Source organism: Eutrema salsugineum, unplaced genomic scaffold (assembly GCF_000478725.1).
Source record: "Eutrema salsugineum unplaced genomic scaffold, Eutsalg1_0 scaffold_4, whole genome shotgun sequence".
Taxonomy (NCBI): domain Eukaryota; kingdom Viridiplantae; phylum Streptophyta; class Magnoliopsida; order Brassicales; family Brassicaceae; genus Eutrema; species Eutrema salsugineum.
In genome coordinates this window covers 13,876,285-13,948,373 of record NW_006256686.1, presented here as the reverse complement: position 1 = coordinate 13,948,373, position 72,089 = coordinate 13,876,285, and the positions used below count along the sequence as shown (strand labels likewise).

At 40.7% G+C, this 72,089-nt stretch overlaps 2 non-coding genes across 2 annotated transcripts; both read right to left on the bottom strand.

The window, feature by feature from the left end:
* Positions 1 to 40,058: 40,058 nt before the first annotated feature.
* LOC112084990 lies at positions 40,059 to 40,165 on the bottom strand. Its single transcript, XR_002898635.1, has one exon. It is a non-coding gene; the product is annotated as a small nucleolar RNA R71 (small nucleolar RNA).
* Positions 40,166 to 47,345: 7,180 nt separating this feature from the next.
* Positions 47,346 to 47,452, bottom strand: LOC112084772. The gene has a single exon (XR_002898433.1). It is a non-coding gene; the product is annotated as a small nucleolar RNA R71 (small nucleolar RNA).
* Between the last annotated feature and the right edge of the window lie 24,637 nt (positions 47,453 to 72,089).

Sequence of the window (72,089 nt, the reverse complement as noted above, 5' to 3'; positions counted from 1 at the left end):
GAAAGTTGAGGTGTTCATGGATGACTTTAGTGTCTATGGCTCCTCCTTCTCGGATTGTCTCTCTAATTTGACACAGGTGTTGGAGAGATGTGAGCAACACAACTTGGTGCTGAACTGGGAGAAGTGTCATTTCATGGTGCAAGAAGGGATAGTTCTTGGGCACAAGATCTCTGAAAAGGGCATTGAGGTTGATAAGGCAAAGGTGGAAGTGATGGTAAATCTGCAAACCCCCACTTCTGTTAAAGGGATAAGGAGCTTCCTGGGTCATGCAGGGTTTTATAGAAGATTCATAAAGGACTTCTCAAGGATTGCCAGGCCCTTAACAAGACTGTTGTGTAAGGAAGTGGATTTCACCTTTGATGCTGAATGTGAAGAAGCCTTTAAGTTGATCAAGGAGGCATTGGTTAGTGCACCAATAGTTCAGGCACCAGACTGGTCTCTACCTTTTGAGGTCATGACAGATGCTTCTGACTTTGCTGTTGGAGCAGTACTTGGACAAAAGAAAGACAAGAAGTTGCATGTGATCTACTATGCCAGTAGAACACTTGACTCTGCCCAAGAGAAGTATGCTACAACTGAAAAGGAAATGCTGGCAATAGTTTTTGCCTTTGATAAGTTCAGAAGCTACCTGGTGGGATCAAAGGTCATTGTGTATACTGATCATGCAGCCCTCAGGTACTTGATGACCAAGAAAGATGCCAAACCAAGGCTGTTGAGATGGGTTCTATTGCTCCAAGAGTTTGATATGGAGGTGCTTGATAAAAAGGGGATTGAGAATGGTGCTGCAGACCATCTCTCAAGGCTGAGGATTGAAGAAAAAGTCCCCATAGATGATGCTTTGCCTGAAGAGTCTCTGATGGTGCTCCATTCATACTTGGAGTTTGAGGAAGTAGAGAGCATTCAAGAAAGGAGGATGCCTTGGTTTGCAGATATAGTGAACTATCTTGCATGTGGGGTGGAGCCCCCTGAATTGGATGCTTACAAGAGAAAAAAATTCTTCAGAGATGTCCAGAGATACTATTGGGATGAGCCCTACCTCTATGTTCTGAACAAGGATCAGTTATACAGAAGGTGTCTTGCTGAAGAGGAGATGCAACCTGTGTTGCAGGAATGTCATGGTTCTGCTTTTGGAGGTCACATGGGGGCATTCAAAACTGTGGCAAAGGTTCTTCAAAGTGGGTTCTGGTGGCCTACAATGTTCAAAGATGCCCAGTTGGTGGTTGCAGCATGTGATGCCTGTCAGAGGCATGGGAACATATCTAAAAGAAGTGAGATGCCTCAAAACCCCATTCTAGAAGTGGAGATCTTTGATTGTTGGGGGATTGACTTTATGGGACCTTTCATTTCATCCTTTGGAAATCAATACATACTTGTTGCTGTGGACTATGTGTCCAAATGGGTTGAGGCCATTGCTTCCCCTACCAATGATTCCAAGGTTGTAGTAAAGCTGTTTAAGAGCATCATCTTCCCAAGGTTTGGAGTTCCAAGGGTTGTCATTTCTGATGGAGGATCCCACTTTTTGAACAAGACTCTGGAAGGGTTATTGAGAAAGCATGGAGTTAAACACAAGATAGCTACTCCATATCATCCTCAAACTAGTGGCCAGGTTGAAGTATCCAATAGACAGATCAAGGCCATTCTGGAGAGGACTGTTAGCTCAAGCAGAAGAGATTGGAGCAAAAGGCTAGATGATGCATTATGGGCTTACAGGACTGCCTTTAAAACTCCAATTGGAACATCACCATTCAGTCTGCTATATGGGAAGAGCTGCCACCTTCCTGTTGAGTTGGAGTACAAAGCTATGTGGGCTGTGAAGTTTCTAAACTTTGATATCAAAACAGCTCAAGAGAAAAGGATCATGCAACTTCATGAACTTGAGGAGATCAGGCTTGAAGCTTTTGAAAGCTCAAAGATCTATAAGGAGAAGACCAAGGTCCTGCATGATCAAAAGATTCTGAAGAGAGAGTTCAAGTATGGTGATTTGGTCTTGCTTTTCAACTCCAGGCTTAAGTTGTTTCCAGGAAAGCTTAAGTCTAGGTGGTCTGGACCTTTCAAAGTTCTTGAAGTGAGGCCTTATGGTGCCATTGTCTTAAAAGGAAAGAATGGTCAGGAATTTGTGGTGAATGGACAGAGAGTCAAGCATTACTTAGTTTCACAAGGGAAAGAGGAGGCTACAACAGTTCCTCTTCTTGATCCACCAGCCTGTTAAACAGGTTCTCAAAGTCAAACTTAGAGACTTTAAACAAAGTGCTCTTGGGAGACACCCCAAGCTTATCTTTGTACATAGTTCTTTTGGTTTCTTCTCTTTTCCTTTATGTTTTAGAACTTTTTGATGGGTTTTGTGAGTTGGTCTCAGGTACTAGGTGACCCTTGGAGGACATAACTTGTGATGAATGGAATGGAGCATGTGAGAGAGCTGAGAGGACTGTTTAAAGCCAGAAAAACTCGAAGAACGCCTCAGTGCTACCTAGGTGTGCGGGTTAGTGCATGAAGAACCCAGGCCGCAGCAAGACTCGCGATTTACTCCGGCCTGGGCGTGCTACCTGGTGTGAAAGAACCCTGGCCGCACAATACCTTGAGAAGCCCGAAATGTTTAAGTCCCATTTACTGCGGGATGGGTGTGCGGGTCAGAAGAAAGGGAGCCAGGCCGCAGCAAGGTTCGGAATTTACTCCGGCTTGGGCGTGCGACCTAGAAGCGTAGACGCTGAGCCGCACAAAAAGAAGGGAGGCCAAAGAGTTTAAGTCCCAAAACCTGCGAGATAAGCGTGCTACCTGGAGTGAAAGAACCCTGGCCGCACAATACCTTGAGAAGCCCGAAATGTTTAAGTCCCATTTACTGCGGGATGGGTGTGCGGGTCAGAAGAGAGGGAGCTAGGTCGCACGTCTATTCGGAATTCACTCCGGCTTGAGTGTGCGACCTAGAAACATGGAGGCCATGCCGCACAAAAAGAAGGGAGGCCAAAGAGTTTAAGTCCCAAAACCTGCGAGATAAGCGTGCTACCTGGAGTGAAAGAACCCTGGCCGCACAATACCTTGAGAAGCCCGAAATGTTTAAGTCCCATTTACTGCGGGATGGGTGTGCGGGTCAGAAGAAAGGGAGCCAGGCCGCAGCAAGGTTCGGAATTTACTCCGGCTTGGGCGTGCGACCTAGAAGCGTAGACGCTGAGCCGCACCAGAAAGAAGAAGGCCGAAGGTTCTAAGTCCAAAACTGTGCGACCTGGTGCTGCGGCCTAGAACCCTGGGAGACTAAGTCGCACGATCATTCGCAATCTACTCCGAGATGGTCGTGCGACCTGGAAAGAGGAAGGCCAGGCCGCACTAAACAGGAGGAGTCCAAAAACGCCTAAGTCCAAACCTGTGCGACCTGGTGCTGCGGCTTGAAACCCAAGGAGGCTAAGTCGCACGATCATTCGCAATTCACTCCGAGATGGTCGTGCGACCTGGAAAGAGGAGGGTTAGGTCGCAGCATGAAGAGAACGGCTAAGGAGCCTAAGTGACAAAACCCTGCGGCGTGGGCGTGCGACCTAGAAGCATAGGAAACCAAGTCGCAGCAAAAAGAGGAACGGCTAGAATGCCTAAGTACCAAATGCTGCGGGATGGTTGTGCGGATTAGACAGAAGATGACCAGGTCGCACAAAATTATTTCCGGTTTTACACCGAGACGGTCACACGGCTCGATCCCAACAGTTCCCGGACGCACAAAAGAGAGAAAGGAGGCCGGTCAATGAGAAAAGGATGGGTCAAAGCCTTGACTGGTCAAAATAGATCTATTGACCACCAGTCCAAAGGCTTGACTCTACCCCACACTCTCTCTTCCTTACTACAAACCCGAGTTTGCAACTCTCTCTCTCTCTTTTCTCTCCATTGTTTTCACCATATCTCTCTCATTTCTCCACCAAAATTGTTGATTCACCATATCTCTCTCATTTCTCCACCAAAATTGTTGATTCAAAGTGCTCTGAGCTCGTTTTTGAGTTGTTAACATCATATTTCATCCTGTTAAAATTCACCTCTTTCCATGTTCTTCAATGGTGATTTTTGAACTTTAAGGTGTGGAATCGATTTTGATAGGTTGTTTTAGACCTCGGGATTATTTTTATAAATGCTAGGGTGCTAGATAGTCTTGGAAAACAGAGCACTTTGTTTGTAATTACCTGTTCTTGAATTTTGAAAATTGTTGCAACAATTTTTTTCAAAATTTCGAGACTTTTGTGAGGTTCATCCTTGTACTAACAATATTTTTGAGAATCTCTTGGCAGATGACTGAAAGAACCAACTCTTTGGCCAAGAAGAAGGGCCCTGCATCAAAAGGCAAAGGTTTGGTCTCAGGAACTTCAAAGCCAAGAAACAAAGGTCAAGGTGCAAAGAATACCACAAAGCAAGGAAAGTGTGATCCAGCGCCAAAAAGGACAAGGCCTGAAGGAAGAGCTTTGGTGGTTGCTTCTGGTTCCAAGAAAAAGGGGAAACAGTTGGCTGTGATATCTGAGAGTGAACAGACTGAAAGTGACTCCAGCAGCTCAGCTGGTGGTTCCCAAGGCACCATTGAAGAGGGATCAAAGAAGTTCAAGACAACTGAACCAGAAACACTTGATTATCTGGCTAAGTTTCAGCAGATAGAGATCTAGCAAGGGAGATTCCCTGATTTGGACTTTCTGAAGAAGATTGGCCTCTATGAAGATGTCAAGACTTTGCTTGGGAACATGGGTGTTGAGTCACTTTTGGAGATGAGAGAAATCGCTTATGAGCAAGAGTCCCAAGAGTTCTTAGCCTCCTTTGAAGCTTTCATTTACTACCCAAGGGATTCAAGAATCATTCAAGGAGATGGACTTGGACATGTGGAGTTTACTGTGAAAGGGAAGGAGTATTCAGTGTCATTCAGAGAATTGAATAAGATCTTTGGGTTTTCAGCACCTAGAAATGAACTTCTCTCCAACCAGGTCAATCTCAGAAAAGATGAGATCCAACTTGTATGGAGATCAATTGCTTCTGGGAAGTACACAGCTGGAACAGCAAAGGCCTCTTGGATAAGGAACCCAGTTCTGAGATATGTACACAAGATTCTCTCTCACAGCTTTTACTTCAAGATTGATGTTGGAAGAGTTCACAAGGGAGATCTGATGCTTCTTGGTGTAGGGCTGAGACCGCTGATGCCAACACATGAAGATGGGGAACCCTATGAAGGGTATGAATACCCACTTTGCCTTGCATCTCAATTAGCAAGGTCTTTGATGTTCTACAAAAAGTGCATGTGGGGTTCTACTAAGCAAGATGCAAAGCTGACCCATGGATGGGTGGTAACAAAGATCTTGAAAGCCATGGGGTACAGATTCAAGGAGAACAAGGCAAAGTTTGATCTGATTAATGAAGCACATTTGTGTAGGATTGGCTTTCTCCAAGGAAGAGTGGGTACCAAGGTAGTCTACAACTTCAAGACACTCATCAGTGAACCAGCCCAAGTTCTCCTACCCAATTTCTCCATCACCACAGTCCAAGTTAAAAGGAACATTCACTTCTTCTTGCTGAAGGAAGAGCTGTACAATGTCCAAACTGATCCACCAATCCTCACATACAAGCAAGCTTGCAGAGAAGAAGCCTCAAAGGGAAAGAAAGCAACCGCTGAAGATGCTACCACAAGTGCAGCTGGTGCTCAAGATGATGATCTGCCCCCACCTCAAAAACGTCTTGGTGGAAACAGATATCACTTTGATGATTACAACTGGGAGGAACCAGGCACTTCAGGGTTCAGAGCTCAACAGAAGATTGGTATTCTCCAACAATGGTGCAAGTACCAAGACAAAACCATCCACAAGATGGCCAAATGCATCAAGGAGATGAAGAAGAGGATCAAGAAGCTTGAAAACCCTTGCAAAGGTGGAGCTCCAGCACCGGTTTCACCAAGGAACAGAGAGGAAGTTGGGGAGAGTTCCATGAACTGCACAGCCTTGGTCACATATGGAACCACTTGGGTAGATCTTGACGACGGAAGTGATGAAGCCAGCCACCATTCTTGGGAAACACCGTCAGGCCACACATCGAACCCCTCCTACTCATTGGGGTCCGATTTCAACAGCCACTAGGTACCACTAAAAACCTTGTAAATAGCATGTAGATTTTCTTTCTCTTTTGCATTTTGCCTGTTTGCTTTGGTTTCACTTCTTTCTCATACTTTTATAACACAAGGGACTGTGTTATCTAAGTGTGGGGGAGGAGTTTTATCCTTAACTAATCATGTTTTCTATTTTCTTATTTTACACTTTGAGTCTTGAGTCACATTCTAGTTGCATATTCATCTAAGTACATATAAAAACCAAAAAAAAATGGAAAAATCTGAAAATTTTACATGATCATGTAGTTGCATTCTCATTTTTAGGATTGAGTCTAGATTGCATTTGCATGTAGGTTGCATCTTGCAAGGAGTAATGATAGGTTTTCTAGAGAGTACATCACTTTGAGAACTTGAATTGAATATGTTTGTGAATCTTTTTTTGTGCTTGCAAAGTCTGAAATGATTTGAATCTGAGAAGCAAGTTTGAATTGAACTCAACTCTAATTAAGTGGGAACTTTGAACCTGACTTGAAAATATCTTGTGATGCATTGTTTGAAAAAAGCTTGTGGATACCAATATACATACTTGAGCTAGAACCACTGTTTTCACCACTCTTTTCCTTAGCTCAAGTAGCTGAATCCACATCAAGGATCAGTTCCCATACCTTGAACCCATCCTTCTTTTAAGCCAATGTTTGTGTGTGAATTGAAAGGCCACCTTGGATCAAACTTAGCAGAAAGTGTTAGGTTTAGAGCGACAAGGGCAAGTCTCATTGAGTGCTGTGTTCCAACATCAAGGAACTGAGAGTTTTGGCGAGGATTAAGTGTGGGGGAAAAGACTCTTTGGTGAGTGGAAAAAGGTGAGATGAGTGGGAAAGAGAGAGTGAAAATAACTAGGGGAATGAAAGAAAAAGAAGTCAGTCTTGGTGTTTTGAGAAAGTAAGCTCTGGTTTGTTGAAAAGAAAGAGTCTAGTCTCTAAGTGAAAAAGGAAGAAAAGAAGCCAAAGGCTCAAATGTTTTGTTAAGAAAGAAAGAAGAGGCTAGAAGTTGTAAAAGAAAAAGAGCTGTGTAAAGTTTGAGTTCCAAGACTTGAGAGGAAAAGTGAAAAGTGAATCCCCTAGTGAGAGGAAAATGAGAGTGAAAAGTGAGGATTTTTGAGCAAGTGAGGAAGCTTTGAGTAGAGGGTGGGGTGTGATGAGTCTTTGCCCTTGTATGCATAGGTTGCTTTTTACCTTTAGCATTCTGCCAAAGTTTGATCATTCATAGAGAGATCCCTTTGCTGCATTTAACCCACTTGAACACTGATGAGATCATTTTAATCTCATAACCTCTCCCTAGCCAAGCCAGCTTGTTTAAACCTTGCATCATGAGATCCACCTGATAAAAGCTTAATGAATGTGAAAGAGTTGAGAGAGAGATGAACTTGTGGAGATTCCTTGCTGAGTTGATATATATCTGAGTATGACTTTGCATTGCATAATTGAGCATGAACTTGAGTTCTCATTGTGATCACTTCTCTCAAAAAGAAAATGTGAACTCCCATTGCATACAACCTCTTTCTCTCATTTGCTCTTTTTGCTTGAGGACAAGCAAATGACAAGTGTGGGGGAGTTGATATGTTCATAATTTGCATCATTTAGGTTGCATAAATCATTCCAAATCATGTTTTATTTCATGCATTTTAGGTCCTTAGGGTTTGTTTTAGAACTTAGGAGATGCATTAGGTCCCAATCAGTCTATTGCATGTTTTGAGTGTCTATCAGGTGAATGTGGAGCTGAAAAGATGAATCAAGGAGGTGGAATGGTGAGCAAAGCTTGAAAAAGTGGAAAAATTGGGTCCTGGGAGATTATCGGCCATTCTCGCTGGCCAGGAAGGTTTTACCGGCCATTTCCATGTACCGCGGGAAGCTTTACCGGCCATTTTCATGTACCGCGAATGAAGTGTATCGGCCAAAATCTCCGGGTATGAACGTGTCTCAGAAATCGCCTGTCCGGGGAGCCTTCCGGTCCGATTCAGACGGCGGGTGCTTCATAGAAGTTGGAGAGCATTGCATCACGGTCTCTTAGCAAGTGGAATCGTGGAATTCGGACGCGTGAGCAGAGAGATAAGCTTGTCGGAAGGAACCCCAGTCTCGCAGGTATTCCGGACCGAACAGATCAGTCCTAAAGGATGCGAAGGACGGTGCACTTCCAGGCCGATTTAGTTTCCGGGTCCTTCATAAGAACCAGAGACATTTGAGTCTTCTTTCCAGAACGTTCAAGAGCATTCAATTCGGATCTATGAGCAGAAAGATACACTCTCCGGAATGGACACATGTCTAGACGCCTCTCTCTGGTCGCGTACATGCACTGCAAAGATGTGCCCTCCAGGAAGCCTTACACTTCCCAAGCACCGAAGTTTCCTTCACCAAAGTTGGAGATAAATGAGTCCTCTGTCTTCAGCAACCGAAATCATTCAATTCGGACAAATCTCATAGGAGTTACACTCTCCGGAATGCGAAGTGGTCTAAGCTGCTCTGGATGCTGCGAGATGGTCTTGCGACTTGGTTAACCCGCAGGCCTGAAGATGAACGCCTGAATGCTGATGCTGCGAGTTGATATGTGCGGGTAAACTATCACTGGAAGAGGTCTGAAGCTCAAGAGCAAGAGAAATGCTAAGTCCACAATCGTGCGACTTAGGCATGCGAGTTAGCCGCGCCTGGAACTATGCCGCACGATCACTCGCAAATCACTCCGACTTGAGCCTGCGACCTGGGTGCAATAGAGACCAACCCGCACAGTTTGTACATTCCCCAGAAACCGCCTTAGCCCTGCGAGTCGGAGAGGAAGGAGACCAAGCCGCAGCAACACTCGCAAAACACTCCTACTTAGGCGTGCGGCTAAGACAGGGCGATTCAGGCTTCACAAGACAAGTCTTCATCTACTGCGACTTAGGTGTGCGACCTGGGACATACTGGACCGACCCGCAGTAACTCCCACTTTATCCATTAAAGCCGGGTCAGGACCCGGTTTGTTCCGGGCTGACCCAGTTCGTTTTTAAGGAAGTATAAATACTTTTTAGGGTTTTTTGGGGGGAGAACTAAGTTTTATTCCCTTTGTCTCTTGCCTCTTTGGTGAAAAGACTCCATTAAGAAGAGAAATATCTTTATTTGAGTGTTTAATCAAGAGAGATTAAAGAGATCTGGGTGTTTAAAGCTGTTTTCTTTTGAATCTATCATCTCCATCTCCATTTCTCATCATTAATCATGCTAATCTACTCAACTTGCAAAGGTTTAAGAGAGATTAGTATGATTAGTGAGTAGTCACCTTAATGAGGTTCTAGATGTGTAGGTTAGGGTGCTAAAGTGTTAGATTAGGAGTGCTTAGGGCTAGATTCATTGATTCATCTCTCTAAACAGCTGTTCTCTATGCTAGATCCTTGATAATCACTTGAGATCTAGATTCTGGGAATTTCATGCACCAAAAGTGTTTGATGAAATTCCTGAAAGAGTTGTGTTAGAGGTTTAAGTAATTTTTCATCATGGGAATGATTTGTTAAATGCTTGAATGATCATTAAGAGCTGTTTGTTAATGCATATTGATTCATGTTTCACAAATGGGAATTTGGTTTGAAAATGGATTAGTATAGGGGTTAATATCTTCATGAGAGGATTAACCTAGATTAGAGTTCTTAATCATTTGAATCATGTCTCATCATTATCATTAGCATTTCTAGTTTAACACCAAGGCACCCTAACCAACTATCATGTCTAGAATCTCATGCCTCCATCATATCATATTCACATCATTTGTCATTGTCATTTGTCTTTAAACCTGTTTATGTTTATAGTTGTCTCTAGATTAATCAAAACCTATTCTTGTTTGCTTGAATTAAGAACTTGAACATATAGCTTAGTGTCTAACACCACATTTGGATTGATAAACCTCTTTGTGCTACATTGACAAGGGGATTGATAGCCCTGAGACCATAAAAAGTCTTGTCTATCACTGGAGAGAGTTGGAGACCTAAAAATATGTATCTTTGGATATCTATTTTCGTGTGCCTCAGAAGAGTCCCTTTTGGGAGCCACCAAATTTAGTTTTTTTGGGGTTTTTATGTTCTTATGTTCTTAATTCTTAGTTTAGGGAGATAGAGATTTCTCTTGAACCCTCTTTATGTTCTACTTTTATTTTAATTCGGTTTTTACTTCTATGCATCTTCCAATTTTTTTTTCATCTTCTTCATGTTAGATTAGTTGTTTTAAGGGATTTGAAGAGAAGTTCTTCTCTGAGCTTAGATCTCGAAATCGAGATGCTTCTTCTTCATCTCCTTGTCTCTTTTTCTCTACTTCTTTCTTCTTATTACTTTATGCACGTCTTCTCTTATTACTTTATGCACATTTTTGAATGATGAGGTATGAGTTTAAAGGCTTGATCGAAGGGAGTTGACTATGTTCGATAGGGACCTTCGGGAGATAAACTAAAGCCGAATTCTAGAAATCTTTCTTCTAAACTTTTACTTCAAGCATGGATTTAGCGTCGCGAACTAAAGACTGAACTTGGTTTTGGGTGTTGCAAAAGTTTTCATTCGGGGCCAGATCTAGTTTTAGAAGAGCAGATCGACCATGGGAGTGGAAACCTACCTATGGGAGAGCTGTGAATATTGATGAGTCTTAAGCTTACTGCATCTTTTCTCTTCCATGAACAGAATGGAAACCTACTGGTCAGGACTGCGAGAGATAGTTGGTTATGATCAGGACAGTGGCGTATTCATATATTCGTGACTCGAGTTCTAAGAATTTACTAGGATCGATACTAAGAACTTTGTTCATCCTTTAGACTTATTATCGATTTATTCTCTTCTTGTTTTAAAACCCTTTTTAAAACCCTCTTTCAAACCCTTTTTAAAAAACCTGTTCAAAACCCATTTTTTAAAAACCCTTTTCAAATCCATTTTTAAAATACATATATAGAAATCGTGAAAACCTATCCAAAACCCCGTTTTTCGTCTTAGACTTCGTTTACTAATTCTGGTTCTAAAGTTCTACAGGTAAAGCGTAAATTCTCTGTGGATCGATAGCCTAAGTACTACAACGCCCTGCTGTGCACTTGCAGATATCTAGGGTTATAAATTTAAAACATGAAGCCGCGAAGTCAACCCTAGCAGCATCAAACATCAACCATAGCAGCATCATGATTCTCTCTATGATATCAGATCTGGTATGAATCAAATACCAAAGGCCATTGCAGAGGGAGTAGGTATTTAGAAATTTCATTCATCTATGATTTATATTTACTATGGCAACTTTTCTTGTGGAGCTCCACTAGGTTTTATACCCAATTTGCCTTTTCAAGTGGAAGGTTGTCTTGTTCATACTGATTTCTATGTTGTGGAGATGAGAAAGGATGAAAAAAGACCCTTGATGCTCGGAATTTCTACAAGGAATTCTCGTAGTATGACCATATGCAGTGGAGATAAACCAGTTTTTGACTCTGGTGGAGCTACAAAAGATGTTGAAAACGTCACAGAAGAAGTTCCACCAATCACACTTCAGAAAAACATCAACTTGAGAAGTTCAGTGTGCAAAAAGATCTCTCTTGATGCACACTTGACCCTTGCTCATATGGGACGAGATGGAGACTCAACTGGAGAAAAAGTGAAGCATAGATGGCCCTCAATACTCCCTCCTCAAGACTGTTCGACAATCAACAATGACATTAAAGATTCATACTCAAAAGAAAATTTCAAGACTAATTTTTGATCATGGAGGAGACAATTCATTTTTAGGTATGCTTTCTTTAGTTTTTTTCTTTTTCTATTAATGTATTTTTTTTCTTAGTTTCATGCTTTCATAAACATAAAAAAGAAAATTTTCCACCACGACCGCTAAACTTTCACCCACCTCGGCCGAGCTTCCCCACCTGCGGCACACCTCATTTTCACTGTGGCTGCGGGCCGCAACTCCCTCACCCGCGGCCGAGTAACATATTGGCCAAACTTGGCCAATTCACTTCTACCTTGGCCAAATCTGTCCCAGTTTGGCCAAGTTCCACTTCCACCTCAACCATAATCCATCACTCACCACCATTACATCCCCACTATCATTCCACAATCCATCAATCACCCAAACATTATGTAAGTTTTCATTTTCTTTATATTTTCAATTCACACACTCTATTTCTCATCCGTACTAGGTTTATTTCCCATTAGGGACAATGTAATTTACGTCTAAGGGAGAATTTCATGCTTTATTAACCACATTTTCTTTTATGAGTTTTTGCATTCTCCATTTTTCTTTAAATTTATTAACCACCTCTTGTTAACTCTTTTTTTTTCAAAAAAAAAAAATTCCTATAAAAATAGTGAAAAAGCTTGAAATTTTCAAATTTAATCACGGAAAATGACTACAAATTAAAAAATAATAATTTGAGTTAAGAAATAATTTAATAAGAAAGTTTTACAACCTTATGGTCAGAAATAATTTACAGCATTTAAAAAAGAAGAAGAGATTTACAACCCTAATTTTTATGATTATTTGTAAAAGTTATGCAAAATAGTTTTACAACCTTCTGAATCATCTGATTCTAACTGTTTAGGGATGCGTTAACCATGCTTCTACCTCCAACCACTTCCAGCTGCGCCATCCGGACACGGCAGTAGAACATGTTTTGAGGGGTTTCTCCTCCGACTTCTCTTCTTGGTCACCGGTTATCTCCGAGTCGCCGTTCTTTGCTCCTCCCTCGGTGTTCTCCTTTTGATCAGGATCCTTTGAGTCATCGGATGTATCAGGCCTATTTTCTCCTAGCACGATTATGTCCTCTAGGCGCTTGGGCCTCTTCTCTCTGGCTCCTCTAGCGTTTGGCTTATGGCTGATCTCTGCACGAGTCGCTCCCGATCGCATATCTGGGTTGTTGTCCCCCAGATCTGAGGTCTTGATGGTTTTCTAACTTGTGTAGGGAAGTTTTGTTCGGAGAGGGTTAACCCCTTCTTCTAGCGCCAAACTGTTTAGGGGATATTTAATCCTCTTTGGGGGCAAATCTCCTGCAAAACCAACAAACACGTGAAGGCCTAGAAAACACGATGGAAGGATGTTTTCTGATGTGATATGATCGTGACCAGCTCAGAGGAGGAGGAACCAGAGGTAGCTGGCAGGATCACTCGGTCCAGAGCTAGAGAGATGGCTAAGGAGGCTCACACACTCATTGCCACAGAGGACAGCGATCACCAGGAGGCTGGAGCTCACATCTTCAACATCTCTATCTTGAGGAATGAAGAACCCAGTAACAATGACTAGGTAACTTAGGTGATGATTCTGTACTCTTTTCCTTGGTGAGGATTTTGGAAGGCAAGGAGGTTCTTCTCCAAGGTTTTTAACGAGGCAGAAATCATTGCTACGTCGAGTTACTTAGAAGTTGTTACTAATGGGTAATAATGTGCAAAGTCACAATGACTTGTGCACTTAGTATTTTGGCGCACCACTTAGGAATTTAGGGACGTCTCGCTGTTTTATTTTTAAATTAAACTTCTTGTTGTTTTATTTCAAACTCCATGTAGTTCTGTTATTAGGGCTGCGATTTTCTCTCTTAGTCTATAAAAAAGAGAAAATCGCCTAAGTGTTATTCAGTGAAGAATTTTGATCAAACTTTTAACGTGTTCTTCTCTCTTTGATTTCTGAGAACTAAAAAACTCTGAAATTCGAATCTCTTAAAACTAATCTGTTTACAAGAGATTCTTCTATCCCTCCATTCCATCGAATTCATTCATCATACTTCCATCATCATCCATTCAATTATCTCACTACCACCACCACCCCATCAAATCGATCTCTCCATCATCACCATCATCGATTCCTTCGCGACGAGCCACACACACCACCATATCCATCGATCCGCCGAGCCACCATCACACCACTTTTGCAATTCGATCCACCAGCCATCACCGCCTCTCATCGTTACACCATCGAATCATCATCGCACCACCATCGCTGCTCCTTAAACCGTTTTCATCGCATCTGTCCTCCCAAATCATGATCTCGCATTGTCTGTTGCCTTTCCTTCAGAGTTGATCACCTAGGATCGTATCATGATGGCTCTGCGACGTTCAAGTCAGAAAACAGTGAAAGAAAGGCCACAAAATGGCTAATTGGAGAGATGAAAGAAATCAGAAAACAAGAAAAGGAAATTGGGCTGAGAGCTCTTGAGGAAGATAAAATCTGCTCGGGCCTTTTTCTGGTTAGCTTTATGAGGTGAAAAGAGAAGAAAAGTACGAGTTTGAGGGTATAAATGCTCCATGGTTTAGGGACCGCCATGGAGAAGAAGTATTGAAGTGGTTGGAATAATGATCGGATATATGAGAGTGTTGAAGATTAAGGCTCAGTAGTATCTAGAGAGATAACATGCACCTTAGGATAGCGCAGAGATTGAACACCTTTCTTGTTGGAAAAGGTTAAGTATTTATATAATTTTATCTGACCCAGAATAGTACACCGGGTCAGTCCTCGGGTTGTGGGTCAGTCTATGATTCTATTTAGTTGGATCCAAATCTTATTCTTGCGTCATGCCTCTGAGGGTCTCACCAACTTTCTTTGGCTTGTTCCTCATGCTGTGACACCGTTCCTTGGTGTGTCCCTTTAACTCTCAGTGTATGTGTTGAGTCGGGGGTTCAAGCGCAGTATGGTCATTGTTGATCCTCTGCTTTTCCTCTGCCTTTAGCGAATGGTTATTGTCACCTGATACGTGTAAGCATAGTTCATTAAATGCTGACCTCATGGGTTTGTAAAGAGTATAGGTAATCGAATCAATCCAAGGAATATTCTAATTGTCGAATAGAGAGAAATATAAATAGTGTTTTCTGCTTAATAGATTACTCATACCTGGCCTGGATTCTTCGATACTAGGATTGAACTGTCAGGGTTATCTTGCTGGCTGACTTCTTTCCACTGTTACCTGTGTGGGTTATACTTCCTTATATCCTGACCCTTCCAGATCACTGAGCTTAAGCCTAGGACATAGAGAATGTAACCTCTCATCCTCCTAAACTCGGGAACAGGTGGCTTTTCGTATCAGATCTTCCAAATCTTAGCGCTATATGCTTAAATTTTATTGGGCCGTAAGCATAATACAAATCCTAATTTGGTCCAGAGGGGCCGTACATGTAAAAAATTCATGGACGTCACATGGAAACACGTGGTTTGTCCACGTAAGAAGGCCCAAATTTATCCCCCACTTCGCGGGTTAGTAAAACAAGCCCTTGGAGTGGACGTTATATTTTCTGAAGATAAACACGTTCTCCCTCATTAGCCGTATCTGACTGAACATCTCCCCTGAAGGACACGTTGCCTGAGTCTAACTTTTGAGCTGAGGCGTGTGAAGCTTTTGTGATGAAAAGCACAATAATTAAGTCATCCGCCGTAGGCAGGAAGACCTGGGGTCGTGAGCCCGAAGTGAAGAACGCATTACTTGCGTCAAACACAGTGGGTGAAATGACCTAAAGCCATAGGCCACGAAGGACACAATGCCTGAGTCACCTGCCGTGGGCATAATGACCTGGAGCAGTGGACTCATAATACGAAAAGCACAATGCCTGACCGTCGGACAGGTCCTAGAAGGTGTGCCACCCAGACGGCCTAGTAATATTCTATGACTGACCCCTTAGAGATATCCGGTTCCATAAGGGAGAGCCGTCCATCACGAAACTTACTACAAACCGGCAGACCAATCCACAAGGTGAGCCAGTCCTACGCTGTGTGATGCGATTCCGACAAAGTTCACAGAAGACGTTTAGACTGTCCGTATAGCGGCATATCCATATGCATATCCACATGGATGTAAATAAATAGAAGGTAAAAGAAAAAGAAGAACAAAAAATTCCATTTACCTTCTATTTATTTACATCCATGTGGATATGCATATAGATATGCATATAAATATATATGTGTATTTATATAGTTACATCCATATATACTCTATGTACGTGAATATGCATATATATATTTGTGTTTACGTGTACGCTACTATATAGATACGTATGTGTATACATATATATCTATATAATTACATATATATCCATATATTTGTGTCCACGTGGACGCTACTATATAGATACATATGTGTTTATCACTAAACGAAAAAAAAAAAATTTTTAAAAAAGAAAATGGGTATCAAAGTATTAAGAAAAAAATTATATAATTTATAGTGTCAAAAGAGAGGAAATGTAGAGAGAGAAAATGCTCTCGGGCACTTTTCCCAACAATCTCTTCCCGATGCTTTTTTTCAAAATTGAATCAATCTCCTCCATTCCTTTCCATCACTCAACGAATCTTCACCACTTTTTGCATCTGTTTAACCACCACGATATCTAATTCTCTGTTCGTCTCTTTTGAAGGATCTACTGCTTTCAGATCCAGATAAGGAAGAACGTAATTACTAGCGTTGGGAAAATGTGATGATGTGATCTCCTTCTCCGGTCATCACCTCCAGGTGCAAACCCTCGTTTTCACCGGCCAAGACTGAAGATCCTCACCAAACAAGATTGAAGACCTCTCCCTTTTGGGAAGCACTTTTATGAAGCTTATAGATAGCAAAATCAATCCCAGACGCAGGATATCCGACGGCTCCTTTGGACGCCTGGAGCTCTACGGCGGCGTTCTCTGTTAGTTCTCCGTCGTCTCCGTTTTGGATCTCGTCGGATCCGTTTTTCCTCCTCCTCATTTTCGATTCTTGGCTCCTCTCCATGACAGTCTTGAACAGATAGCCCCAGTGATATCTGTGTTGCCTCTCCTTACTTTCAAGATCTGGATATGATTTCTGATAGATCCGATCTGTGAAACCCATGTTTCCTTAGATTTTGTTGTCTCTTCGCTTTTCCTCTCAGATCTGGCCTCCCTCTCATGCTTCTCACCGAGTGCTCATCTCAGGAACAAGCCGCTAACTTTGAAGAACTGAACCTCCTTCCGCTTAAAGCGAGCTTCTCTGTATCTAGCCTTGTGCTAAGACATCTACCTGCTTCATACTCCTCTAATTACTTGTGTTGGAAAGCTCTGATATCCCTATCTAGTTCCTCTAATGGTTTCATCAAACCAAATAATTTTGAGATTCTTTTTCGACGGCAACACTTTAGATAGATTCTAAAAAACGCCGGATCTCCAAAATTCACCAATTTTCAGATCAGTTGTTTGTGGCGGCGGAGACTATTTCATCGACGGCGGAAAAAAAAAATTTGACCTAATTTCGTATTTTGTTTTGGGCCAGCAAATTTGTGAGCCACCAAATTACTAGACATAATTTAATTCTGGGCTAAGCCCAAGGTTTAATATTACCTGCTTTGGGTCAGGTCCAACTAAGACAAGGAATAATCAGAGGACGAGAAATTTTCAAAGACCCAAAATTCAAAAAAGCTCATTTTTATACAAAATGAACGTGATCGGATGGAATTGTCAAGGCGCGGGAGCCGACCTAACAAAAGATCATCTAGAAGAACTTCATCATTGTTACCTCGGTTCTTATTTCTCTCAGAAACTAAGAATAATCACTCTTTTCTGCAAGATATGCAAGTGTATTTTGGCTATGATTATGTTTGAACCGTTGAACCAAGAGGACAAAGCAGTGGTCTAGCTCTTTTCTATATGGATGAACCTATGGTTTCTATTTTGTACTCGGATGAGCATTTGATTGATATAGAAACCACTCTAGACGGACATAAAATCTTTATGACTTTCGTCTATGGAGCTCCGGTGGTAAAAAACCGAGAAAATGTGTGGGAACGACTTACTAGGATGAGCCTCTGCAGAAAAGAGGCCTGGTTTATGATAGGTGACTTTAACGAAATAACGGGGAACCATGAAAAATGGGGAGGCCGGCGGAGACCGGAGTGTTCATTTATCCCCTTTCGAACTATGCTAGATCATTGTGGAATGTTAGATTTCCCGTATAAAGGAAACTCATTCTCATGGGTCGGGAGGAGACGCTCGGGCAAAGTCAAGTGCCGCCTCGATAGAGCTGTGGGGAATGAAGTCTGGCAATTGAAATTCTCCCACACTTCTGTAGAGTACCTTAAACTATGGGGATCAGATCACCGCCCTGTTTTGGCTATAATAAAAGTGGACAATCGAAAGAGAAAAAATTCATTTAGATTTGATAAAAGATGGCTAGGGAAACCAGGATTCAAAGATGCAGTAATCTCTGGATGGGGCTCTTTTGATGGAATCCCACGTCGGGATTTCCATCAAAAAGTAGCGAACTGTCGCAAGATAACCTCCACATGGAAGAAGTCTCTACCAACAAATTCGGAAAAAAATGATAGAGGAATTAAAGAATCAATTAGACGCAGCACAAGACGATGAAAACTCAACATTAGAAGAAATAGAAGATATCAGAAGGAAACTCTGTGCCGCTTTTCGCGAGGAAGAATCCTTCTGGAAACAAAAGAGTCGCGAACAATGGCACAAGTCGGGGGACAAAAACACAAAATTCTTCCATGCTCTCACCAAACAAAGGAGAAGTCTGATAACACCGTATTTTGACCACTTTTCTGGATCATAATTATATCTTATGCAGGTGTTTTAACTCTGTTTTTAAAGTTTTTTCAATGTTTTAGAGTTTCAAAAGACTTTACAGGAAATTTGGGCAAAAGATATGCAATTTGGAACAAATGAGCAATTTTGGATAAATGCAGAACGTCAGAAGTATGACAAGCGATGAAGACCTTCTCACCGTCTAATCACCCCCAAAATTTGAGACAACTTAGAGGATCCAACCAGCTTTCTAATGCACTTGGTTTGGAGACAATCCAACGGTTAGATCTTCAGATACTCCCGATGCAAGAATGACAGAAAATGCAGTTCCGGAAGAGAGCAAGTGCCGGGACCGCGGCCAACACCCATTTTCCCGCGGGTAGAGCCACCGCGACCGCGGAACTTGGTCGTTCACTTTCCCGACGACTTAATTAAAGCCCAGATCAATTCCTTTCGTTATTTTTGAAGCCGTAAGTGTCCAGAACCACCACAGAAGCTATAAATACCCCCTTTAGGTCATTCTAAAGGGCAGACACCGAAACTAATAGACAAAGAGGAGAGAGAGAGATTTTCGTGCAACCCTAAGGAGGAGCCGCCGCCGTCTTCGAAGAGGAGCCGCCGCAGGAGTGACCATCGCGCCTCCTTCTGCTTCTCTGTTCTTCGTTCTTCTTCTTTCTTTTCTTTAATTTCCTGCAACTTTCAATACTCTGTGATGATTGTTTACAATATGTTTGAGTAGTTACCCAGTTGGGTTTAAAGGGATTTTTCAAAGGGAACTTCATGTGTCTTTGCTTATGAATCGATAGATTTAGGATTTATAATCTTCTAGATGTTCTTCGTTTGCCTTTAATCTTACTGCGTGATTCTTTGCTGGCCACTTAGAAACCGATCTGATATGATATGTTGCGAAAGCTTTCATTGATTGTCTGAACTAGGGTGAAACGAGCAATTCTTCTATAGGAGTGGAAACCTACCTGTAGTTGAGTTGTGAATGTTGATGAGTCTTATTCTGCTATTACATCTTCTCCCTTCCAGAATCAGAGTGGAAACCTACTGATTAGGGTTGCGAGAGATAGTTGTTTAGTGCTGCGAAAGTAGGCTATTCATACTTCCGTGCCTCGAGTTCTAGAACATACGTAGTTGATTACCTTTATCACTTCTTTAAAATCGACCTAGCATAGACTATGAACCCCTGCGAAAACCCCTTGATGCCCAACGTTTGTCTTTAATTGTTTACAACCTTCAATTTAGTTCGTTTTTTCATTCGCTTATTACTTGCTTACATTCGCTTTTGTTTAATCGATTTTACTTGCTTTGATTTGCCTTCATTTTCAATCGCTATTTACTTGTTTCCATTTGCCTTAGTTAATCGCTTTTTATTTGCTTTAGTTGCTTTCGTTTTTATTTGCTTTTACTTGCTTAGCTTTCTAGTTTAGATTTAGTGACAACCAAAAACCCAAAACCAAAACCCTTTTAGTTCTAATCTGATTTAAGCGTTGCAGTGAATTCGTACTGAAACAACTAAGTCTCCGTGGATCGATACCCCAAGTACTACAGCGCACATCTGTGCACTTGCAGACATTTAGGGGTTATAAATTTAAAACCTGAAGCTTAGTAAAACGAAAAAAACCAACCCCGTTTACAAACCCGCATCAAGGTCAAAACCGTATAATTGCTCTGAGAGATGGTAATGGGAATTGGGTAGAGAATGCAAAAGGCATAGAACGGGTGGCCTCCCAATATTTCCAAGACTTGTTCACCTCGTCACAACCCACAGATCCAGGAACTGCAGCCCGGTATATAACCGAGAAAGTAACAGAGTCTTCTAATCAGCTCCTGTTAAAGGATCCTTCGAAAGCAGAAATTAGAGCAGCTCTCTTCGATATCAATCCAGATAAAGCCCCCGGACCAGATGGAATGACGAGCAAATTTTACCAAAAGTTCTGGCAGGAGTTTCGCCATGATATAGTGAAATTAGTGAAAGAATTCTTCACATCGGGGTCCTTTGATCCTAGGCTTAATCAGACAAATATATGCCTCATCCCCAAAAAAGATAAACCAAGAGCGATGGCGGAATTTCGGCCAATTAGTCTTTGCAATGTGAGCTATAAGATTATCTCAAAGCTGATGTGCAAACGACTAAAGAGGACACTACCTAACTTAATTTCGGAAACTCAATCGGCCTTCATGGCTAGACGTCTCATCACAGACAACATTTTGTTGGCACAAGAGAATTTCCATGCCCTACGAACTAATCCCGTGTGTAGGGAAAATTTTATGGCCATCAAGACCGATATGAGTAAAGCAAATGACAGAGTAGAATGGAGCTTCATCGAAGCTCTTATGATCAAGTTAGGATTTTACGAGAGATGGGTCAAATTATTGATGTTTTGTATTTCTTCAGTTTCTTACCAAGTCCTTATAAATGGAGAACCAAGGGGAAATATTATCCCGACAAGAGGATTACGGCAGGGAGATCCTCTTTCTCCATTTTTTTTATCCTGTGCACGGAGTCTCTTATCTCACTTCTCAAGGGAGCAGAGGAAGAAGAACGTATTTCTGGGCTAAAAGTAGCTCAAGCAAGCCCACCAGTGTCTCATCTCCTTTTTGCCGATGATAGTCTATTCTTTTGTAGAGCGGATATCCATTAGGGAGCCGAGATTTTCAGTATCATTAATACATATGGATCGGCCTCGGGACAACGAACTTAACCTGGTCAAATCATCCATTATGTTTGGGAATAGAGTGGAACAAAGTTTGAAGCATGGTATTAAGAATGCCATTGGAATAACCTCGGAAGGCGGCATGGGTATGTATCTGGGACTTCCAGAACAAATTTGTGGATCCAAGAAGAAAGTCTTCTCTTATGTCCATGATCGTTTAAGTAACCGAGTTAACAATTGGTCTGCAAGACTTCTTTCCAAAGGTGGAAAAGAAATTCATATTAAGTCAGTGGCACAAGCCGTGCCGACCGACGTAATGTCATGCTTTCTATTACCTCAAGGAGTGACTGACAAACTACGTAGTGCCATCGCTAACTTTTGGTGGAGCTCAAAGCAAAATAGCGGCGGGATTCACTGGATGGCATGGGACAAAATCTGTATTCCCCAGGACTTGGGAGGTCTCGGATTTACAGATTTACACGATTTTAATTTAGCCCTTCTAGCTAAACAGCTATGGCGACTCATTCAGTACCCCTCATCCCTCTTGGCTCGGGTTTTAAGAGGTAGGTACTATCGACAATCTGACCCTTTAGAGAACCGGAAAGTCTATTCACCATCGTATGGGTGGCGAAGTATTATGGCCGCAAAACCATTTTTGAAGATGGGCCTGAGGAAGACGATTGGATCGGGTCTAAACACGAGAGTGTGGTGTGAACCGTGGATTCCCGATATTAGAGCTCGTCCGGCAATAGCCGCCCAGCATATTGGATACCGAGACCCAGGATTATTGGTTTACTTCTTTATCCGTCAAGACACGAGACAATGGGATGTTCCCCTTTTGAATCAATTTTTCTAACCTGAGGATGTTTCCCTCATCCTTGGGTGGAGACCTAGCCGTACGCGGACCATGGATGGATATGCATGGCACCACTCAAAATCAGGACTTTACTTAGTTAAGTCGGGATATGATCTGTTCAGAAGGACAAAGCTAGACCGGGAAGCTGGAGCGGTGCTGGAACCAAGTATTACGGCCCTCCAAAGGCATGTATGGAGAGTCCGTACTCCTGGAAAGATGAAACACTTTATGTGGCAATCCTTGACAGGGTGCCTTGCTACATGCCAGAATCTCACATATCGACATATGGGCTCTGACAAGCGGTGCCCCCGCTGTGGGGATCCTGAGGAGTCTATCAATCATCTGTTGTTTCTATGTCCCCTGGCCTTACAAGTCTGGACGCTATCAGACTTTCCGTCCCTTCCGGGCTTCTTCCCGAGTACCTCTATTTACCAAAATATGAGCTTTCTCTTTTGGAAAACAAAAGAGTTAGGAATGACAAATCCACAAAAGGATGTATATCCTTGGATCCTATGGTTCATTTGGAAAGCAAGGAACAACAAGATCTTCAACGGGAAAGAAATTTCCCCGGAAGATACCCTACTCCATGCTAAGGTGGAAGCGGAGAGTTTGAGAATCGCAAACAGATGACGAAAACGGAATTGGTGGTCACTCGGCTTCCCCTCTGTCGCAGACATCTTCATCTGAGGTTTTGCGGATCCCAATTTGCCGAATTGATTCCTCTTGAACTGAACATGGACCGGTTAGCGGTCTCGGGTGGAGCATTGTGGACGGCATGGGAAAAGAGATTTATGGACAACAAGGATGCCGTAGAAGCCTCTCCGCTCTTCACGCTGAGATGGATTGCCTCTTATGGGCTATTTCATGTTTGAGAAAAAGGCAATTTTCCTCAGTTCTCTTTGAGACCGACTATTTGGATCTTGTAAGCATGTCTGAAGATCCTGCGGATTGGCCTTCCTTCATGTCAGAGCTGGAAACCTTCCGTATCCTTCGAGAAAGCTTCTCGGAATTTGTTCTATCTCATATTCCCAGGAGTCAAAATATCCGGGCGGATAGTCTTGCAAAAGGAGCCCGAGCTAGAGTTTTTACCTTTTCCCACATCCATCATACCGAGCTGGTTGAGGATGAGCCCCGGGCCACACCTCCGGCTGGCCACACGTGATGTATTAGTTGAGTAGATGACAAAGAAAAAAAAATTTATAGTGTCAAAATAATTATTCAATTATTTTTTAAATAATAGATAAATAACAACAAACAATTATGGGGGGTGTGTGATATTACTATAATATTAAATAAAGAAATAATCATATATATGATTTTAGGTGAACTCTCTCCATCATGCTGCCACATCAGCATCTGAATGGAGGACACCTGTCCTTTCAACTAATTAATACATTATAAATTTGAAAATTAAAAATTCAAAACTAATTAATACCACTACTAATAAAAATTCAAATATAATATTATTATAGCTGCATTTTATTGTGAAACATAAAGTATGGGGTGGTTCTTGCAGAATCAAGGCAATTGTACATGTCATAAATTTGAGAACATTAAAAATTGAAGGTAATTATATGTTTTCAAGCAATTCAACCAAAAAAATATGACTTTTATCTACGTCTTTTTTACTTATAACATGTTTATGATTTCTAGAATAGTAGAATAATTTTCCTAATTACCATATTTCAAATCCTTAAAAAAAGTTATTTGTTTTACAAAGAATTTATTTTTAAAAAACCTAATACTAAACAATCAAACAAATTATCATATTCCTATAACTAACAATATATATATATATATATATATATATATCAACACAAACATATTTTTTAAAATATTATGTGAAACAAAACCTGCAGGTATGCAAAAGGGTACAAGTCTAGTATAGATAAGTAGGCAAAAGGGTTAAAACAGTCATTTGTCTATTCCAAACAGAAAAAAGTGTGTCTTTTGGTAACTAAAATACAAAAGTCACTTTTTGGACATTAGATAACTCAAAAGTACACCTAATGGTAACACACTCATTTTAAAATCATGTTTTTAGTCTTTAATTATTTTTCAATAGTCCAGTTTTCGACATTTTAATTTTTTACGTTTACAGAGATTTATTATGTTATTTTGTTAAAAAAAACTCTCTCAAATGTCACCATATATTAAGGATCCTGTCAGAAATGGTTTGTACTTAGTATATTAAGGATCCCGTCAGAAATTGGTGGGAATATCTCAAAACATAATTCGTCGAAAATCTATCTGAATAAACTTATTGTCAGAACCTTGTTGGCAACATTTTCATCGGATTTCCGTCAAAAAAACATGTCCTCCAATGAAATGTGTATGATCGAGAATTCCTCGGTTTATTAATCCATTGGAAATTCATAGTATATTTACTGAAAATATACGTTCTTCGGAAATTGGTCCAAAATTATATAGTCTCGGGAATCTATCAGAAATTACCGATGAATTTTCGATGGATTTTTTTTCCCGACCAGATAGTTTAGATGACGTATTTTCGTCTGAATACTGTCTGCAATGCTGATTCCCAACAGATTTTCCATGGATATGTAGGAACCAGCTGTTTTTTTGTAGTGTATAGACTAATACATGCATCTAATGGTCAAAGAAATTAATACAGGATATAAATTAACAAAATTTAAATTACACTCTTTTTGCCACCTATTTAGCCTTTAGGCTTTAATGAAAGGCGTGATCCTTGTTGACTGAAGATGTTTGTAGTCTTAAGAGAACTGAGAACGCGTAGGTCCATTTTATGAATGAAAGGAGGGTCAAGTACTTCTAACAGACAATTAGCCTTGATAAATGATGGAAAATTAACTAAACCGAATAAGGAAAGTTTGTTTGATGTAGTGATTTCTTTGCTTCCACTTGATATTGATTTTTTTGCTTTCTCTTTTATCTCCCATCTATTCGTCTTAAACCAGGGACACAATATGATCTTCTTCTTCATAAGGAAAGTCTGAGATATCCATGCTTAATGATCCCAATTGGCTGTGTGGTTCTCTTTCCTTCTTTAGACCCAAAATAGACCATTAGGCTGATCTGATGGCATCACGTGGTTCTGGGTTGATCTTGTTCCAAGCAAATGTTTTGGGCCTATGAAAGACTCACTAGTACAGGCCATGATGATTCATAAGTGGGTTGCATCATCCATGGGCTGTAAACTTCAGTTTTTGGGCTGAAATGCATTCTCGGGTAGAATAGATCCGGTGGTGCGATCTCCTTGATTAGGCTTGCATTGGGGTTACTTTCTTGAGTCTCCATAAGTGTTGAAATCTCTTCATCTTCATGGACATATGCTGACTTGATGACCACATTAGTATTTCTATATCGAGGATTTGGTGAGCCTCCAGCTCAGGTTAAACTGTTGGACCGATTGACCTAGTTTGATGTCTTGTCTACTATTATTAATATATTTGACAATTGACATGTGCCAGGGAAGGTGATTATTGAATTTTTCCGATGAGGTAAACTCATCATGTGTCAGTGCACTTGAGTACAATTTGGTAGAGCATTAAAGTACCCTATGGAAATAGTAATTTGAGAGGACAATGTTTGTCACTTGACATTGTTTGCAGAAAACTCTCTGCATGTTCCTAGGAGTCCACTGATAAGCTTACTCCAGAAGATTAGGAGTATCAACGTTTTTGTTTTAATGTAGAGTATCCACGTATCATCTCTTAATTTGTTGGAATGTCTATAGTCACCTAAATAATACATAATAAAATATAGGACAAAATTTTGAATACATGATGATTTGAAATTTTGGGTAGCAAGTTCACTAATACGAATAAGGATGACCTTCAAAACGAGAATATCATATAACACATGTCTGCATAATTTTATGTTGTGGATATATGAATGGAATTGTTTAAACTATTTAACTTTGGTGGACTCGGGAGAGGAGGAAGATGACACCAAAACAGAGGAAGAAAATGAGACTGATAAAGTATCAACGGAATCAATCTCGGGTTGGTATAAGGATCAACTGAACCTAGGAGGGGAAGGAGTTATGGAGAGAATTTCTATCATTGCATTCATCAGTGTGTACTGGCAAGAGATGGTTAATCTGTGGTGACTACAATGAAGTTTTAACTAATGAAGATCATCCAAATCCAAATGCTAATTCTTATGCGGCAGACTCGCAGAGCTCGCTGGATTTTCAGGATGTAGTTAGGCGATGCAGTTCGATTGATATGGGGTACCATGGTCCCTGGTTCACTTGGTGCAATAAAAGGCTAGAGAGGCTAATTCACAAAAAGCTCGATCGGGTGCTAATAAATGAAGAGTGGCTTATGCATCACCCAAATTCCTACTCTGTTTTCGAGGCAGGGGTGTTTTTGATCACTTGTGAGAACGGTTCTATCTGATGAACAAGGAGCAGCGAGTTAAGAAACCATTCAAGTTTCTTAATCTCCTGAGTAGAATACCAGAGTTTGTTCCAGCGTTGGATGAACATTGGGAAAAGTCTAGGCCTCTTTTCCATTCAACATCTGCAATGTATCGGTTAAGAAAAAAAAATTGAAGGAGTTGAAGCCGGCAATTAGAGAATTGTCAAAAAAAGAAATTTGGTGATCTCCCAAAACACACGAAGGAGGCATATGAAGACTTATGCGAAAAGTAGGAAACCAATGCGAACAACCCCACATCGGTAGGATTACAAGCGGAATCACTAGCTCTTCAATAGTTGGAACATCTAATTGAGCTGGAGGAGAGTTACTTGGAACAAAAGTTGAAGTTACACTAGTTAAATGTGGGGGATAAGAGTAATAAGATCTTTTTCCGGGCTGTGTGTATATGTGAATCCCAAAATCTGATTAAAGAGATCGTCCACAAAGAAGGAAATGTGCTGAGAGAACCAGCTGATTTCAAAACTAAGGCAGAAAGACATTTCGGGGAATTTCTAGGATTACTGATAGTAAGTTTTTAGTCTACTAAGGTCAATTAACCTCTTGTGTTGTAACACTTGATGGTCAATCCAAATGGACAGATTCTAAACACCAGGACTATATAGAACTATCTTAATCCAAGTCTAATTAAACAAGTTGGTGACAAAGTGATCTAAAATATAAAACAAAACAAGACACAAACAATAACTAAGAACAAAGCAAACAAAAAACAATAAACAAGACTTAAATTCAAATAAAGATAAAGCTAAACCTCTAGATGTGATCATTGATCAGAGTGCTTTCAATGCTTAATTCATGATGCTAAGCAAACAATGCAACACTTGCAATTCTTTAGTGTAGACTTGCAATTCAGATTAATTCATTTCCATGATAAAAAATCCCTTTGTTAACTACCAAATCAAGACTAATTCCCATTAATGAATAAGCAATTAACAAGCATAAGGCTCCAAGTCTAATATGACCAAACAACCCCTTTGTGCATCAAAATAAGAGCTAAGATAGACTGAATCTTATACAGAAAGACAAAGCAAGCATTCACATGATCTCAAAATCCAATCAACTTAGAACTCAAAGCAAAATCATTTCTTTCCCAAGATAATGATCACTATATTAATTAGCATTCAAACCTAACTCTCTTTAGTGGTAATGATGATAATTATACATGAATAAACAGTTCTAAAATGTCATTTATGTTTCAAACAAACATTTCCATGGCATTCAAAACATAAAAAACCCTTAAGTTATATCTTTCAGACATTTCATTAAACACCTTGTGGGTGGAGAAATGTCTAAGTTCTAAATCAAGCTTATAATAGAGATCTAGCATTAAGAGTAGCTAACTAAGGAAAGGAAATGAGAATCTAGAACCTGAACATCATAAATCAAACATATAAGCACCCTAATCTACACACCTAGAAGCTTAAAAGAAAACTACTCACTAATCATGCTTAACACACCTAATCTTTTGCAAGAGGTGATGTTAATAATGATTAGTTGATGAGAATAGATCGATCATGGATAAATAATGATGTTAAGAAGGATTAAACACTCAAACTCTCTTGATTCATACCCAAAATAGAAGATATCTCTTACAAAATTGAATCTTTCACAAAAGAGGCAAAGAGAAAAGAAAGAATAAAGGATAAGTCTGGTGGATAATGCCTAAAACATATATATACGTAGGGTTTTCTTGATGGGCCAACCCAAAACAAACTAGGTATTGGCCCAAAAAGGCCCTAAAAACCGTGCTGGAGTGAATTTGCCCGGTGTAGAACCTCGGTGTGGTGTGAAGAAATCCTTAAAAGCCAATACTGACCAAGTTTCCCACAGTGTAGCACCTCGGTGTGGCATAAAGAGCAGCTTCAGGGGATCAACACCGAGCAAGATTGGGTCGGTGCAGCATCTCGACATTTCTTCGGCCAAGGGTCCAAGGTAATATTGACCAAGTTATGGTCGATATCTCTTCTCGATATGAATGCAACCCGCTTGCACCAAATCCTTCATAACTCCTTGCTCGCTGGTACAAACCTTGATCTTCCAAGTCCACGAGCCAGGTGACGCATTCAGCTCCAACTTTGGTGAAGGGTTCAAGTCAGTCTAAGGTCATAAAGGCTTTCGTCTCACAGGTTCTTTGAGGCGCATCGCATAAGTCCTGATCGGCTGCGAGACATTAATTCCTCCCGATTGCAATATTTCCCAGCTCACAGCTCCAAATCGCCTGATTCCAGGTTTTCCAGAAACTAGACTCATCCCTCTCTATGTTTGATGAAGTCACTGGAGGCTAAATCGCAGTGAAGGTCCTCCGTCTCAGGCGAGCTTGTAGAGGTATTGTCAGCTCCAAAACACTTGTCCCTCTTGCTTCACACTGGTGAAGGTTCCTCCATGATCCCAGCTCCAAGTTGCTCCACAAAGTCTCCAAATGACCATAGAACACTCAAAAAATGCAGGACACTCTAGGACCTAATGAAAACCCTAAACCAGACTAGAACCAAAGACAAACTCTAGTAAAACTAGCTAAATGTATGCATGAGACTCAATATTTGGAAAAAAAATGCAATCCTAAACATGATGAAATATGAATATATCAATACGAAGGTGCTGACGTTGCTGTCGTGAATAATCTGTTCGGCACTAGATGTTCTGTAGCTGAATGTGACCTGTTGGTAAGAGAGGTGACTGTGGAAGGGGTGACAAAGGTGGTGTTTAGCATGCCAACTAATAAGTCGCTGGGTCCTGACGGCTATACGGCAGAGTTTTTCAAAGGTGCATGGGCCATAATCGGCCATAATGTTGTAGTTGCTGTCCAATCTTTTTTCCGACTGGGCTTTTTACCAAAGAGAGTAAATTCTACGATTAGCTTTAATCGCTAAAAAGAAAGATGCAAAGGGGATGAAGGATTACCGGCCAATCTTATGTTGTAATGTTCTGTATAAGATCATTTCAAAAATCCTCGCTAATCGGCTTAAGACTATCCTCCTTGGTATTATAGCTCTAAATCAGTCGGCATTTGTTATAGACCAGTTACTTGTAGAGAAGGTTTACCTGGGGCCTCCTCGCTGTGCTTTGATGATAGATATAGCTAAAGCTTTTGCTATAAGAAATAGCGGTTTTACGTCGGCGGAAATCAATGTAAAATCGTCGTAAATAGGTTTTTGCGTCGAATTAGTGTCGATTTCCGGTTCGTCGTAAACCAAGGATCGTTGTAATTCGACGTAAAATTAGCGACTGAAAATCAACGTAATTTCGACGAGATAAAATCTTCGTAAATTCGATATAACCTTTACGTCAATTTTATGACGATTAAAACACCATCACAAAACTGATGTAATTCGATGTAAATTTACATCGATTTCCCAATTCTGTTTTATTTTTTTATTACCTTAAACAAATGTAATAGATTTCTACCCAAAAAGTGAAGTTTAAAGGGGAGAATTCGCATACCTTAAGGTAGTGTTGAAATTTTGCATCAAATTTACATCTATTTGGACTGCTTCGACGTAAAATCGATGTAAATTTTAAACCTTTACATAGGATATGCTAGTTTCCCCCTATATATATATATATTTTTTTTTTGGTGAAACAATTACACAATGGTCTTTTGACTTGACATTAATAGTAACACAGGAAATAAATTTATAATTTTATGAATTTTTTTATCTGATGTTTTGACGCAATATTACGTTAAATTTAGTCATATTCGTCATGACTTAAGAAGTTTAAGTAATCTCTTCTAAAACAGAATCAATATTCATTAAAAGCACAAAGCTTACATACATTTATACATCATTCAGACTCATCTGATGATGTGTTTTGGTCATTATTGTCTAAAGCAGCATCATCATCACTCTCATCAAATTCATCAAAATTTTCTTCTTCTTCGGTGTCATTGTTGGGGAGATCTTCAACTTGTCTATTGCGTAGATCAATTAAAAGGATATTTTCTACAACCTTTGATTCAGTGATGTCAGCGCATGTATCTTGATGCATAGGTAGAAGATCTACACCATCAATTATACCTATTGGAGCCACTTTAATAACCGCTGACCATGAGATCCCAGTACTTCATACTCGTAGATACGGAACAAATGTGACTTGTACTGCTTGTGAGGCTAGGATGAAAGGTTCAAACTTGTTGTTCCGTCGAGCTTGATTAACATCAACCCCCCAAATTTGTTAATCCGCACTCCACGACCGACTGTTGGATCAAACCAATCATACTTAACAAACCTGGATATTCCACTTCAATTATGTCTTGCAATATCCTATAGTAATCTACTTCACCTTGTACATAGACTCCATAATTTGTAGTTATGCATAGAATACTGTGATTGTATGTATGAAAAACATAACCTCTAGTGAAATACATTGCAGCTGTTGTTATTTTTGATATGGGGCCTTGGAGTAACTCATGAAATCATACTGGATATGTCGGGTCATCGTGATCTATCTGACCCTTTAACCAGGGAGCAAAATGCTTGTCTTTCCGATCACTTATTTCATTTTCTGAGACTCCTTTAATGCATTCTTGAACTTGACTTACAAAAGTGCTGCAAGATAATGTATATTCATAAATATTAATACAATTAATAATTTACATACTAAAAATATAAAATATATTCATAAATATTAACTACCTCTCTTATGGAGCTAATTCATCACAGTTTAGGAGGATGTATGTATGTGCATTGTGATAGTCTTTTTTGGTAGACCAACAAGTTTCCTTCAGTTTTCCACTAAGACGTCCAACCGGTAGAAAATGTCTGGTACACATTCTACTGCATAAATACGGCCCACACATCCATCATCATAGTGTCATGGAGCTCGTTTGCGTGTACAAACTTTTAGAGCAAAATAATACAATGTGAAATGCGACGTTTCTTCCGTCACACTTCCTGCAACGATAGAGCCTTCAACATTGGCTAGATTTTTGGTTTTCTCTTTAGATGTTTCATGAAGCGCTTAAACGGATACATCCACCTAAACTGAACTGGCTGCCTAATTCTGCTTCATGAAGGAGATGAATAGGTAGATGTTCCATAACATCAAAAAACGCAGGTGGGAATATCTTCTCTAAATTGCATAGCAATATATGAATATTTGCAGCTAGTTGTGAAACTACTTCTTCTGAAAATGTCTGTGTACTGAGATCATGGAAAAATGTTGTAATGCCTCCAAGTGCTTCATGAACATTTCCTGGTAGGAGTTCATCAAATGCGAAAGGAAGTAATCATTGTATAAACACATGACAATCATGACTCTTCATCACTGAAAATTTTTGTCTTTTCTAAAGAGATTTAGCAAGATTAAATACATACCCATCAGGTGAAACCCAATTGAACAAAGTTAACTTTTTTCCAGCACTCAACCAAAAAAACTGGAAATTGTGCTTTTCCATTGCTCAAAATATGCAACTCAATTCTATTGCATAGATCAGAAAAGTCCATTCGTGATCAGAAAATTCCCAGCACGTTCAATACTATATGCATGATGTTATCAAAATATTTTTTCTTAATGTGCATTACATCAAGATTGTGTCTTAGCAGATGGTCTTTCCAGTACGGCAATTCGCAAAATATGCTTTTCTTGTGCCAATTATGATGAACCCCCCCAAGACTCCCCCCCCCCCCCATGATCTGTTTGAGCTTCTAGTTCTTTCCTTGTTAGATACACTAGTGGAGGAAGACGAACAACTTTGTTTTTCCTAAAAAGACGCTTGTTTCTTTGATATTGATGGTTGTTTTTCCAGCCATGTTTAAGCTGAAATGCATCGGACCTATCTAGACAATAAGGACAAGATAACCTCCCGTGCGTAGTTCAACCAGATAACATTCCATATGCAAGGAAGTCACTTATTGTCCACATAAGCATAGCTCGCATTATAATTTTTTTGCCTCTCGAACTATAATATGTTCAAACTCCGTCATGCACAACTGGTTCAACTCATGTATGAGTTGCTGAAAAAACACATCAAGAGCCCGCTTCGGGTGATTTGGACCAAGGGCTAAGATACTGAGAAATGAAAATTTCCTTTGCATGCACATATCTGGGGGAAGGTTATTGATGTGAGTGCAGTGGGCAACACAAGTTTTACCCTAGACAAGCTGCAAGTGCACATCAAACGCAGTAGTACTTCGGAATCGAATCCACAGAGATTTGTGTGTTGAGGACTTCTAACTGATGCTAAAAACAATCTTAAACCTAATCTAATAAAAAGGGGTTTTGGGTTGTCAATAGATCTAATTATGCAAAGAATTAAAAAGCTGGAAATAAAATTCGGTTGAAAGCTATATGAAAAACGGCGCTGGGTTCAAGGTTCATCTTTGGGGTTCATGTTCTAAAACACAAGGTATTTAGGCAAGGATTTTCTATGACTCTGAAACTAGGATAGACACATGTAAGATTAGGCAACTCTTGTCACCCTAATCATCTAATCACTTGTTCATGGCAATTAACTCTCGCTCTCATGCCAGAACAAGACCATGCTTTGTAGATCGGAATCCATCTCTGCTTACGTATCCTCTGTAGGTAACTTTCGTCTCCTACGACGGTGACGTCCATAAGATCTAGTTCAGGCAACCCAGATACAACACTCTCGTGGCTCGGATTAAACCTAGGATCGGATTCTGGGTGATCAATCCAGAATTACCGCTTTGAGATTTGGATGAATGGGAGAATCATGTTAAAAATCTAAATCTTTTTCCTAAAAACCTAGATGTCATTCGAACATGGGGTCCATTTGGATTACCCTTTCACCCAACTAGGTGACCACTCAGACATGGCTGAGGTAAATATCATCATCGGTTTAGAACTAAGAATAAGAAAAGTAAAAGAAACAAAGTTGCAGAAAAACTTCTCTTATTGAAGACAGAGTGGCGATGGAGAGCTTCTACAAATGCATAAAAATAAAACCTAAAACTAGAAATGAGTTCTCTTTCAAAGAGAAGAAAGAGGCTCTCTTACAAAAGACCTAAAAATGAGTATTTATAGTGTTTCTCCAAGTCTTGGGCGTCTAGGGCTTGTAAAATGGGTGCAGGAAGTGTCTTGGGCCTTAGTTGGCTCCTGAGGTTCGGACATAGGTCCACCGGGGGTGAAACCTCCTGGGCACAAGTGCTTTCACCGGACTTGTGTTGATCGGCCTTCAGTGCGTTGATGATATCTAGAGATCTAACCGTTGGATTGCTTTGATTCCAAGTGTATTGGAAATCTGGTTGTCTCCTCTATATTTTCTACGAATTTGGGGATGATCAGACGGTGAGAAAGTCTTCATTGGTTACCAAACTTCTGACGGCCTGAATTTATCCAAAAAGTACTTCTGCTCCAAAATGAACTCCAAAGTCACAAGTTTCCTCAAAAGCTTTTTAAAACACCAAAACATGGAAAACACTTATAAAACCTTTAAAACTGAGTAAAAACACCTGAATAAGATACTGAAAGTGATCCATAAAGGTGGTCAAAATCAGGTGTTATCAGTTATAAGGCGTAAATAATATTGCCTACAAGACATACCGAATGGATTAAACCCGTCAGTGCAAAGACCAAGATATACATTTCACTTAGATTTAGCAAAGTCTGGATGTATGGCGTTAAAGTATTTCCACGATTTCCTATCTGATAGGTGAGTCATCTGTTTGTGAATGCTCTGCATGCCATCTCATCGATGCACCTGTCTTTTCAGATTGATAAAGACGTTTTAACCTATCAGTTATAGGAAGATACCACATTCATTGGTACGTTATCTTACTCCGTCCAGAAGTTTGCGGCTTATATCTTGGTTTTTGGTGAAACCGACATTCCTGCAGCTTATCATCATTTCTCCAGAAAAGCATAAAATTATCAACACATACATCTATTATCTCCGAAGGCAACCCAAGACTATAAACCAACTTCTGTATCTTGTAGTATGTTTCGGCGGCCAAAATATCTTCTAGCAAATAATCTTTAATAAGATCAACCTAATCGTTCATGCAAACTTCAGCTAGATTATGATCAGTCTTAATGGTCATCATCCTAGCTGCTAATATAATTTAGACAGTCCGTCTCTATATCCATCGTAGAGTGATTGTTTTGCAGCGTTTAGCGTATCATAAAAGCGTTTAGCATCTGCATTGGGTTCCTCAACTATATCATCATGCGTCTTATGAAATGTGTCAATAACCATGTCATGCATCCTATCATGATCTTGACCCTCAAACTGATGATGCTCATTTAAATTATCACCATAGCCTTCTTCATGAATACTACTACTCCCAGTATTCCTACCAGCTGGCCGCTAAATACTTTCACCATAACTCTCTCCATGTTGATACCAAATAAAGTACTGCAGCATAAACTATTTATTTAACAAATGTTTCCACACTGTTTCGATTAGAATATGTTTCATATTCTTGCATTTAAGACAAGGACAAAACATCTTCCCGCTTTTTATGGTTGTTTGCATATTGCCGGCCTGATACATGAATATTTCTAGCCTGTTCTTGTATTCTTCCGTCAACCCTCCCTCTGAATCTTCACGCATATACATCCATGATAACACCTGATTTTGACCATATTATGGATCACTTTCAGTATCTTACGCAGGTATTTTCAATCACTTTTGAAGGTTTTATAATTATTTTCCATGTTTTGGAGTTTTAAAAGACTTTTCAGGTTTTTTAGGCAAAAGCAATGCAAATTGGAGAAAAATCCACTTTTGGCCAGTTTCGGACTGTCAGAAGTTTCACATCCGATGAAGACCTTTTCACCATCTTCGGACACACCCAGATTTCCAATGCAAGTGGAATCAAAGCAATCTAACAGTTGGATCATAGGTTATACCCAATTTTCTGAAGACATGTTCTGCAGTCTTGGGAAAGAAGCAAGAGGAAGAATGACGTTTGGGGGCATCATAGACCAACCACCTCGTTCCAGGAGCTCGTGACTGCGGTGAAGAACATCCTGGCCACGCCTCAGAGTTTCCAGCCATGGTGGACCCATGTTTACCAGCCTTGGAGAGCCAAATTCTGCAAGAAGCCCATAAACGGCCCAATGGCCTGTTTTCAAGCCGAACTCATTCTCTCTGCAAAAGATGCCCTAAGAACGACCAGAAACACTTGGAGACCTATAAATATGTATTTTAGAAGACCTAATTTCGTGTGTGCTCCTTTTCCCTTGATAGGGAGAGACCCAACTTTTGTTTCTTAGGTTTAGATTACGGAGATAGAGATTTTTCTCTTGAACCTTTGTTCTTTCTTTTCATCTATCTATTCAGTTAATGAAATCTCTTTTACTTTATTGCTTTTCTGTTTCAAAACCAATGATGATGTTGTCAAGCTCAGCCATGTCTGAGTGGTCATCTTGCTGGATGAAGAGGGCCATCGAAAGGGACCCCATGATCGATGACATCTAGGTTTTTTAGGTTAAATGATTTCGATTTTAAATGATTCTCCCATTCATCCAAATCTCAATGCGGTAACGCTGGAGTAGCTAACCAGTGTCCGATCCTAGGTTAAATCCGAGCCACTAGAGTGTTGTATCTGGGTTGCCTGAACTGGATCTTATGGACGTCACCGTCGTAGGAGACGAAAGCTACCTACGGAGGATACGTAAGCCGAGATGGATTCCGAGCTGAAATGCATGATCTTATTTTGGCATGAGAGCAAGAGTTAATTGCCATGAATAAGTGATTAGATGATTAGGGTGACGAGAGTTGGTTAATCTTACAAGTGTCTATCCTAGTTTCAGAGTCATCGAAAATCCTACCTAAATTCCTTGTGTCATAGATCATGAACCCTAGAGATGAACCCTAATACCCATCACATTTTTCATCTTTGTTTTTATCTATTTTTATTTCTTGTTTAGCTTAGTAGAAATCGTGACACCAAAACCCCACAAAAAAAACCCTCATTGGTCTTTGACTTCGATTACTAATCCAGTTTGAAGTTTCTGCAGAAAGACAATTCTCCCTGTGGATCGACACCCTAAGTACTACAACGCACGACTGTGCACTTGCAGACACTAGGGTTTATAAATTTAAAACTATTGTGCGACATCAACCCTAGCTCGTATCAATCCACTTTCATAGATCGTATATGGACATTTTAAAAAATTTACAACCCTAGCTCGTATCAATCCACTTTCCTAGATCGTATATGGACATTTTAAAAAATTTACTTTTATTTTTTATTTCAATTTCGTAAAAAAAAACAAAGTAAAAGTCATAAAAATTATACTCAAAAACTCAAAGACTCGAAAAAATTGTGTCTTTGTTAGTTTTTTTTTGTTTGGGTAGATTTATGATAGAAGTGAGGGGGTATTTATAAAATTTGTTTTGTGTAGCAACAAATTTTTATTGAAATTTTACATTGAATTTGCATCAAAATTAAATTGACATCGTAATTACATCAAAATATTAAGAAATTCAATTCCTCGTAAAATCGAATAGTGACGAAACTTTATGACGTCGTCATTTCGTCGTAAATTTATGACGCCTTTACAATGATTAAAATTTACGTCAAATTTTTAACGAAATTTTCTGACATCATAAATTCGACTTAAATGTGATGTAAATTTACATCGAAGACGTAGAATTTTGATGGTAATCGGTTGTTTTATGTTAGTATTTCGACACAGTTCAGGGGAGTTTCCTGCTGAATGTACTTAGAGGTATGGATATTCCAGAAGTGTTTGTCAATTGGATCTGACTTTGTGTCTCCTCCACCTCATTTTTCTCTAAAAAAGAATGGTGAATTGATCAGATACTTCCAGAGCTGCAGAGGATTGCGACAAGGATATTTTTATATCCTTGCCTATTTGTGATTTGCATGAATGTTCTATCGAAGTTGTTGGATCGAGCAGCTGCTAATCGAGATTTTGGATACCATAAAAACTGCTCTTAGGAGAAACTAACTCACCTTTGTTTTGCGAACGATCTCATGGTATTCTCAGTTGGTAAAGAAAAGTCAATTGAAGGCATTGTTAGTGTCTTTGAGAAATTTGCTGCAATGTCTGGTCTACGGATAAGTCTCGAGAAGTTGACGATTTTTATGGCTGGTGTCTCGAAAGCTCATCGGCTTTCAATCATTAATGTATTCTCTTTCGACTGTGGTAGCTTACCAGTTCGTTATCTTGGCTTGCCATTGATGACTTACATAATGACTAAGGCAGATTATGCACCCCTGGTGAAGCGAATAAGAAGATGTGTTGGATCATGGACAGACAGACACATCTCTTTTGCGGGTCAATTACCACTTCTAGTATCTGTAATATTTGGATGGCTGCATTCCATTTCCCAAGAAGTTGTATAAAGGAAATTAAATTTATCTGCAGTGCATTCTTATTGTCTGGGCCTACTCGCAATACTAAAAAGGCAAAAGTTTCATGGGAAGACGTGTGTAAACAAAAAACAAAGGGAGGATTAGGCCTACGATCTTTGCGAGAAGCCAATACAGTTTGTTCCCTCAAGCTAGTATGGCGTCTAATATCAGATGTGTCCTCTTTATGGACCTTGTGGCTCAAGAATTGATACATCAGGGAGAAATCATTCTGGTCTTTGCCTGATTCACCTTCTCAAAGCTCATGGATATGGTGAACATTGCTCAAATCCCGGCGAATAGCAAGAGTTTTCATTGTATGGAGGTGAATAATGCAGAGAGGATTTGATTCTGGTATGATAGATGGAGCTCTTTGGGAAGGATTATTGATATCATCAGCACTCAAGGTTTCATTAAACTTGGTATACCAAGTCATTATTGATAACAACGAATTTTGACCATTTTTATGGATCACTTTAATATTCCATTTTCAAAGGTTTTCAAAGGATTTATATGTTTTTGGATTTTAAAAGACTTTTCAAGTAATTTGCAAAAAAGATGCGCAAATTGAAAAAAATAACTCTTTTGGAGAAATTCAGACCGTCAAAACTCTCATGTTAATTGATACTTAACAGAAGACTCAACCAGCTTTCAAATGCATTTGGTTTGGAGACATCCCAATGGTTGGATCTCAAGATTTTCCATTTGCCCCAGAGACATTTGAAGACGGCCATCAAGCTACAAGACCGCAGCCAACAGGCTATTCACCACGGCCGTGGCCATAGCCATGCGAACGCGGCCAAGCACCTATTCCCCACGGTCACGCTTAACGCGACCGCAGCCAGGCATCTCCGACTTAAGAAGCCCATTTGTGAAGCCCAAGTCATTTTCCAGCCTCAGTTCTGGAACCCTAAAGACCTTGTAGTACTAAAGACTATAAATCCCTAGTGTTTAGCTCTAGCTCTAGAACCCTAGATATTTCGATATCCGTCAATCCCAATCTATAATCCCTAGTGTTGAAACCGATTATGATCCCTGTAGAGTTCCCAAAAGCCCAGCGTCTTTAATCATTGTTTACAACTTAATCGATTTACATTTGCTTCCTTTAGATTCGCATTTTTCACTCGTTCGAAGTTCTGCTAGTTTCATTTTGCTTTCATTTGATTTTATACTTTTTTTTTAGGATACAATTATTTGCTTTCTTTATTTTTAGTTTAATTCGTGACAAACACCAACCCCTTAAAACCGATTTAGTCTAGACATAAACTTAGAAACCGTAAAAAAATATTAGGCAAACAAATCCCTGTGGATTCGATCCCTAAGTATTACGACTGATTACCTGTGCACTTGCGGCTTTCATTTGTTTTTATTAGGGTAAAACTTGTTCCCTCACCACAAGCACATCAAGTTTTTGGTGTCGTTGCCGGTGATTTATTTCGCTGTCCTTTTTATTTTTCTTGTTCTAATTACTGTTCTAGACATCTGATCTCTATGTCCTTCTTAAGTTGCTGAAATATCTTTCTCTTCTTTTGTTTTTCTCTAAATTGTATGAATACTAGGCAAAAACCTGCAGAAAACATTCCAATTCTAGGCGAGATTGACAGACACGAAAGAAAACTTTGAAGACTTAGATGCAATGAATGGCCGGCGACGACCACCCTGGAGATCCTGTGAACCGTTACTTAAATGTGAACCAAGATGGGTCTGAGCATGGTGAAAATGGGGAAGATGATCACAGAGAAGGTGATCATCCTCGGCAAGATAGAGAGGGAAACGAGATCCCTCCAAGAAACCATCAAAACCGAGAGAGAGAAGAACGTGAAGATCTTGATGCACCTATCAATGTAGGCGATGGTAACAACCAGGAGATGCAGCCGAATCGACGTAATAACCGCCCTGTTCAATCAGAAAACCAACACCGAAGACAAACCAGGAACCATCACATAGCTGACTTTGATTCACCAACTCAGAACTTCCAAAATCGATCTGCGATTCAAGTACTATTCTCAAACCGGAATGAGTTTGAAGTCAAGCCTCAAATAATCTCTTTGGTGAAACAAAACCAATTCCATGGAGTTCCTTCTGAACATCCAATGGGCTCTTTGAAGAAATTTGAAGCATGATGAAAACAAACCAAGTTCCTGCAGATTATCTTAAGTGTAAGTTGTTCCCTTTTTTATTATCAGATAAAGCTCACCGTTGGTTGAAATGTTTGCCTGCAGGATCGATTACTAATTGGGAAGAATGTAAAACTGCTTTCCTGAACCACTTCTATACTAAGTCAAGGTCGAACCACTGAGAAACAAAATCCAAAGTTTCCAGCAAGGACCGGTCAATTTTTTATGAAGCTTGGGAACGTTTTAAAGAGTATGAACGTGATATCCCCCACCATGGATTTTCTGGATCAAGCCTTCTAAGCACATTCTACAGAGGTTTACAACCAAATTACAAACTTTCACTTGATACAGCCAGCAATGGAGATTTCCGACAAAAGACGATAGCACAAGGAAGAGCCCTTATCAAGAATTTAGCTCAAGCCAATAGTAATGACTGTCCGGAATATGATCGTTCGATGAAGTCAGCTGGGACAGACAATAAAGAGATAACCGAGTTGAAGAATATGATGAGCCAACTTCTAAAAAGCCACAATCGCCCAATCCATGCCTGTGAAACCAATAATAGCACTGAAGATGAAGGATTTTGTGAAACCGATCACACTAATCCAACCCTTTAGGAAGAAGAAGTAAACTATGTAGGAGCACAAGCACCATATCCAAACCGCTTTGTGCAAAAAGTTCGGACAAAAGAGGAACGACGCAGTTTTCAGTCACTAAAGACGGAGACCTGCAGTTTCACCGGAAACCTTACCGGAAGGATTCAATATCTGGAGAAAACTCAGCTTGCCTTGGGAGAACTTCAAAATCTTGGTATAATCTCGTCCTTTAGACTTTCTCTCTAAAAAAAAAAGGCATCTTTTCCAAAAAAAAAAAGAGAGAAAAACGAAAAAAAGAGAGTAAAAGAGATAAAAGCCTTATTTTACTCTTGAGGCAAGGTAGAGTTTGATTATATGGATTTTTGGAGATCGTCTTCCTGATTTTCGGAAAAGATCTAAGTCTGGGGGAAGATTATGCTTGGCAATGAGAAGTGACTGAAAATCGGGGTGTCAATAGGTCCCCTCTCTCTCTTGCGGGCTTGCATAATATCTAGCATTTTCCAAATCTTCAGGTAACCCAGAAACACTTTAAACCTCACCCCTAAAAGGACCCCTTTTGATACCTAGCTTAGATCGCCTCGCTTATACTTTCTTTGATGAGAACCACTGAGATTTTTAATGAATGTTAAGAGCTAGTTGACTAGTAGTTAAATCTAAGTGCATAGATTTTCGTATGACAGATTAACGGACTAGTTATGCATGTATTTTTAGTGAGAATTTTTTAAGCTTCCTCTGATTGATGCATAATGATTGATATTAGTCTAGAAGTAGGTCCCTGAGATTTTGTTAGTTCCTGCGCATTCAAGCCTTTCACCGAAATTTGATTTTTGTTTTGTTTGAGGACAAACAAATGTTTAAGTCTGGGAGAGTTGATATCACCGAATTTTGACCATTTTTATAGATCACTTTAATATCTTTTGCAGGTGTTTTTACTCTATTTTCAAAGGTTTTCAAAGGATTTCTATGATTTCGGATATTAAAAGACTTTTCAGGTAATTTGGGAGGAAGATGCGCAAATTGGAACAAAAATACTCTTTTGGATAAATTCAGACCGTCAGAACTCTCATGGAGAGATGTTGGGATCGGTTTCACCCTAACCGGTTTAAACCATCTCGAGAATAATTAAACATCTAGGAGAGCCGCTTTGGCAAGAAGAATCAGTAATTCATCGGATACGGGCCAAGCCCCCCACATAAGAGAAGTGGCATGAGCCGTACCCAACATCGTAAATGGGCCGAGCTGCGAGGAGGCGATAAACGGGCCGACCCGCGTGAAGGACGCTCAGATGGGCCGAGCAGTGAACGAGAGAAGATGGGCTGAGCTGCGCACAAGTGAAGATGGGCCGAGCCGAAGTCGTTAAGGACGTGAGCCCAGTAAAACCCTAGGCAAAAGCATTATGACGGTGGCTGCGCGAAGCGATAAGGAAATATTCCGAAAAATCTCTCCCGAGATTCTCGGCTAGGCGGTTTAGAGTATTAGTATAAATAGACGATTCATGCGATCTATTATGTAACAACTCGAGAGCAATAATACTTACACACTAAGAAAACCTTCTTTTTGATCTTACTGTTCTTGCGATAAACCCTAGATATTTCGGATCCCTTAAGTTATTCTTAACAAGTTTTTGGTTGTGCGAGTTTTGGCTCACACAATTTAGCGCCGTCTGTGGGGAATCAAAATTTTCTTACTCTAAAATCGACAAGACTTTAAGATCCGAATAACATGGCGAGCAACACCGCCGATGACGAGAACAACAACAACAACAACAACAACAACAACGGCGCGGCGAAGGACGCTCCACCATCGGGCACAACAACGGCGACAACTGAAACCCAAGAGGAAATGCAAAACATGATGGCTACGTTGATGAATAAAATCGACGAGCAAGACAAAAGGAACGAGGCAATCATGGAAAAACTCGACACGATGACGGCTGAGAGACGACACCCAACCTGGAGAGCTAGGAGGCGCTTCGATTTCTCAACACCTGCAGGAGCCTCGCGTAGCGGCACAAGAAATCCAATGGTTCCGCTAATGTTTTGTCCCCTCGGCAAGCAAACTCTTGCAGCAACCCGAATCAACGTGACCGAACTGCCTCCACTTCATCGGAATTCAGGGCGACAAGGCGGCGAAGAGGAGAACAACTTGATCGACGTGGACGCCCAACAAAACGACGGAACCAGGAACTCACAAAAAAACGGCTCGGCTCGCCGGATAAGTCAAGAAGAGCTTGCTTCGGCACTAAACGGCATTCAGGCTGACGAAGTCACCGACCCGGTTCGCGACAACAACCCAACTGAGGAAGAGGAAAATCTCCAATGGGTTGAGCAGGCAGAGTACAAAGACGAGCAGACGAGAGAAGATCAGGAGCGAGTTCGCCAATCTAAGAGAATGACCCGCGCGCAAACCCTCGAGATCGAAGAGCTGCGAGCCTCAATTGCTCGGATAGTGGCCGAAATACGCGCCATGAAATCTCAAGTGCATAACGCTACAAGCGCCACACCGGAGATCGATCAAATGCTCGAAGAGAACCAGAGAAAACCGTTCACAGCAAGAATCACAGAGGCTAGGATTCCCGAGCCTGGAAAAGTTAGAATCCCATTCTACGAAGGCACTACTGACCTGAAGGCGCACATCACAGCGTTTCGGATAGCATTGGGACGAGCTTTCAAAAAGAATGCTGCCAATCTGACCGAGCGGGAGGTAGACGCCGGTTATTGCCTGCTATTCGTAGAGCATCTCAAGGGAGCCGCACTGGAATTGTTTTCGAGACAGGAGCATAACTCAATCGGCAGCTTCCAACAGTTCTCCGCTTTGTTCCTCAAGTACTATTCAATGTTAATGGATCAAGGAACCTTCGACGCCGACCTATGGACACTATCCCAAGGACCAAACGAACCACTCCGAGACTAAATGGCAAGATTCAAGGCGGTTGTGTCCAAAGTAGAAGGAATAAGCGACAAGGCTGCACTCGAGGCTCTGAAGCGATCTTTGTGGATCACAGGGGCATGTCCGGCCGATTGAAACGATGGAGGGCCCTTGATAGCATCTCGAAAGCAGTTTGTCCTCTAGACTGCTTGAGGCTGATCGAAGCAGACCACATCGAGCGTAGTTCTAGATCCGGAGTCAATTTGTCCTCGGAATTGATTGGAAAGACTCTAGAGAAAGTGTAGCGAAAACGGCGGCATGTCTAGATCCAAGGGAATCAAGGCCGGTGAGAAAATGAAGGCAAAAGATGAACCGCATCCTGGTGGAGTGGAGGTTCAATCCGGTGGGTCAGGTGAAACGGGCGGGTCAGGAGCCTCATCTTCTTTGACCCTTGGAATCACCCAAGGGAGAAAGAAAGTTTCAGAGGACGGCGAGAGCGGCGGAGGAAATTTCTCGACATGCGGCGTGAGGCCAAACGTCGGTAGCTTCTCGATGTCCGACGTGAGGCTGGCCATCGGTTAGGGCAGGCCGTCAACGGTGAGAACCAACGCCGTTGGAGAGGCCAAAGTTTTGTTCTCGGGTATTGTGCCTGAGAGAAACTAAGGCTTTCGGAGTTGACATTGTATATCTGATATGTCTATATTTTACATCATTTAGAGTGCATTTCAGAGTCCTCATCATGTGTTTTCCCATGTAAATTGAGTCTTTAAGCATCAAAATAGGATTTAGGGCTTGCATTAGGTCCCAAAGAGTTTTGCATGTTTTGAAGTCTTTATCAGGTGCTTTGGGAGTCATTTGGAGCTTAAGAAGAGGAGCAGAGAAGAAAACGGTGAAGAAAAGGGTCAAAAATGGTGAAAACCGCTTGGAGGAATTTCTCGGCCAAAACACGTACCGGCTGGACAGAAACCTCGATCAAAAAGCTTACCGAATGCTTATTATCGGCCAAAACCCTTACCGATCGACCAAAATCGACCAAAGACGAGTATCGGGTGCAAATTACCACAGGTTAAGTTTCTGGCCGAGGCGAGAAGAATTTTACGGCTAAAAAGCTTACCGCGGTACATAGCCCTCGGTCATTTTCCTTACCGCGGGAAGTTTTTCTCGACCAAAACCTGTCCTTGCCCGCGCGTTGCGAAGATCAGCAATCCGGGTCCGAATCAGTTGACGGGGTCTTCATCAAAATTGGAGACAATCAAGCAAAGATTTCGGAACAGTTGGAATCATCCAATTCGAACCAGTGAGGAGAGAGATACGGCTTCCGGAAGAAGCACCAGCATTGCGCGTACTCGAGGACCGAACAGCGGATTTCAAAGATCACGACGGACCGAGCCTTTCCGGTCAGAACTAGCTCGCCCGGTCTTCATCAAAGTTTTATATCTGTGAAAGGTCTTTTCGGAACGTTTGGAATCACTCAATTCGGATCAATGGTTTGAAAGATAAGGTCTCCGGTGTTCACGTCGGTCCAAAAGCTTATTTTCCGGTGAATCTGATGCGGTGCAAAGATGTGAAATCCAGGAAGCCTTCCACTTCCCAAGCTCCGACGGTTTCTTCACCAAAGTTCAAGCTTATTGAGTCATCCTGACTATGGAACTGGTCTCAGAGCAATTGGAGTCTTGTGTTGAAAGTTACTGTTTCCGGAAGGCAATATGGTTGATACGAGCCAAAATGAGTTGCGATACGCGCTAAGTATTTTCTCAGGCCTCGGCATCATCACCTCAACATTGCTCAAGTCAAGGCTCATATCTTGGGAGTATTTTGGACTAGACCTCGTGCTGACGCCTCGGCACGTTGGGATCAAGGCATGCACACGTAAGAAATGAAGCTGGAAACGACTAAGTGTTGAACGTGAACCTCGGTGTAATGGCCTCGGCGTGCATGCCGGATGCTGTTCTCCCAAACCCCTCCACTACCAAGCCCCGCGACATTTTATGGCGAGGTCCCTTGTCACAAACCCAGAACCAAGAACCAGACGGCTCAAGAACACACACGTGAAGACGGATCAAAGACTAGGGTTCATGCATGTTCTTGACGTGTTCTTCACGAGATCTTCATTTGGATCCTGACTCACATGCACTCTTCGACATAAAGACCTCAGCTTCACTCTCCGACACACCGTGGCACTCACCCATCAACCCAAGAAGGCGGCTCAGTACCCGGTTTGTTCCGGGCTGACCCGCGACACTTTCCCTTTGCTATAAATACATTTTAGGACCAAAAACCTAATCATCTTATCTCTTATCTGCTTTTAGCCTTAAGAACTTGCCTCTTTTGTGAAACTTGATTAATCTAATCCAATATCTCGTTTTTGCATCAGAATCTTATCATCCAGTATCAAACTCCTTATCATGACAAGCTACACGTCTTGCAAAGGACTTAGTGAGCTCGTCATGATCAGTGAGTAGTCGTTTAAGCGGCATTAGATAGGTAGATTAGGGTGCTTTCAAGATAGATTAATGGGTTTAGGTGTCTAGTCTTGCATGTTTCATTCCTTAACCGACGAGAACTCTAGGCTGGATCCAAGCACATCACTTGAGGTTCAGATCTGAGACATATCTCGCATCAAAAATGTTGGTAGAAATGTCTGAACCACTCGCTTAAGGGTTTAAGAGTCTTTCATCGCGAGAGTGATAGTTTGTTCTCTTAAATGACATTTTTGAACTGAATCTTATTGCTGACTGATTCGTGCTTCTCAAAAGAGATTTTGGTATGAAAGAGGATCAGTTTAGATGTTTAATATCTTCATGAGAAGATTAACATGCCTTGAGTTCAAAGTTAAATGAAATCGCTTGATAAAATGATTCATTAACCCATTAGTTTAGCTTGGAAGCACCCGAGTCAAGTATCCTGTTTAAAGCTTCTGCCTTTATTATATATATTCATCATCCAAATCACCTGCTTGTTATTTGCATCTCCACTTAGTTTAAATCTCATCTTTTGTTTTATTTTTATGCTCATTCACTTGTTACGTAGCTTAGCTAAATACCTTTACCATTCTCTCTTGACTTAAGGCGACAAATGACATAGATAGTGTCTCCACTACAAGTTTGGTTTGATAACCCCTTGTACTACAAGGACAGGGGTATTGATAACCTCTTCAAAGAGTGAAAACTCTAGTTATCAATTGGCGCCGTTGCCAACTTGTGGGAGCATTAGTCTTTTATTTGTTCTTAAGATCAGGACTTTACCTTCTTTTGTTTTACTGACTCTTTTGCAAGTTCTTGTTTTGATTTCAGGTGCATGAAAACGAGGTCTCGTAGCACAGAACCGCCTTTACCGTACGACAATAACATCAACAGGATCGAGAGGCGAGCTCGCGAGAGAGAACGGCACTTTGAAAGACTTGGAATGGCAGAACAGCAAAGGATCGAGCAACAGGCTCAGGAAGCCGAGCACCAGGCTCAGGCTAATCAGGCGCAGGCAGGAAGAAATGAACAACAAGCCTACGTTAACCAACAACAGGCTCAAAGAAACGAACGGCTTGCTCAGCAAAACCAACAACAAGCGAATAGAAACGAGCAACAAGCCCACCATGTTCATCCGCCACCGCCACAAGCTCAGAGACAACCTCCTCCGGTCTTTGTTGGAGAAAATGACCGAGCTAATGCGCACCAATATAGATCCGGGATTCAAGCTCCACCGGTTCAAAATAACAACTTTGAAGTTAAAGCTTCCCTGCTCAATATGGTGCAGAACTCAAAGTTTCACGGTCTAGCCGGAGAGGACCCTCTTGAGCATCTAGATCAGTTTGATCGAGTTTGCGACTTAACCAAGATCAATGGCGTCTCGGAAGATAGCTTCAAGCTACGCTTGTTCCCATTCAGCCTCGGTGATAAAGCTCACCAGTGGGAAAAGAACCTCCCGAGGGGTTCTATACAAACATGGGAGCAATGTAAACTGGCGTTCTTATCAAAGTTCTTTTCCACATCACGCACGGCTAAGCTCAGGAATCAGATCTCAAGTTTCACGCAACACAACAATGAGAGCTTTAGTGAGGCTTGGGAACGGTTTAGGAGCTATACTAACCAATGCCCACACCACGGCTTCTCAGAGGCATCCCTCTTGAGTAATTTATACCGAGGTGCACTCCCCAAGATCAGAAACCAACTCGATACAGCTTCAAATGGAAATTTTCTTGGGAAAGAGATCAATGCGGCAATGGAACTAGTCGAGAACCTAGCCATGTCCAATGACACGTATGGAGAGGATTTTGATAGGGCAAACCGTTCAGAGGGATCTAGTGATGAACAGCGTATGAAGAAGGATATAAGAGAGCTTCAGAGCAAGCTTGACAAAGTTTTAATGGCGACTCAAAAGCCAATACACTTTGTCGGCGAGTTTGATGAGCAAGGGCCAAGTTTTGACAATGTTAACGAAGATGGTCTAACTCAAGAGGAGCTGAACTACATAGGGAATCAGCAGAGGTATCAGCGGTTTAACAACTACACCAATAACCCAAACCTCTCATACCGAAACCCAAATGTAGCTAACCCTTAAGACCAAGTGTACCTTGCCCAACAACAACAACAAAGCTATGCTCAAAAAGCTCCTTTTCAGAATACCTTCCAGCCCAAGCAACAGTTCAGTGGGCAACAGCAAGGCTACACTCAGAAGAATCAAGCGGCTCAGGGTAACAACTTCAACAGCCAACCGCAGCAACGCAAATTTCCACCAGGGTTCAATCCGCAGCCGATGGGTAATCAGCAAAAGATTCAGGGAACGGTTTAGAACCAGATGGGAACAGATGTCTGTGGGATCTTACAACAACTGTTACAGGGTCAGCAGAGAGTAGAGAGCCAGCACGCGACAATGCAGCAAGATATTAGAGAACTTAAGCAAAACCAGGCTTCTACATCATCAAGAGGCCCAACTTTACCAGGTAAGCCGGAGCCGAACCCCAAGGAATATGTGAACGCCATCACATTAAGGAATGGTAAAGAATTACAAGCTCCAATGCCTAATACAAAGCTTATTGAGGCCAATGAGCAAGTAGAGGGGGAGGCAGCCTCAGATGATGCGCGTAAAGAAGAGGCTTTTGAGAAGGAACCGGTTAAAGACAAAGGGAAAGAGGTGGAAAAGACAACTGAGCTTGAAAAGCCCTAAGTTCCACCACCACCTTATCAACCCAATATACCATTCCCAGGGCGTTTCAAAAAGAAAATCCTAGACAAAGCCAAGGCTGTCTTTGAGAAACACTTGGAGAACACGCAACTTACCTTACCCATCATAGATGCTTTCTTAGCTATACCTCAGCTTGGAAAGTTTCTAAAGGACGCAATCCTCAACAAGACAAAGGAGGTCCAGGGTATGGTAATACTGAGCCATGAATGCAGCGCTATAATACAAAGAAGATCTATACCAAGAAAGCTATACGATCCGGGCAGCTTTACTTTACCGTGTGCTTTAGGTCACTTGAAGTTCTCAAACTGCTTGTGTGATCTAGGAGCTTCTGTGAGCTTGATGCCATACACGGTGGCCAAGAGATTGGGATACAAAAGTTACAAGCCGGCCAAGATCTCTCTTATATTAGCTGATAGATCAGTTAGACTACCGGTGGGGTTGCTTGAGGACTTACCTTTGAGAATCGGTGAAATAGAAATCCCCACGGACTTCATAGTTCTTGAGATGGACGAGGAACCATTAGACCCCATTATCTTGGGCCGACCGTTCTTAGCAACCGCAGGAGCCATAATCGACGTGAGAGGGGGTATGATTGAACTACACATCGGTTCCGAGACTATGAAGTTCAACGTGAAGGAAATGATGAAGAAACCGACCATTGGAGGTCAGGTTTTCTATGTGGAAGTTATGGAGGAGCTAGCTTATGAGCTCCTAGAGGAGTTAAACGCAGAAGATCCGTTACAAGTGGTCTTGACACGGGAACAAAGCGAGCACGGGTACTTGAACGATGAAAGCGAGGTGTACAAGCTTCTTTTGGACCAACCGAAAGAACTTGGAGCTGAGACGAGGTTTCTAGAGCTCAAGAAGAGTGGCCTCGACATTTTAGACAGCGAGGGGTCCAAGGGTACAGAGGAGACACCTCGGGATATCATGGCTGTGACAGTTTGTGCCGAGGCCGATGGTGAACCGCGCGAGAACAAAGAAAAGGCCGAGGAAGCTGTTCCGGGTCAATGCAGCTTTGATGCCGATTAGAATGAGGCTGATGCACCCCCTGTTGAGCTAAAGCCTCTACCAACAGGGCTCAGGTATGCGTTCTTGGGTCTAAACTCCACTTTTCCCGTGATCAGAAGACCCGTTACAAGTGGTCTTGACAAGGGAACAAAGCGAGCACGGGTTCTTGAACGAGGAAAGCGAGGTGTACAAACGTCTTTTGGACTAACCTAGGGAACTTGGAGCTGAGGCGAGGTTTTTGGAGCTCAAGAAGAGTGGCCTCGACATCTTAGACAGCGAGGGGTCCAAGGGTATAGAGGAGACACCTCGGGATATCATGGCCGTGACAGCTTGTGCCGAGGCCAATGGTAAACCGCGCGAGAACAAAGAAAAGGCCGAGGAAGCTGTTCCAGGTCAATGCAGCTTTGATGCCGATTGGAATGAGGCTGACGCACCCCCTGTTGAGCTCAAGCCTCTACCAACAGGGCTCAGGTATGCATTTTTGGGTCTAAACTCCACTTTTCCTGTGATAATAAACGATAGCTTGCTTGAACATGAGGAACGTGCATTGCTTAATGAAATAAGAAAATTCAGGAGAGCCATAGGGTATTCCTTGGCTGACATTAGAGGGATCTCTCCTGATATATGCACCCACAGGATCCACCTAGAGGACCAATCCATGTCCTCTATTGAGCACCAACGTCGCCTTAACCCGAACCTTAAAGAGGTGGTTAAGAAGGAGATACTAAAGCTCCTTGAGGCAGGGATAATATATCCAATCTCTGACTCTCGGTGGGTATCTCCTGTACACGTTGTGCCCAAGAAAGGTGGGATCACGGTGGTGAAAAACGATAAGGATGAACTCATAGCCCAAAGAACTATAACCGGCCATCGCATGTGCATTGACTATAGGAAATTGAATTCTGCATCAAGAAAAGATCATTTTCCTTTACCATTCATTGATCAAATGCTTGAACGGCTAGCTAATCATCCTTATTTTTGTTTTCTTGATGGATACTCGGGGTTCTTTCAAATACCCATAGACCCCCGAGATCAAGAGAAAACGACATTTACTTGCCCTTATGGCACTTATGCCTATAGGAGAATGCCTTTTGGTTTGTGTAATGCACCGGCCACTTTTCAAAGATGTATGATGCACATTTTCTCTGATCTAATTGAAGAGAAAGTTGAGGTGTTTATAAATGATTTCTCCGTATACGGCTCCTCTTTCTCTGAATGTCTTGCTAATCTATCTCAGGTTCTAAAGCGATGTGAGGAGCATAGACTTGTCTTGAACTGGGAGAAGTGCCATTTCATGGTCCAAGAAGGCATTGTCTTGGGACACAAGGTATCAGAGAAGGGCATTGAGGTGGACAAGGCTAAGATCGAGGTGATGGTGAACCTACAAGCTCCGAATTCTGTAAAAGCAATAAGAAGTTTCCTTGGGCACGCAGGGTTCTATAGGCGGTTCATTAAAGATTTCTCCAAGATAGCTAGACCCTTAACTAGGCTATTGTGTAAACAAGTGGAGTTTATCTTTGATGAAGAGTGTGAGGAAGGGTTTAAGAGAATCAAGGAGGCTTTGATCAGTGCACCGATAGTACAAGCTCTCGATTGGTCTCTACCATTCGAAGTGATGACTGATGCATCTGACTATGCCGTGGGAGCTGTCTTGGGGCAGAAGAAAGATAAGAAGCTCCATGTGATTTACTATGCAAGCCGCACCTTGGACTCGTCTCAAGAAAAGTATGCCACCACCGAGAAGGAAATGCTTGCCATTGTGTTTGCATTTGATAAATTCAGGAGTTATCTAGTGGGATCAAAGGTCACAGTTTACACAGATCATGCAGCCTTGAGGTATCTGATGTCTAAGAAGGACGCTAAGCCGAGGCTGTTGAGATGGGTCTTATTGCTCCAAGAATTTGACATGGAGATACTTGATAAGAAGGGCATTGAAAACGGAGCCGCAGATCACCTCTCTAGGCTAAGGATTGAAGAACAGGTCCCCATAGATGATGCTTTACCTGAGGAACATCTCATGTTGGTCCGGTGTTACTTAGAAGTGGAGGAAGCCAATACGATCAAGGAAAGAAACCTCCCATGGTTTGCGGATCTTGTGAACTACTTGTCTTGCGGTTTAGAGCCACCGGATCTTGATACTTATCAAAGGAAGAAGTTCTTTAGAGATGTGATGAGATATCATTGGGATGAGCCGTACCTTTACGTGCTTAACAAGGACCATCTCTATAGGCGATGCTTGGCCGAAGAAGAGATCCATCCGGTGCTACAAGAATTCCACGGTTCATCGTATGGTGGTCACTTAGGTGCATTCAAGACGGTTGCCAAGGTTTTACAAAGCGGTTTCTGGTGGCCGACTATGTTCAAGGACGCTCAAGATGTGGTATCGAGGTGTGAGGCTTGTCAAAGTCACGGTAACATATCCAAGAGAAATGAGATGCCCCAAAACCCAATCTTTGAAGTAGAGGTCTTCGACTGTTAGGGCATTGACTTCATGGGTCCCTTTGTAAGCTCATATGGGAATCAGTATATCCTTGTCGCGGTGGATTATGTGAGTAAATGGGTTGAAGTGGTCGCATCTCCAACCAACGATTCAAAAGTGGTGGTAAAACTCTTCAAGAGTATCATTTTCCCAAAGTTTGGAGTCCCAAGGGTAGTAATCAGTGATGGGGGAAGCCATTTTATCAATAAGACTCTTGAGAGTCTTTTGAAGAAGCACGGAGTGAAGCACAAGGTGGCCAGCCCGTATCATCCGCAAACCAGTGGCCAAGTGGAGGTTTCTAACCGTCAGATAAAGGCCATTTTGGAAAGAACCGTGAGCTCATCTAGGAAGGATTGGAGCAAGAAACTTGATGATGCTTTGTGGGCCCATAGAACCGCGTACAAGACCCCCATTGGAACCTCACCGTTTAACTTGCTTTATGGGAAAAGCTGCCATTTACCGGTTGAGTTGGAATACAAGGCCTTGTGGGCAGTAAAACTTCTGAACTTTGACATCAAGACCGCACAAGAGAAGAGGGTTTTACAGCTTCATGAACTTGAGGAGATCCGTTTAGATGCTTTTGAGAGCTCTAAAATCTACAAGGAAAGGACCAAGGCGCTCCATGACAAGAAGATACACAAGAGAGAGTTCAAAGAAGGGGACCAAGTGCTGTTTTTTAACTCGAGACTTAAGCTATTCCCTGGGAAGCTAAGGTCTAGGTGGTCCGGTCCGTTCACAATTCTTGAAGTAAGGCCTTATGGAGCCATCGTGTTAAAAGGAAAAGATGGACAAGGCTTTGTGGTAAACGGTCAGAGGGTAAAACACTACTTGGCATCAGAAACAAGAGAGGGAGCTACCTCAGTTCCTCTTCTTGAACCAGAATCAGCCTGAAAAGGTATGAAAAGCCAAACTTAGAGACGTTAAACAAAGTGCTCTTGGGAGACACCCCAAGCTTATCCTTGTACATATTTCGTTTTTCATCTTCTTTTTCTTTTTATTTGAAGCTTTTTGAAGGGTTTGTTAAGTGTTTCAGGAGTTAGACAGTGAGCCTTGAGGCTGAAAGTAAGAAAAAGCTTGAAAAAGACACGGCCTGATGAATTAAGTCAAAGAGTATTCATAGCCTCGGTATCGACCCTCGGTATATTCATACCGCGGTCACCTTTTACCGAGTAAAAGCTTGAGAACCTCAGCTAAACTCCTCGACTTATTTTCATCATGGCCGTGACTGAGAGTGCAGTAGTAAAACGACTAAGTGTGGGGGAGGCTCACGGTGTAAACACCTCGGTATAACTATACCGAGGGGCGATGCTCACTTAAAACGGTCAAAAACCTCGATCCAAGGCCACGACCAGTTTACACCAAGGCCAGCCCGTTTAAACCCCCAAGCACCAAGCGTTCTCTGTTAAAACAAGTGACCTCGGCATGATACCCTCGTGGTGGAGCGTGCCGAGGTGCCCGGTTTCAAGAGCGATCAAAAACAAGAACACTTGGGACACTTAGATCGAAGAAGAGGCTTTGCGCGGTCTAAGGAAAAGACTTGAAGGCCACGGAGAATTACTCGTTAACATGAGCTTAAATCACTCGGCTTGGTGCCCTCGGGGTGGAACAAGCCGAGGCCGCTCAAGTTAACACGAGAAAATTTGGTCTAGACCGTACGGCCCACGTCATCCCCACGCCGCGCCCATTTGAAGGCTTTGCGCGGTAATTCAAATTTAAATTCTCGGTCAAGACGGTTTTTGGCGCGGTCAACGGCTGGAGTTAGAGCAGAGGGGGGGACCAGTCCCACAACAGTCCAAGCGCCAGCTGGAAAGCGCGCTCCAGCCCATACCAGCCTCCATCCCGAGCCAAAACGCAGAGTTTGCCCTCTTCACTCTTTTCTCTGCATTTCACGAACACAACTCTCTCATTTCTCATTCATTTCACGAGATTCCAAGTGCTCTAGACTCGTTAGGGTGTTGTCTATTCTGCATAAGCATCTCACTGAGCTTGAATCTTGAATCCCCAAAGGTATTTGCATCTTAAAGAACTCATCTTTTTCCTTCATTCTTTGCGAGCCTTAGTGTTTGTAAAATGTGGAATCGATTCTTTTAGAGCATATCGGCCTTTGGGAAAAATTTTAAAAATTCCATAAGGTAGACAACACATGAAAAACTGGTCTTTGCACTTAAAATCATTCGTTCTTGAGTTTTTAAAATTCTTGAGAAAATGCGCTTGGAATCGGCTTAAATGGTGAACTGAGTTATTGAGCTGAACTGTCTAGATATCTTGACTCTCACCGGTTGTTCTAGCTTGTTGTTAATCTCTTTGGTGTTTGAAGAAGCTATAAGACCGGTCTTGTTAGAGAAAAAGCTCTGTTCTTGCCATCTTGAGATACATATGCTTATCGATATACTTGATTCTAACGGTTCTCTTTGAGAATCTCTCTTGCAGATGACCGGCGAACGAACTGTTCCTGCTCAAGAGACGAACAAAGGCGAAGTCCAGAGGAGGGGTACCAAAGGAAAAGCCGTTGCCGTGGCATGCAATGGTGGAACAAGCAAGAAACCCGCAACAAGACCCGATGGCGAGCCAGCCGCGAAACGAGCAAGGAACGCCGATCTCACTCCGGTACCAGTTCTTCAATCAAGGAGGAATGGGAAGCAGGCTGCCGTTGGATCCGACGAAGATGAGCTCAGAGCCATAGTCCCTCATGAAACCGATTGTGGCAAGAAAGCCAAGAAGGAACCGAAGCCCGAGCCCGAGGAAGAACATTTCCCAACTACTGAGGAGTACTTGGACCACTTTTACTCTATAAGAGTGGCTCAAGGTCGAATCCCTGATATGGAGTTGTTGAGGAAACTTGAGATACTCAATGATGTTACCCTCATCTTTCAAAACATGGGCCTGGCCGAGTTCTTTATGATGAGCGATCTTGCTTATGAGGGGATCACACAACAGTTTCTTGCCACTTTGGAGGTTTTCATCTACCCCAAGAGAGATCCCAAGGGTTTACATGGCAAAGGGTTCGGCCACATTGAGTTTGACATGGAAAACGTGCACTACAAGGTCAGTTTCAAGGAGCTTGATGAGATATTTGGTTTTGAAAGGAACGGAAGCTCGCTTGACAAGTTTGTGTACCCAAAAGAAGAGTTAGCTGCCTTGTGGGAAACAATCGCTTTTGGACCTTACTTAGGAGGCAAGAGCAAGACAAGTTGCATCAGAAACCCTGCGATCAGATATACCAACCGAGTTCTAGCCTCTACATTTTTCTCGACCTATAACCCTGGTGTTATTCATACGGCCGAGCTTGAACTGCTAGGACTTGGACTGAAGCCGCTCATCACTCAAATGAAGAACAAGAAGGAGTTCCAAGGACCGATGCATGTACCCTCTTTAGGCGCGTTCTTTGTGATTCAAATGCTTACTTACAGGCACAATGTGTGGCGTGACCGAAAGAAGAAAGGAGCAAGGAGGCTTCAGAACGGTTGGATTGTCACCAAGATTTTGAGAGCTCAAGGGTTCATAAACCCTAAACTTCACGCTGATGCACAGAGACGGGACACAGGTTCTACTGCCTAACTGAGGCCTCACCATGCTTGATAAACAGTGCAACGTCTCTTTCTATGTCCTCAAGGATCAGTTGTACAACCCATCTCTTGACCCACCAATGCGCAAGTGCACCAAGGCCGCACCTAGCAAACCTCAAAACGAGAACGGCCCGGCCGGATGTGAGAACGAGGAACAGAGACACGCTGAGAGAAGGACAGGGGCAGGCCAATATCACTTTGATCCATACGTGTGGGGTGAGCCTGAATATCACACCAAGAAGCTGTATTCGCGAGTGAATACCCTCCAAAAGTGGTGTAAGTGGCAAGACAAGACCATTTACGTGTTGGTGGACTGTGTAAGGCACCTGAAAAAGAAAGTCAAGCAACTCACCAGACCATCTTCACCGGACAAGAACTCGGCGACCTCAACCGCACCGGTTACACAAGAAGAGGTTGGAGAAAGCTCAAACGCGAGGAATCCGGAGTTTCCACCAGGCAAAGAGGACTGGATCGATCCTGCCTCGATATTCTTACCGGAACCCTCGGAGAGCAGCCCACCACGTCAGTCCACGCCCTCCTGCTCAACGTCAAATCCCTCGTACTACCTGGGATCAGACCTCTCAGACTGAGGTATCGACTTCAAACTCTTGTAAATATGCATCTTGTATATACCATCTTGCATTCGTTTAGTTTGCCCTTTTACTTCTCTCACACGCTTCTATAACACACGGGACTGTGTTATTTAAGTGTGGGGGAGGAGCTTTGTGTTTTCTGATCTTGTTTTCTTTGTTCTTATTTGACTTTTGCATTCTTGAGTCTCATTTAGCTGCGTACATATGATAAAATTGCATCATTCTAGTTGCATCTCGCATTCTAAGATCGAGTCCAGTTGTATCATGTAGGATTGCATCATGCAAGGAGCAATGATAGATTTTTTCCTAGAGAGTAAATCACTTAAAAACTTGAACTAAATATGCTTGTGAAACTCATTCTGTGCTTGTAAAGCTTGAAACGATTTGAATCTGAGAAGCAAGTTCGAATTACACTCAACTCTAACTAAGTGATAACCCTGAACTTGAATTGAAAATATCTTTTGATGCATTGCTTGAATAGGCTTGTGGATACCGATATACATACTTGAGCTAGAATCGTTGTTTTTACCACCCTCCTTCCTTAGCTCAAGTAGCTGAATCCGCATCATGGATCAGTTCCCTCGCCTTGAACCCATCTTTCTTTCGAGCCAATGTTTGTGTGTGAATTGTAAGGCCACCTTGGACCGAACTTAGCAGAAAGTGTTAGGTTTAGAGCGACAAGGGCATGTCTCATTGAGTGCTATGTTCCAACATCAAGGAACCGAGAGTATTGGCGAGAAATAAGTGTGGGGGAAAAGACTTGTTGGTGAGTGGAAAAAGGTGAGCAGAGCGGAAAAGAGAAAGTGGAATTAGCTAGGGGGATGAAAGAAAAAGAATTGAGTCTTGGACTTGAAAAGATGAGCTCTGATGTTTTAAAAGAAAAATTTTAGTCTCTGAAAAGAAAAGAAGCCAAAAAGGCTCAAGCGTTCTAAATGAAAAGAAAAGAGGCTATACGCTGTGAAAGAAAAGAGCTGTGTGAATAAGTGAACTCCAAGACTCGAGAATGAAAGCAAAAAGTGAGTCCCCTAGTGAAAAGAAAACGATTGTGAAAAAGTGAGGATCTTGAGAGGGTGAGCAAGTGAGGAAACTTTGAGTGGAGTGTGGGGTGTGATGAGTCTTGCCCTTGTATGCATCGGTTGCTTTTTACCTTTAGCATTCTGCCAAAGTTTGGTCGTTCATAGAGATATCCTTTTGTTGCATTGCACCCGCTTGAATATTGATGAGATCATTTTTTATCTCATGACCTTACCCTAGCCAAGCCAGCCTATTTGAACATTGCATCATTTGATTCACCGGTTACGAACTTAATGAATGTAAAAGAGTTGAATGTGATAATGACTTGTGGAGATTCCGTGCTTTAATTGGAAAACATCCGAGTATAGCTTTGCATTGCATATTTGAGCATGAATCCGAGTTCTTATTGTGATCACTTCTCTCTAAAAAGGAAATATGAGCTCCATCTGCACTACAACCTCTTTCTCTCATTTGTTCTTTTCGCTTGAGGACAAGCAAAGGACAAGGGTGGGGGAGTTGATATGTCTATATTTTACATCATTTAGAGTGCATATTAGAGTCCTTATCATGAGTTTTCCCATGTAAATTGAGTCTTTAAGCATCAAAATAGGATTTAGGGCTTGCATTAGGTCCCAAAGAGTTTTGCATGTTTTGAAGTCTTTATCAGGCGCTTTGGGAGTCATTTGGAGCTTAAAAAGAGGAGTAGAGAAGAAAACGGTGAAGAAAAAGGTCAAAAATGGTGAAAACCGCTTGGAGAAATTTCTCGGCCAAAACACGTACCGGCTAGACAGAAACCTCGGTCAAAAAGCTTACCGAACGCTCATTATCGGCCAAAACCCTTACCGATCGACCAAAATCGACCAAAGACGAGTATCGGGTGCAAATTACCATGGGTTAAGTTTTTGGCCGAGGCGAGAAGAATTTTACGGCTAAAAAGCTTACTGCGGTACATAGCCCTCGGTCATTTTCCTTACCGCGGGAAGCTTTTCTCGACCAAAACCTGTCCTTGCCCGCGCGTTGCGAAGATCAGCAATCCGGGGAACCTTCCGGTCCGAATCAGATGACGGGGTCTTCATCAAAGTTGGATACAATCAAGCAAAGATTTCAGAACAGTTAGAATCATCCAATTCGGACTAGTGAGGAGAGAGATACGGCTTCCGGAAGAAGCACCAGCATTGCGCGTACTCGAGGACCGAACAGCGGATTTCAAAGATCACGACGGACGGAGCCTTTCCGGTCCGAACTAGCTCGCCCGGTCTTCATCAAAGTTTGAGATCTGTGAAAGGTCTTCTCAGAACGTTTAGAATCACTCCATTCGGATCAATGGTTTGAAAGATAAGGTCTCCGGAGTTCACGTCGGTCCAAAAGCTTATTTTCCGGTGAATCCGATGCGGTGCAAAGATGTGAAATCCAGGAAGCCTTCCAGTTCCCAAGCTCCGATGGTTTCTTCACCAAAGTTCAAGCTTATTGAGTCATCCTGACTATGGAACTGGTCTCAGAGCAATTGGAGTCGTGTGTTGAAAGTTACTGTTTCCGGAAGGCAATATGGTCGATACGAGCCAAAATGAGTTGCGATACGCGCTAAGTATTTTCTCAGGCCTCGGCATCAGCACCTCGACATTGCTCAAGTCAAGGCTCATATCTTGGGAGTATTTTGGACTAGACCTCGTGCTGACGCCTCGGCACGTTGGGATCAAGGCATGCACACGTAAGTGTTGAACGTGCACCTCGGTGTAATGGCCTCGCCGTGCATGCCGGACTCTGTTCTCCCGAACCCCTCGACTACCAAGCCCCGCGACATTTTATGGCGAGGTCCCTTGTCACAAACCCAGAACCAAGAACAAAACGGCTCAAGAACACACACGTGAAGACGGATCAAAGACTAGGGTTCATGCATGTTCTTGACGTGTTCTTCACGAGATCTTCATTTGGATCCTGACTCACATGCACTCTTCGACATAAAGACCTCAGCTTCACTCTCCGACACACCGTGGCACTCACCCATCAACCCAAGAAGGCGGCTCAGTACCCGGTTTGTTCCGGGCTGACCCGCGACACTTTCCCTTTGCTATAAATACATTTTAGGACCAAAAACCTAATCATCTTATCTCTTATCTGCTTTTAGCCTTAAGAACTTGCCTCTTTTGTGAAACTTGATTAATCTAATCCAATATCTCGTTTTTGCATCAGAATCTTGTTCTTTCTTTATTTCTTTTATCATCCAGTATCAAACTCCTTATCATGACAAGCTACACGTCTTGCAAAGGACTTAGTGAGCTCGTCATGATCAGTGAGTAGTCGTTTAAGCGGCATTAGACAGGTAGATTAGGGTGCTTTCAAGATAGATTAATGGGTTTAGGTGTCTAGTCTAGCATGTTTCATTCCTTAACCGACGAGATCTCTAGGCTGGATCCAAGCACATCACTTGAGGTTCAGATCTGAGACATATCTCGCATCAAAAGTGTTTGTAGAAATGTCTGAACCACTCGCTTAAGGGTTTAAGAGTCTTTCATCGTGAGAGTGATAGTTTGTTCTCTTAAATGACATTTTTGAACTGAATCTTATTGCTGACTGATTCGTGCTTCTCAAAAGAGACTTTGGTATGAAAGAGGATCAGTTTAGATGTTTAATACTTTCATGAGAAGATTAACATGCCTTGAGTTCAAAGTTAAATGAAATCGCTTGATAAAATGATTCATTAACCCTTTAGTTTAGCTTGGAAGCACCCGAGTCAAGTATCCTGTTTAAAGCTTCTGCCTTTATTATAAATATTCATCATCCGAATCACCTGCTTGTTATTTGCATCTCCACTTAGTTTAAATCTCATCATTTGATTTATTTTTATGCTCATTCACTTGTTACTTAGCTTAGCTAAAAACCTTTACCATTCTCTCTTGACTTAAGGCGACAAATGACATAGATAGTGTCTCCACTACAAGTTTGGTTTGATAACCCCTTGTACTACAAGGACAGGGGTATTGATAACCTCTTCAAAGAGTGAAAACTCTAGTTATCAATATCTTTGACAGATGTATATGCGCGTGCAGAAAGAAGTGAAACCAAGACTAACAAGACGCCTATGATACTTTTTTATATTTTTGGCGAAGCAATAACATGGTAATTTCTTTATCATTCATTTTTATGATAATTACATTTTCAAAGACTATTACCACCTATACTATTATTTGCAAGGTCAAAAATTTTAGGTGTCATCTCCATAATGATTGTCCTACGTGGTATTAATAAAAAAAATATGTGTCATTTTAATTTATTTTGATAGGTCGATCATTAATCATACGTATAAAAACTTATGGCATGGGTTTTTTATTCGATAACGGACCAGCGAGTTTGTTCATGGGCCAGCGATTTTATTCTAGGGTCAGAGCCACCAATTATGGTAATGGAGCATCGACGTCGAAACCCTACACCCTTAAGCATATATCTTCCTATATATATACCCAAATCACCAACAAATATTTTTACATACAACAACCATCTTCTAAAGTCTAGCAATTTTTTCAAAACTCGTCCACATTTTTTTTCACGAATACATTTTTTTGTATATCCCGATCTGGTTTAAATTATATCGTTTGTTTAGTTGGTTGTTATTCCATGCTAACCTTTTAATCATTTTTTCCGATCGGGATTCTTCTATGCTAACGGGTCAAATATCTATGCTTTTTTAATCATGTTATATATTACTATGCATCACAGCTATCTTATTTTCTAACCCCTGTTTTACTCTATGCGATTGGTCATCGAGATATCATACTTGTGTTCCTTGTTTTGCTTTGTAATTCTATATATAAAATTTGTTGCTTCCGTATTAGATATTCGTGTTTCTCTTTATTAAGTTTTTTCTATGGATATATTTGAGTTATTGTTCGTAAATATAAATTGATCTGAGCTCTTTATTGTATTCCTTGAACCTAGAGTTCATCCCGCAAACTATAGGTGATTAGTTAGAACTTTTGCAATCATATATTCAAATGAATCTAACAGGTAATTGTAAATAAATCATTAGTACTTCTTTTTTTTGTCAACAACTTATTATAACTTCTAATTTGCTTAATTGATATTCTAACTCTCTAATTTATTATTTTGATCTTTTTAGAAGGATCAAAACCACAGAAAGAAGTTTTTTTTGTGTGTATAATTCATGTTTTATTTTAGGTTTGTATTAATTTTTTCTGGTAACATATTTGTGAATGGATGTTATTATTGTTTGATTGTTGTTTTTTCTCCTTGGGTTTCACTATATATATTTTATATTGTTGTTTATGATTATTTTATTTCTAAATATAATTTATAGTTTATTTTTGTGGTAGCTTGTGTGGACATGCATCTTTAAGCAAAAAAAAGAGTAACCAGTTCGGATTAGTTTTGGTTTCATAGTTTACAAAAAATATATAACATGAACAAAACAATATTTATTGTTTTATAATTTTCCCATTGTTTTCTGCCCAAAGGCAATTATGTTGTTTCTAGAAAAAATATTTTATAGTTTTCATTTTTACCCAACACATTCTTTTATTTAGAAAAACAATAAATTACTCTCAAGACTAAACTTATCAGGCATTAAATCAATATCTTTGTTGGTTAGGCGATGAACGGGATGTGATGACTCGTAACTTCAAAGAGAAAAGGAAAAGCAGGTGACAACGAGACTAGATTCGGTGTGACTAAAATTTTTACGCATGTCAAGTTCTTGTGTTGACATACAGCAATCGTATTTGAGAACTGAGTGCAAACCAATTGTAAATGGCACTATCCAATTGGTGTTGAATTGTATTATGGTTAATCCCTGACCCACTTCTTAGTTTCATCGTCTGTTAATGAACTCATCAATTTTTTTAAACCCCTGATGAGAGATAAAACCAGCTGAGGGAGGATAGTCACCAATACAGAGGAAGAATAATGTTTGCTAGAGAAATATTCAGGTCGTAATTTTCATCATCCTTGTAATTTGTTTCAGCTTTGTGGAACTACATTTTTAGTGTTTCAGGCATCCTTAATCGGAGTACCAAATAAATTGATGATTCTCTGACACCAGAATCTAAGAAACATAGATGACTAAAATTCTTGGGAATTGAAGAATGAGCATACTCACATGTTGCATTTCTCATATGTTTTGATATGTAAAAAGTAATTCTTGTGTCGTATAACTCTGTTGCTTTAAAAATTTAGTTTTTGAATTAAATTTATCCTAAAATAGTCCATTTTTTTTATTGCTTCTCTAAAACCCAAATCTTAGAAGATAAAGCTTATATTGTATCTTCGAAGAAGAGTTGAAGAATGAGATGAAATCTCGAATAGGATTCTATGTAAAAAAAAAAAATCAACTCAGATTATTATGTGTTTCTGAAGTTCACTGGGAAGGGAGGAAAACACGGAAGCTAAAGAAAACAATGGATGAAACGAGGAAAGATAGTTGGGTGGCAAATAAATGTGTGATTGATATGAAAAAGTGGAAAAAAAGAGATGACAAATGCTTGAAGGTAACAAAGAGAACAAAAGAGAGAAGGAGAAGTTGAGGAGATAAGGCTAAAGCTATATTGTCGAATTTATCATTAATTTAAAGCGAGGATGAAGAAGAAAAAGAAGGGAAAACCTAAGGAGATCTAAGTTATGAATATAGAGAGGGAGGGATGGAGAGAGAGAAAGAGATATGGAGAGAGAGGGAGAGAGAAAGAGATACAAAGAGAGGGGAATATCGAGAGCGATGGAGAGAGAGGGGGAGTGAAGAAGATACAGGAAGAGGTGGAGAGGGAGGGAGAGAGAGACAGAGAGAGGGATGAAACCATTGTCCGTGCAATTAAACAAATCAGAATATGGAAACAAGAGAAAGTATGAATCAGAATAATAATCATTCTGAAAAGACGAATACAATGAAGACCGAGAAGCAAAAAAAAAAAAGACGAAGAAAAATCAAAATAAAAGGTCTGGAAGACATAGACGATGATGAAGAAAAGGATGAAAGATAAGAAGAATGAAAGATATGTAAGAGGAAGAAGAGGAAGTCAAAAAAGAAGAATTAGAAGTAAAAGTCAAAGACGATGAAAAGAAGAAGGAAAAAACTAGGAAAAAGAAACTCCGAAAGATGAATAAGAGGAAGAAGAGAAAAATGGATTCGATGGAAAAGAGGAAGAAGAAAAATTCGAAGTGAAAGAAGAAAATACATTGAAATGAGATAAGGAACAAGAATATGAGTAAAACCCGGAAAAAAAGAAGAAAAATGTCAAGGGACAAACTGATTAAACACAATGAAAAAGAATAAGGAAAAAATGAAGAAGAAAAACTGAAAGATAAAGAATATGAAAAAGAACTGAACAAAGAAGGAGAAAACGAGGAAGAAGACAAATCAGAAGAGAAAGAAGAAGTTGAAATAAAAAGATGAGGAATATGAAAACCAAAACATAAATAAGATGAGGAATATGAAAACCAAAACATAAATAAGATGAAGAAGAAGAAGAAGCAAAGATGATCAAAAATAATTTTTTTCATACATGATTCTTCTTATTGTTTATAAGTATTATAATTATCTAAGCTTTTGGCTATAACTGGTGATTGGTTTTTGTTGTCTTATAGTGCATATGTGCTTCCTCTCTTCCCTTTGAACGTGATTATCGTGCCATCTCTATGATGTATTAGAGTACTGATACTTACGATCTACCTACACAGATAGTGGATGGTTGGAAGACAATAAAGAAGAATAAATAAAAGATGATTAAGAAGAACAACCAAGAGATAAATACGAGGAAAAAGAAGAAAACAAATAACCATTATGTGGAAATGAAGAATTTGTACTTTTCTTAGTTCAGTTAGTTTGTGGGTTTCATACACTTTTTTTTTCTTCAACACTTTTTTCCATTAGATTACTCTTTCCAAATACAAAGAGAGGGAATGTAACATCCTCTTAGCTTAATAAGATACACGATAAAGGCAATAAACCATAGTGCAGATAGTTCCTCATAGAAGAAGAAAGACAGCAGATCTGAGGCAAGCCTCAAATGCATCGAGTAAGACTTCACGACAAAGCCGGATATCTTGAACTTAGTCACTTTTGGATGTGACTTTGAAGGCAGCTTTTGACGATGGCTGAACCGATATGGCGAAGGAACAGGGGACAGTAGAGGCGGAAGCCTTTTCGGATAGCTTAATCCAATTATTGAAGGTGCGGAAGGAGTGGATGGAGGAAGCAGCTTGTGAGGGTGGCTAAACCAAAGGCGATAAACATCAACGGTGTAATAGCGGATAGAGAAAGTTTTGCTCAATAAAAGAGAGGGATGGTGCTCCATAAAAGACATGGATGATGTTAAGGATCTCTCCACAGGTACAATAGAGTCAACCCCAAGAGAGTAACAATAAGAACACTTCACCAAATATATGAATTGACCAAATTCTGCAGCATCAACCATATGAAATATTGTGCTTAAGAATGGGTCAGAATAAACGTACACTGTCGACCAGGCCCAACAATACAACTCGGCAGATTTGGAGTGAGAGAGCAGGAGCGAGACAGAAACTAATTGAGCTCTAAATGGGCCTTTCCTCAAAAGAAAGCCCAAAATCATAGGAACCTGGCCCAAGCCCAAAAATGGGGGACCATCGAGATTTCTTTTTGCAGAGATCTCACCGGAGGAAGTTGTCGCGAGGATGGTGGAGAACGGAGGATCATGCACGGCATCTTGCCTCCCCGACGAGAGTCTTGAGAGCTTCTCCAAAGCAGATTGTCCTCGAGTCTGCTGGAGACTGATCAAAGAAAGCCACATCAAACAAAGACGCTGATTCGGTGCACGTAGAGGCCATAAACCAAGTAAACTAGCAATACCAGTCGATAACTTTGCCGGAGTACTCCTTGGAGATTTCCCAGAGGCAGTTTGACCTCTCGACTGCCTAAAAAACTCAAGTGAACTTGCAGCGAAGGTGTTGGTAGATCTAGATCTGTTGGAATCAGCAAAGATGGAAGCATGGACATGGAAAGCGAATGACTGAAAGACATAATGAACATGCGGTGAAGAAATAGAGACGGCATGACCAGAAGCAAGAGGAAGAAGGCAGCAAGAAGCGGCGATTGTGAAGAAGTTTTGTCGAGCTTTTTCTCACGGCCCATGGCTGGAGAAAAGCTCAACACACCACCAAGCGAGATCGTCTAGAGAAGGTGAAGCAGCGTTGGTCAGAGTCGAAGAGATCGGAGAAGGGATTGAAGAGCAGCTGTCTTGGGTTTCATGCCTGGGAGAGAAATTAGGGCGAACTAAGTTTCACGGATTTACAATTGCCATATACTTATTTTGTATTATATTTTGGGTGTTTCATTTTATGGGTTTGTTTTATTTTGATCATATATGTCTCAGTTCTTATGATTCTCTTGATTCTCATTATATAAAATTTTGGTTTACAATTTTAAACTTCTCGGAGGTCCATGCAAGGCGCGGGCAAGACACCTAGTTTACTACGATGGCAAACATTTTTTTTTCTTTCACGAGTAATTGAAACATCAATCTTTAGAAAGTGCAACCATATTGGATAAATTCCTTTGGACTCTTCATCCATGATGTATATTAGATCATATGCATTGTTTGTGCAGACTAATGTTCTTTGTGCATATTAATGCTAGCTAATAATGGCACCAAGGAAGTTTATAAATAAGTTATTCAAAAGAAAATCAGTTTCAGTTGTCACCAAAACTACAAGAAATCTGCAAAATAAGAGGTCTTTGCTGCAATCTTATCACATGCTGTCATTGCCATAACGAGAAACGTTGGGCGAAACGTCAAACATATTATTTGTTCAATATGTTATTTGTTCAAGCATATTCCAACTGTGGTGTCTACATGGAGATTATTTTGTGATTTATGCAAATTATATGATGATGATAATTCAAAAAACAAATTCATTGTGATGGATGTGGAATTTGTAGAGTTGTTGGGCGTGTCAATATCTTCTATTGGTAGAACTGTGGAGCCGGTTATGCAACATTCTTGCGCATACTGAGAACTCCATAAAGACTTCTTGTCTTGTCTCTTATGAGTACCTTTTAAATTCGGTAAAAGTAAGATGTGCGCATAATATGCATATAAATTGCTTTAAACAAATGATCAATGAACAACAATACTGTTGCCCCCATTTATTATAAGTTGATGCTAAAGATGTTAATTCATAACAATTATTAGCAGTTGAGATAAGCACAACAAAAATGCATGTTGAGTATAGATTTGAGGTTGCAACTCTTGTAATGATTGCAACAAGATGAACAATACTATGTTCTATAGTTTAAGACACAAGTGTGGACATTGTGGTTCGTACAACACTTGCAGGATCTCAACTCCGCAAGAACCAATACATGAAAAAGAATGATAAATTTCTGAATATTGGAATAATTGCCAACTCTTTCTTGATTTTATTTGGTCGTCATTGATCAACGATAAAGCAATACGACTCAAATATTCTGCTTGTCATGTAATCATGCAAAAATGGTTGGGTTTAGATTGCATTTCCTTTCACATACACCTGCTTGTGTTCAATTGGTTATGGTATGCCTGTTTTAAAATAGGTAAAATAAATTACGATTCATGTATAGTCACAAATTATAAAAGGTTTAAAAAAATATTGCACATAAATTTTTTAATTTTGTGGAGGGATGTTTGATTTAAAAATGTCATATACTTTAATCTTTCTAACTATGTAGAGAAATATGTTAATTTAGTTTATCAAACTTTACGTCGCGATCAAGATGGAACGTTGTGTGAAATTAACTGTTTTCATAGGTGGACTTGTTGTGGTGACTATACCATACTAGCAACTTCACCAGCGAGGTACTTTTTTAAGAGGATTGCTTTCAGTCTTCAGCAATCATTTGTGTTGTATCATGTTGTTTTATGGGTGCAGCAGCATATTTTTTTCATCATACATAGCTCTCTTTACCCACCTTTGTGGGGCTGCTGGATCCCCTTTGATTGGTAGTAGATTCACTCCATCATTTTGGATCTCGTGTGTTGGAGTTAGGTTCCCTGTCCCTTCCTTCTAGTCTTAAACTGTTAACTGAAAGTACAACGTTCAAAATTTATAAAAAATAATTCTCAATGGCTATTGGCTGATCTTTAATAACAAGAGATTTGATGGGGTTTTGAGCAATAAACAAGATGTGTAGTATTATTCGAGTGAACTAAACGGATCAAGAAGTGATTTAGAAAAAGAAAGCAAAGTAAATGGAGCTCTACATTTCGTCATTTAGAGTGTTCTTACAAGAACAAAAATAGTGAAAATGATTAGTGTTAAATGTGTAGTGTTAATTGTGGGAAGAAAAGTTGTTTAATTCCTTGCCTTTTCTCTTGGTTTTATTCTCAAATCCATATTTAACAGTGCTATTTACTCCGATTGATTCATCATAAATTGTCTTTAATTTGCAGGATTTAGCCATTACGTTTACACGTTTGATCACCAGTTTGATTGAGTCTTTGTTCGTTGCGGGGTTAACTGACAATATAGTATTTATTCTTCTTTTGACCGTAATAACTCTGATGTGTCTTTCAGTTGGGCTTTCCACTTTGATCATGTCGTTCAGTGCACTCAGCCTTTATGGGGCCGAGACTTTCACCCCTACGGTTCTATTCCTATAAAAACAATTATTAACCATCTTATTATCGTCTTATTTAGTTTAAGAATTTTAAAAATTCAAAAATTCCAATTTTTTTAGGTTTCTTTCATATTTACTAAACAATTCTTATCCGCTCCTTAAATACGACTTCATAATCACCAACATTTATGGTAATATTGATTCATAACATTAACAACTCAGTCAAACAGCCCATTCTGAAATTAACCTCTGTGTTTGAATAGGTTTTAGGATATCAGTAACTTGCTCGTATTTGAATTGATCTAACAAGTGAAATAAAAAAAACTGAGGATCACAAATTAAACATGTAATGCTCCACACTATCGTTTTACTATAAACAAGTTAGAAATGTTATTAAATAGTTAATGTCGAAAACAATTTCATTGCAATAGTAAGGATTTATACTATATTAGTTATAAACAGCAAGAATATCTGGAACCTCCACAGTTCTTGCAAAAAAAACAAACCCATATTTAACAGAAGAAGATCCAATTCAAGAAATTAGTAAATAAACTATTAAGCACAAATGTGATGGTTTAGTTATTAAATATTACCTGAACCTTTACAAACCTTGCAGTTAACCATTTCAGATTCCACCTTCATCTTACCTTCTTGACAGAAAACACATTTTGTTCCACCTTTTTGCTCAAACCCATCAAAATAAACAGGAGAACACTTATAACATACTAATCTCAAGTACTTTGATGTCAAAAAAATAAAATTGAAGTAGTTTAAAAACGAGTGTGTTACCATGTGGAGCACTTTTTGAGTTTATAATGTCCAAAACAGAATCTTTTGAATTTTTATTATCAAAAAAGACAATTTTATTCTGTTTGGATGAGACAAATACATGTTTTACCCCTTTTGCCTTATTTCAATGATTGTTGCTTATTACTGATCTCTTAGCAGTCAAATTTACCATTCCAGCAACTTTGATATTCTCTCTAATTTTCCGGTGATATTATTCCGGCGAAGTTTTTTTTTTTGTTTCTTCATTTTCTATGTCGTTAAAGGAATTGGAAGAACTTGGGATGGAAGGTACGTCACTATTCTAATCGTTGTTATGTTTTATTATGTAGTCAAAAAATTTCCGTTAACACTGTCAGATGTAACATATTTTTCTTGTAGTTGTCCGACCCAATCTAAGTTTACCACGGTGTTTGTTCGCAACAGACCGCTTTTCCTGTCGCCGTTTGAACATCTATTCACGACTGACAGATACTTTGACACTGGTCCACGAAGCGTTACGAGGTACCCCTGAGTTCGGTTTTATCAGAAACTTGTGTTTTGGGAGCTTTACGATATCCTTGTAGCTCAAGCACCAATATCTTGCAAGCTTATCCACGCGTTACTAACACGACAGTTAGTAACAAAAAGGAAGTACGAGCTGTGGACGGTTTTTGGTGAGTGGCCTCTGTTGTGGTGAGTTTAACGACGATTACGATCCTGATTCTGTGTTTTAAAACGAAGCACTCGGGGTCGATACTTGTTGGCGGAAGTGGATTCGTGATGACAAGAGGACGACATGCGCCGATATTGCCGAAAAAAAAACATGAGCGGTGGCAGAAGGCTTTGCCTCGCCCTTATTTCGGTAGTTGAGTGTGTTTTAATTGCAAAAACCCAGACTCACAGACCAACGCCGCGTTATCAGGCTTGTCGACGATCTCCACGCCTTTTTAAGTTTTCTCTGGGGCAGGGAATCGTTTCTGGTAACAATTGCGTCAATGATTCCTGCGCGTTAAACCATTAATAGGACAGAAGACCCAGTCTCCCATTTCTTGCAACAATTGAAACAAGAGACATATAGAATGCAAGGATTTCCTTTGGTGCTACAGCTAGTTACGTTACGATGTGTGTCCACCTTATTAGCCAAGCTTCCTGAGGCTGTGGATACTCTTACTCTTCTTGATTTAAATATTTTGGGGTTATAAAAACATTATGCGTTGTCAATGAATGAAGTACTTGAAGCTGAGGCAGATGTTAATGTAAGTTAATGCATTTTCTAATGTAGTAAGTGTGGATTACATTTAATATTAAAATTTGTTTAAATATAATTGAAACGTTTTGCAGTTGGTAGTACATTCCAGCGTAGGTAATGACACCGAAGAACTTGACGGATGGGGAGAGAGGGACGACGAAGTCCGAGATAAAAAGGTTTTATATATGTTGGATTTGATAAAGAAATGTCATCTTTTTCAGAAAGGTGATTGGCCTGGTGGTGATAATTCTCAACCTTTAATCAGGGTAGAGCCTGAGGTCAGCAAAGGGAATCATATGATTCATCTCATAGACAGGAGGGCAATTAAGAAGGGCATGACAGTAGTAGAACATAAGACATTAGGCAAAAAATATAGCAATGCCATTCTGTCAGCAGCACCAGAGGATCTTGAGAGGGGTGTCAGAAATGGCTGATTGAGCAGTTGTGTTTGTTAAGTGAAAAGGCAGCCAACCTAGAAAAACTAATTATGAAATCATGTACTGCTGGAGTGAAAAGTAAAAGAAGATACAGGTTCCCGAGTGGCTGTCTTAAGGAGATTGACAAGATATGCTCAGCGTTTTATTTGGTCTGGCCCAAGTCTCAATCCGAAGAAAGCAAAAGTTGCATGGGAGGTGGTTTGCAGACCAAGAGATGAGGGAGGATTGGGTCTGAAGGTTGTAAAAGAGGTGAATACGGTGTCATGCCTGAAGCTAATATTGAAAGTTGCAGGAAATTAAAGAAAAGAAGGAAGAAAAACAAAGAACGGAGAAGCAGATGGAGGCGTGATGTCTTCCTCCAGCGGCAGCTCCTCCTTCAAAAACGGCGGCCTCCCTCTCTAGGGTTTGAGTATCACACGAAAATTTAAGTACAGAAAAGAACACACCCTTTAGAATGACCTAAAGGGGGTTTTTATAGCTTCTGGAGTGGTTCTGGACACTTAGGGATTCAAAAATAATGAAAGGAATTGATCTGGACTTTAATTAAGTTGTCTGGAAAGTGAACGACGAATGTCCGCGGTCGCGGTGGCTCTACCCGCGGTAAAATGGGTGTTGGCCACGGTCCCGGCACATGGCTCTCTTTCGGAACTGCGTTTTCTGTCATTCTTGCATCGGGAGTATCTGAAGATCTAACCGTTGGATTGTCTCCACACTAAATGCATTAGAAAGCTGGTTGGATCCTCTATGTTGTCTCATATTTTGGGGGTGATCAGACGGTGAGAAGGTCTTCATAGATTGTCATACTTCTGACGGTCTGCATTTATCCAAATTGCTCATTTGTTCCAAATTGCATATCTTTTGCCCAAGTTTCCTGTAAAGTCTTTTGAAACTCCAAAACATTGAAAACACTTTAAAAACCATTGAAAACAGAGTTAAAACACCTGCATAAGATACAATTATGATCCATAAAAGTGATCAAAATACGGTATTATCAACTCCCCCAGACTTACCTTTTTGTTTGTCCTCAAACAAACTTAAGTCAGGAAATAAATTTTAAAAATCGCAGGAACTAAACAATATCTCAGTGACCTCCCTTCTAAATCATAACTTATCGTGAAACATCTATTTGGATCTAGTCTAGAAAATTCTCACCAAAATACAAGCTAACTAGTCCGTTAATCCGTCATGCAAAAATCTACACCCTTAGATCTAACTTCTAGTCAACTAGCTCTCTACATTCTTTAAGTATATTGTGAGTTCTCATCAAAGACATTATTCAGGGTAGATGGTGTTTGGCATTAAAGGCTTTTTAAGTGGTGGAGTTTAAGTGTTTAGGGTTACCTGAAGAATATGAATGATGCAAGATATTATGCAAAACCGCAACAGAGAGAAGGACCTGTTGATGACCGCAGATTTTCAGTCACTTCTCTTTTGCCAATTGTTGTTGCATAATCTTCCTCCTTTGTTGTAAACAGCTGTTCCCCCAGACTTAGATCTTTTCCGGGAATCATAAAGATAATCTCCAAAACTCCAAATAATCGAATCAAGCTTGCCTCAAGTATAAATTCGATCCTCCTAGATTCTCTAAGGTTTTAAATTTCCTCTCCCTTCATATTTTTCTATTCTTTTTCGGATTTTTATTTTTTATTTTTTTTTGAAAAGAGGAAACAACCTTTTATAGAGAGAAAGTTTAAGGGACGAAATTGTACCAAGATTTGAAGTTTTTCTAAGGCAAATTGAATTATCTCCTTTTGTTGAATCATTCCAATGAAATCGCTGGTCTCCGTCTTTAGTGACTGAAAACCGCGTCGATCCTCTTTCTCTCCGACGTTTTTGCACATATTTGCATATTGGACAATGAAAAACAAG